This window comes from Saccoglossus kowalevskii, chromosome 12, assembly GCF_978046115.1.
Source record: "Saccoglossus kowalevskii chromosome 12, keSacKowa6.1, whole genome shotgun sequence".
NCBI classification, from domain to species: domain Eukaryota; kingdom Metazoa; phylum Hemichordata; class Enteropneusta; family Harrimaniidae; genus Saccoglossus; species Saccoglossus kowalevskii.
Window position 1 is genome coordinate 7,803,550 of NC_140652.1, and position 57,481 is coordinate 7,861,030.

Below are 57,481 nucleotides of genomic sequence, written 5' to 3' on the forward strand. Positions count from 1 at the left end.
TCAGTGATTGACAAGATTAAAATTCAGGAAGTCCATCTATGGATTTCTTTGGGAAGGTAGAGACAAACTTTGATTTCGTCCATTTTTGGGAAATAGTTAACACATAAAATATTTGAAAGCTATATGGGGTAGCATCATTTTCCAGTGTAATTATAAAACGGATCAAGGGATTGCCGGCGCAGTTTACGAGATTTGTCACGGAATATTTGGATTCATGGTTGCAGGAAATGGGAAAATACAATTTACAGTAAATCAAGCAATCATTGAGAATAATACAAATATTCTCATTGGCGGATAATCTGCACAGAGGAAGATAATGCGTGTCTCGGATCTTACTAATAACGTGGGTGTAATTCCTTGCATATAATTGCTAAAATGGCAACTCTTTTGTGCACACACTGAAATGAATAATAGCAGTTATTCCAAGTGACCTGAAAAACAAGGAAAATTATCCCAACAAAGTGTGCTTTCATATTACTGGGATACCAACTATTTTCGAAGGCATATCAAAGAAATGTATACAAAACAAAAATTAATAGACAGAATCTTTGCTGCACCGGTGAGTCAATAAAAAATTGGAACATACTTTAAAATATTGACGCAAAATCCTTATTTTTTCGAAAATAATTTCGTTTAAAGTCAAAATCAAATGGGGGGTCATTATGATCGAATGATGTACTGGCAACACATTCAATTGGAATTTTGAAATGAAAGAGCAAAAATGTAGGTTTTACATTACAACTAGTTGTGTTAGTTATTGCATTGAAAATACGCATTGGGAAAAAAACGTTGGTGAGGCCACAGAACAGTATTCGTTTAATAACATAATAATTATGCAAATGAATAACTGGTACGTACTGGTAATTAAAATCGCGTGCACATCCGAAGAACATATCTTGGTGTATGGTATCTTCAATAAATATAACAGTTAATTACGTTATTTTGCATTATCCATACACATAATATAAATCTATTTAATTTTCTTTCTTTTTTTACTCATCATGTACAGAAAGCTAGGCCACACGTTCTAGCTGTGGGTATCGGCTGTGGATCTGAACAGAGCACCTCTCACTTTGCCAAACACTTCCAAGACATAAGAGTGCTGAAACCTGGAGGATGTCTTGCTATATATGGGTATGGAGATCTAAAAATACACCATGAAACAAAAAGTGAAGCACTGCAAGCGATATACGATGAGGTAATCTGTTCTCTCAGTCTCTCTGTAAATCAAGACAAAACATATGCCATGTGCCGAGGTATATTGGTTATAGTTGAATTAGATTACCCACGTCTCCAAAACCAATTCGGTTACGGAAAAAATATCATGAAAACATGATCACAATGTTAACCCATCTTTCAGACATTCCCATTTCAACCGTGATGCAGTATGTCATATAATTAGATGGAATGGATGGATTCAATTAAAATGTCATAATTTATATATAATACTTCATGTTTGTTTCAGTTCAGACACGTGACGATTGCTAATTATTATTTAGAAGGACATAAGGGAGTAAATAGAAACCCATACGAATTTTACAAGCTGCCTTTTAGAGACATTGAAATGTAAGAAAACCCTGGGATTGGGGTGTTGAGCCCGAGAATGTAAATGAACATCGCTGAGAGTGGTAGTGGCATTATCATCAGTTTCTTTGTGACGATTCGTGCCAGTTGTTGTAACTATTTATGTTACGGTTGACCAACTTCTTTGTCTGTGTTTATGTCTAGTTGTAGGTTTTGAATCGACTCAATCATAAAAGTACATTCTGGAATCTATATTTATACTTTTTTGTTTGTTTTGAGTTAAAACGTATACGTATTTGCAGGCATGGCTACATAACAATGGAGAGACTGAATACAACAACCATGTCTAATTTCATTGGTCGTTTGTGTTCATCTTCGGCATACAATAGATACATACATGTTCACCCTGAGAAACAGGATCTACTGCAGCAGATAGAAGCCATGTGAGCATTTTCTTTCTTTTACATTTTCACTAAGAATATTACGCCTGGCTATGCATGGTAGAAGATTGACGTGTATAGGGCTTGCATAACAGGAGGGGGGGGTCGTAGGTTAGATCCCTTCAGTCAAATGCTAACTGAATAGGACACAGTAAGAATACACTGTCAAATGAATGCGGAAGTATTAAACACAATACTTCTATTTTTTTCTCTGTATAGGATAATGCAAGTCCTTAATGTGGAATCCACGCCGGAGAAAACACTTTTAAAATTCAACTATCAACATGCGTATCTAGTCACAGCCAGAAAATCCTAACACTAGAACATCGATAAAGCGAAAGAGTCGTCACCTGCGCACGCGCGGGAATTGAGTCCCAAGCGACGATAACAACACACGCTAAAACGCAAAGGCTCATAGGTATATTCTTGTTTGTAAACAATGACACGCTTTAATGAAATAAGAGACCGCACATTTATAAGTCGTATAATAAATCAGATTTGTGGTGATACTAAATTAGTTTAGTATTCACACTTACTTAGACTTTCCACTTAGTATTCACTCTCACTTAGACTATCGACTACTAAGTCATTCAGAAAAAAGTTACCTGATCACATGACCAGTGATTTGCATATCCAATTTGATTATGTATATTATGTATGTAGCAACACATGTTAATTAAAATTCAATTTGTGGTTAGAAAAGGAAAAAAAACTTGCGGCCAACTTCTTTTTGGCCATTTTATTTTAGCTCAGGCATCAGTGAATAACATTCCCCCTAGTTGCAATGAGAACTATGTCATTAGCAATGACTAGTTTTAAGTATTTTTAAAGTAATTTTAGCTCCGCTTGTGCTTTAAATTAAGTGGTTAATTAAAGTGAAATAAAAATTTAGCAACGTAAGCGGAACCTCCTTCCTCTAAGTAATTTTGCTGACAACGTTTTTTTAGAACCTATTATGCACCAAACAAAATGCAATTCGTTTGCCATCCGGGCATTTTGGTGTTTTCCAGTAATAGCTTTTAAAATATTTACACTAATTTGAAAATGTCGTAAAAGTGGTCATGCAGGAGTAAAATATCATTTAATATGCACTCAAAATTATTTAATTTATATTATATTTGATATCAAACGAGTTTATCGAAGAATTTTTAAATCTGTTTACCCTTCAATTACTGAATATGAGGTATGTCGTCACGATAATGCCACAACAAGAAACAACAAGAGTCCCCAAACACATCCTTTTCCATTTGAAAAACAAATCATGAATCACGAATTTTTCATATATTAGGCTGAATACATATGGCAACTATATTGTATTGGATATCAATGAAAAGAAATTATTTCACAGGATTTTCGTTCGTTGACAATTACTATTACTATATTACATGATATGTGACCTGTTTATGCTTCAAATCAAATTTCTTGGTTTTATATAGTACATTTCTAACTACTGCCTTGTGTATTATTATTATTATGTTTTTATTTCGGACATAGGCCATATTTAAATAAAGACAAAACGATAAGTACATCAAATTACAGGCCATAAATTAGGGGATTTAAAATCTATTATTATCGTAGACTCGGTAAACTATCTTGATCCAACTTCCATCTCACATCACTATGGAGTATGGCACAAACAAGTGTATTGCTTGATGTTCGTAGACGATCCATAAAAGCATAAATTAGCTTTCTATATAAACCGGTAAATGTATTTGTACGGTTTTCAACGAACATAATGTTTGCACTACAGTCACAGGCGTACCATAACAGTTTACGAAAAGCGTTATTATAACTGACCCGAAGTGCGTTAACACCTGATTTTCTATACATACACCATAACTGGCAGCAATACAGCCTAGAATGTTTTAAATAATAAATAAATTCGACTTCACTGCTACAGTACCTAAATTACGGTAAGCGTGATGTTTGCCTGGACATAGAACAAATGTATCTGGCAGTCTATATCCGCATTATTGTTCAGGCCATGAATTAATTTAAATCCTTTGCAGATAATTAAAGCGCGATAGTCGTCGCGCTGCGCATGTGCGAGATATATGGGTCTCATATAAACAAAGATGGCGACTTTGACTGTTGCGCAGATCAACGAGTACGAACTGACACGTTTCCAAGCTGTAATTAGGTAATTTTTATGTGATTGGAAGGTATCGAAGGAGTCACCGGCGGTAATCAGTGCAAGTCGCGCCCAGGTCAAACCTCATACTTGTGATTTCTATTTGAAGACCGCATTGAATTGTGGGAAAATCAATGTTTATCAACACAAATGTCGAACATGCGCAGCATGACGACTACCGCGCTTTAAACTGGTCAACAAATTGAACATTGTTATATACAACATGTGAATACAATGGTGGACAATTGGTCATACGATTGCGACGTAGAAATGCATTTATTTAGGCTTATTTGAGTTATCATCAGCGTATATATGTAAAATTTTGTGTAAACCTTTTAAAGAGGGCGCAATTACACTCATATCATCTGTGTAGCTCAAACTGTTTATATCCTTATCACCAACAACCTCATGGCATGCTATTGAGTTCTGCGCTGTGATCCATTCATATAAATGCTAAACAGTGCTGGAAAAAATACTCATCCCTGTCGAACTCCATCGGATACATTACAAATTTGTGAGATGGTAGTTCTCCCATCTAACACAGTATTACTGGTTACAATACCAATTCACAAGAAATTTCTTTCTGTACGCAGTATAGCAGGAAATGGATGTCTCTAGAGGGCGCTCCTCGCATACCGCGGTGGCTAGGGTGTAATTGGACAGTTTTGTCAATCTACGCATTGCCACATAGCATTTAGCAGCTTTGTGTTCTACACTCCATCCAGAAAGTATTTCCGAGTATTTTCGAAGTTAAAATAACAGCATTATTTGTTTATTGCGTTAAGCATACACGTAGATTTACAATTCCACTACATGCATAGCAAGTGGTGAAACCCGCCACCCTCCCTCAGGTGCATTCGAGCATGTGGCGGGTGCAGATTTCCAGAGGTTTTTAGTCCCTTCGTCATACGGGTTTTTATCTCTGTTTTTTTTTCAGCACGGTATCTGCGGCGTTTACAGGGATCGTATTATTAATATTCTATGCATGATCGTTACTAGTAGTTTTCAATTTCCTTTATTTATGTATACGTAGTTACTCTACAGATTTGATTATACATCCCGAGATCCGTGTGCTCGTGGAAACGGTATTATACTCTGATTACCAGTGTGTGCGTGGTTTTATGGTGTGGTAGAGTGTGAACTCATATTATTTGATAACATTTGTAATACCAGATAACCAGAGTCATATTTTCAAATTCATTTATAACATAATTGAGCTTAGTCTACAACATTTGAACTGTTTGAATCAGAGACGAGATGTCGTATATTCCGACGCACTTTTGTTCCCTTTATGCCATTTGTCTATGTACCAAACTACAACACAAAACGCTTTTTAGATGGTTAAACACAAATACATAAATAACCGTAATTAAACAAAGTGTCCTTCGCCAGGTACATTTTCTAGTTGACAAATCTTCTAAGGGCAACACTATGTTTTTTTTTATTTGACGAAGTTTCCAAGGCCTCACAGCAAATGATTCGGGTCAAATTGTTTTTCAAAAATGGGACGATTTTTTTTTTCCAGTTTCATCATTGTCACGGGGTAGGCTAGCATCCGACCACAAAGTGATAAGAGGCACGCCTTCACCTCGTGTTGTGGGTTCTTTGACACCCTACTGATTGAAATATCGAAAATAAGCCAGCTAATGCCTGGATTGTTCCCTGTACAACTTATTGTAGTACCAGACCCACTCGCACACAATTAAATGCACAGTAATATCGTAAAGGATGGTTTAATTGTACAACCGGTTATGATACACAGAATTCGCTGATATGAATCAACGTAACAAAGATATAGGTCGCTGTACAATAGGAAAAATTAACACGCATGTCAGGGCAGGATAAAGCAGTGGCGTCCCATGAATAACCAGTTTACTCAACCCGAAACCGGGATGATTCACAATAGGCAATGCACCTTTTACGTATGGAACGACGCCGCTACTTAACTGCGCCGACGTGCGTGCGAAACGTTGAAGCAGGAAACGGGCTGTCACAAAATACAATTAAACTAATACTGTTACAATTTCAAATAAGAATACAATAATTTAACCACTAAATTAGCCAAATAGTTACCCAAAATACATTCAAAACACAGCCAATGGTCCCTAGCCTAATGTGCGTGTAATGAGCGTGATAATTACCGGCTTCTGTCGGGTTATAGTAGAAACGTTGCTACATGTAGATTCAGTTCGATACTCAGGCCTGGTTTCTCGTAGGATACCTTGTAGGATTCGTGTCGAACACAAAAGTTCCGTGGAACAGCACGTAGAAAAGGAGCCCAGTCTTCCACTGTATCTACACAACGTCCGTCGACTAAGCGAGTAGCTTGCACACCACGTGGGGATGAACTAACTCTCCCCGTTCACTCGCAACACAAGGCTGGCTCCGGTTGCTGTCGCTGCCTCAGTTCTTAATGTTCTCTCCCGCGGCTGCGTCTACCTTGACCTTTTATAACGTCCCCCACCTGGAATCATTGTCATGGCAACTGAACATGGTTGGAATCTGCTTACACAATACACTGGTGCTATCATTCTTGGTAGTCACTTAACCGGTGTTTGTAATCAATAGCCGGCACACGTATGGCACGCGTCTCTTTATGAATGGAGTTTTGGGGTGTGTAAGTGTTTCAAAGTCTACTAGCTCGGCTGTGAAATAATCCTACCTCTGGCTGTATTTTAATATACCTTTTCTCCAAACCCTAAATTTAACCCGGCATGTATACCATCACGAACCTTGTGACATACCCCATACCAAGTCGTAATCATAGACCATGATTATGCCTACAGCCCACAAGTTTTATTCTAAAGCAATTGATATTTAATTTAACCCAACATACCTTTGTCTGAACTCCTACTAAGGTAATCCGCGCCTATATTGTGACTACCTTTAATTGCTATAATTCGATATGAAAATGATTGCATATACAACGCCCATCTCATAATCCTGCTATTAGTAAATTTTGCACTTTTCATATATATCAGTGGTTTGTGATCGGTTTCAATCCAGAAACTAGCAGTATGAAGGTACTGTTGAAATTTTCGCAGGCCCCATATTAACGCAAGACATTCCTTCTCTATTACCGCATAATTTTACCTCTGCTTTAGTTAGTTTTCGGCTTGCAAATGCCACAGGAAAGGCTACTTCATCGTAATATTGAAGCAGAACCGCCCCTAGCACCACTTCAACAGCATCAGTTCTCAGAACAAATGTACGATTAAAGTCTGGCAATTTAAGGATTGGGGGATTGCTAAGAGCATGTTTTAGTTGTTCAAAGGCGAGCTGATGAACCTTCTCCCAAATTACTTTTTTCGGCAGACCTTTTCGGGTTAGATCGTACAAAGGAGCAGCGATAGCTGTGAAATTGGGTACAAATTTGCGATAATATCCCGCATATCCTAGCAGGGCCCTTACTTGGGTAACTGTTTCTGGTCTTCGCGCATTTTGCATGGCATTGATTTTACTGGGCATGGTCCGCAACTCACCATGCCTACGACGTGGCCGACAAATTCAAGTTGAGAAAAACCAATATAACATGTTGATGGTTTAACTGTTAAACCAGCCTCTTGAAGACGCTGTAGAACCTCAACAAGGGTGCATACATGATCTTCCCATAGTTTATTGTATATCAATATATCGTCTACCAGATTGACGACCTTTCCATGCATACCCCCGAGAATAACCCTCATCATTCTCGAGAACGTACTGGGACTATTGACCAAGCCAAAGGGCATAACCCTATACTGGAACAACCCAAGTGGAGTGAGAAAAGCAGTTTTAGGTTTTGACCCAGGGGTCAAGGGTATTTGCCAAAAACCCTTGGTCAAGTCAAGTTTTGTCAAGTATCGACCCTCAGCAAGATTGGAGAATAACTCCTCAGGGTTAGGCATTGGTTCGGCATCGAAGACTGTTATTTGATTAAGACGACGGAAGTCTGTACAAAAACGAATCTTTCCGTCTTTTTTCTTAATCAAGACAATAGGAGCAGCATAGGGTGAATCTGACCGTTCTATGATGCCCATCTTTAACATATCTTCCACTTCCTTAATGACCAACTTCTGGGTTGCGAAGGGGTTTGCATATGCCTTGCACTTGATTGGTTGATCTGTCGTCAACTTTATATCATGGCACCCAACCTTCGACTGTCCAGGCAAGTCTGTTAAAGTTTTTGTAAACTTTCTCAAAATTAATTTGATTTCCATTACCTGACTCTCCAAGAGATCTGGGCCTAAGTGCACATCTTCAATTGTCTCCTCCCCTAAAAGGGGCACAAATTCTATTATGTCAGGAGACCGACATTCAGGACCATCCTCTCTCTGATCATCTGGTGGGGTTACAACCATGCCAGTAGATACGCATGTTAATAGCCCTGCAGTACCCACTTGTGAATGTGTGATAGAATCTTTCTCACAGTTGTCAAAACTCCTTCTTTCCTCATACTTTTTTAACATGTTGATATGATACAACTTCAGTTTACCATTTTTGTCTATGCGATAGTCCACCTGCCCTACCCGCTCTTTAATTTTATATGGACCTTGCCATTGCATACGCAGTTTGTCTGCAGAGGTGGGTAGCAAAAGCAAAACCTGGTCACCAACTTCGAACTTCCGAGGTTTAGTTTTTTTGTCGAAATGCGATCTATACCTCTCACTTGACTTTGTTAGTTCCTGCTGTGCTATCTGACAAGTAGTTTCTAATCGATTTCTCAGATTAAGCACATACTCATAGGTATTGAGGACTTCAGGACTGGTAGCCTCCCCTGTCCACAATTCTCTAAGTATGGTCATAGGGCCTCTTACGGTCCTGCCATACAATAGTTCGAAGGGGGAAAAGCCTAAACTAGCCTGAGGAGCCTCGCGGTACGCAAACAACAAAGGTGCTATATACCGATCCCAATCTTTCGGGCGTTCACTACACGTGCGCTTGAGCATGCCCTTTAAAGTGGAGTTAAAACGCTCTACAAGGCCATTGCATTGAGGGTGGTATGGAGTAGTGGTTAGCTGCTTGATTGACAACAGCCTACTGACCTCCCTCATCACATCACTCACAAACTGTGTACCCTGGTCTGTAAGTACTTGTTCTGGAAATCCTACTCTACAATATATAGTGAATAATGCCTCAGCTACAACTTCTGTTGAAATCCGTTTCAGATGTGAAGCCTCTGGGTAACGAGTTGCGTAATCGACCACAGTTAAGATATATTGATGACCCTTTGTAGTGGCTGGTTTGATGGGCCCTACAAGATCCATCGCCACCCTTTTAAATGGTACATCTATTAATGGCATTGTACCAAGAGGGACCTTCCCTATTTTCCCTTTTGGGATGGTACGTTGACAAATGTCGCATGATCTTTTAATTTATTCATGCATTGCTGGCCAATAAAACTGGGTAAAAATCTTAATCATAGTTTTCTGGGTACCCAAATGGCCTGCAAGGATTGAGTCATGCCCCAGCTTCATAACTTCCAGACGAAAAGCTGATGGCACCACCAGTTGTTTAAAAGTCCTCCCAAATTCTAATGACGGAGAGTGGAAATGACGATACAACAATCCTTTTTTAAAAAGGAAACAACAGATATTTGAAGTGCCTGTATTGATTTCCACTCCCTTCGTAGCCAATTCCCGGGCTCGCTTCAAAGTTGGATCACGTTTTTGTGTTGCTTTTAACTCTTCTGTCGTGACCAATGTATTATTTGGGCGTGTTAGGACCTTAAGAGGTGCCTTGAGTTTGTCCCCACCCCAAAACTGGGACCTTGTCAAAACGCCCTGCACCGCATCAATCGAGTTACTCTTTTCTGGGGTTTGGGTAGAATATTCAGTTCTTATCTCCCCACAAGTTAGGATTTCCCTGCGATTAACACCATGATCAGTAAGGGCATGTGACCTTATTTCCATCTCGCTCTGGCTCCGACCATTGTCGGGGCTCTGGCTCCGACCATTGTCGGGGCTCTGGCTCCGACCATTGTCGGGGCTCTGGCTCCGACCATTGTCGGGGCTCTGGCTCCGACCATTGTCGGGGCTCTGGCTCCGACCATTGTCGGGGCTCTGGCTCCGACCATTGTCGGGGCTCTGGCTCCGACCATTGTCGGGGCTCTGGCTCCGACCATTGTCGGGGCTCTGGCTCCGACCATTGTCGGGGCTCTGGCTCCGACCATTGTCGGGGCTCTGGCTCCGACCATTGTCGGGGCTCTGGCTCCGACCATTGTCGGGGCTCTGGCTCCGACCATTGTCGGGGCTCTGGCTCCGACCATTGTCGGGGCTCTGGCTCCGACCATTGTCGGGGCTCTGGCTCCGACCATTGTCGGGGCTCTGGCTCCGACCATTGTCGGGGCTCTGGCTCTGACCATTGCACGCCTTACCTTGGACACCCGGCCTTATGGGGGCATGAAACTGCCTCCCTGCCTTATTGTGTCTCTGTAACTCTGACACTGTTTCATTACATGGGGTTCCTCTATACAAATAACGATTGTTCACCATGTTCGACCTCCCTCCATCTTGACCTAGGTCGGGGTTAAAGGGTTCCCTAGCGCCCTCTATGTTACCGATAACCAGGTCCCATATTGGAGATTTGAAACAGAGTGCTCTCACAGGTCCAGTGTAGTAAGGCGTTTGGACTTCCAACTCTGCTATACCTGTTCTAATTCTAGAACCGTCAATTAGTATGCAAGTGCCCTCCTCATCACTCATTTGCGATGGGTGCACCAAACTGGTTCGTACTGTTACCCCACTACAACCAGTGTCACGGAGAACACTCACCTTATGACCATTCACTGTGCCCACTGCAATAGGCATGGATATAGTCTCAGCCACCTCACTGATACCAATCCCCATCATAGCAGGCACAGGCAGAACCTTATCTCCAATTTTAGTCATTTGCATCTGTTTGCTCTCGGTGATCAGCACTGAGGTACTTGCCCTATTAGCCACAGTAGATTTGTCAGATGAGGCATTAAGGACGCTACGAGTATTCATGCATGCCCCAACTGTCAATATGTTGCCTTTAGCATCACGTGTTGACCAGCATTTAGTCTTCATGTGCCCCAGCTTACCACACCGATGGCATACTGGTTTACATTTTGACTGTTGACCCCCTGTCGCTTCTAAGCCCTGTGCACGACTGGGTAACTGACTAGTATTTTTGGATGGTTTTTCTACACGCGGTGTTTTATGGTTCATACCAGTGTAGTGTCGACTTTCATCACGACGATCAACACAGGTAGCCATCTCACCCACAGTATTGCACGCATGCTCTCTGACATGCATCACAACTTCATAACTGCAAGTGGACAGGTATTGCTCCTGTGCAATTAAATCTATTAATGCCTCCGCTGTATTTTCAATGCCAGACAGTTCAACCCATCGTGCCAAATAATGTTTTAGCCTAACGACAAATTGGGTAGCCGTTTCAAACTTAGCAGGTCTAGATTGTCTAAATTTCTCCCTATACCCTTCCTCGGTAAGATTGTATGCTTTTAGCATAGCGCATTTCACACTCGCCCAATCCTTAGTCTGCTCAACATCCAATGCATTATATATAGCCAACGCCTTCCCCGACAACTGCCCACTAAATGCGACCCCCCCATACATCTTGGCTCCATTGGCAATTATTAGCAAATATTTCAAAACGCCTTATATACACATCCATGTCATCTCCTTGCACAAAATCAGGAGGGGCTTTAATTTTAATTGAAAAGGGAGAGGTTTTGGATTCAGATGTAGATTGTCCCGTTTTGAACATTTCCATTTTTAGCCTTGTCAGTTCCAGTTCTTTTTCGACCAAACGCGCTTGGCTTTCTCTTTCAGCCAAACGTTCCTTGTGGTCCCTTTCTCTTTGAGCCAAACGTTCAGTTCGTTCTTGGTCTTGCATTTGTTTAAATGTAGAACGGACATATTTATCTAAATCTGCCCCCTGATAACCCAATTCCTCGCCCTGTTTAATTTCGCCGACAGTACTAGGAGCAATGTCCCGAAATGAAGGCGATAGTATTCTACCCCGTCCCTTTGGCGTTGTGATAACGTTTGTTGCCATAATGTACACTTATTATTAAATCGCTATTCACAATGTGCCCGTGTGAGACTGGTCGGGGAATCAATCGCGTAAGCTGGCAGGTTTTAAGTTAAAATGATTTTCCTCGCACCGATAATTATCTGCTTAACAATATTTGTTTTGTTTTATCATAAAGCAGATCCCACTTCTGACACCATTTGTCACGGGGTAGGCTAGCATCCGACCACAAAGTGATAAGAGGCACGCCTTCACCTCGTGTTGTGGGTTCTTTGACACCCTACTGATTGAAATATCGAAAATAAGCCAGCTAATGCCTGGATTGTTCCCTGTACAACTTATTGTAGTACCAGACCCACTCGCACACAATTAAATGCACAGTAATATCGTAAAGGATGGTTTAATTGTACAACCGGTTATGATACACAGAATTCGCTGATATGAATCAACGTAACAAAGATATAGGTCGCTGTACAATAGGAAAAATTAACACGCATGTCAGGGCAGGATAAAGCAGTGGCGTCCCATGAATAACCAGTTTACTCAACCCGAAACCGGGATGATTCACAATAGGCAATGCACCTTTTACGTATGGAACGACGCCGCTACTTAACTGCGCCGACGTGCGTGCGAAACGTTGAAGCAGGAAACGGGCTGTCACAAAATACAATTAAACTAATACTGTTACAATTTCAAATAAGAATACAATAATTTAACCACTAAATTAGCCAAATAGTTACCCAAAATACATTCAAAACACAGCCAATGGTCTCTAGCCTAATGTGCGTGTAATGAGCGTGATAATTACCGGCTTCTGTCGGGTTATAGTAGAAACGTTGCTACATGTAGATTCAGTTCGATACTCAGGCCTGGTTTCTCGTAGGATACCTTGTAGGATTCGTGTCGAACACAAAAGTTCCGTGGAACAGCACGTAGAAAAGGAGCCCAGTCTTCCACTGTATCTACACAACGTCCGTCGACTAAGCGAGTAGCTTGCACACCACGTGGGGATGAACTAACTCTCCCCGTTCACTCGCAACACAAGGCTGGCTCCGGTTGCTGTCGCTGCCTCAGTTCTTAATGTTCTCTCCCGCGGCTGCGTCTACCTTGACCTTTTATAACGTCCCCCACCTGGAATCATTGTCATGGCAACTGAACATAGTTGGAATCTGCTTACACAATACACTGGTGCTATCATTCTTGGTAGTCACTTAACCGGTGTTTGTAATCAATAGCCGGCACACGTATGGCACGCGTCTCTTTATGAATGGAGTTTTGGGGTGTGTAAGTGTTTCAAAGTCTACTAGCTCGGCTGTGAAATAATCCTACCTCTGGCTGTATTTTAATATACCTTTTCTCCAAACCCTAAATTTAACCCGGCATGTATACCATCACGAACCTTGTGACAATCATTTCATCATAAGAGGGCGCTGTTTTATCTGCCTTTTTATCGACGTGTTCCTGGATTACGTCGGCATTGTCTTACAAATTGAATGAATAATAATGGTTTAATCAGTCGTTCAACAATACAAAATGAATAGTTGTCATAATATAGTATGTCTGTTTTATTGTACATTGCTACATTTTAAATAGCATTAAATGGAAATCTCCATTATTCGGATATCATAACACACTACACGCATTGAACCAACTTGTTGGGCAGCAGGAAATAATACAGCCGATTTCGTAATTGAAATAACATCGTCATATAATTGACTGGTATACGTCTACAATCTTGACACATTAGAAACCACTCGTTGAATGTCACTTTATGATCGAATCCAAACTCACAGACCTCATGTTTCAATGTACTAGTACTTTTCGTTCCTTTTATTTTATTTTCCGATTCCAGCCTAGCCACGCCTCGTAAATAATCATAGCGAGGCCCATAAATCGTAATGTGTCATTACATCCATCATATCGCAGTGATCGGTGATCGTCACAACATACAGTGTAAACATCGATGAACTTTGATTGCCCCATATGCCCGCATTTCTAATGGAAATGCTCAACCCGATAACATCTTGAAATTATTATAGTAATAAGACTGGTATCATTTTAATTGACGATGACGTCACTGACACACACACGACCGCTATAATTTTTGATACACGAGGTATTTATATTGACATAGAAAAGATAGGTTAATTAGACCCCCCATCACTTTGTTGTCAAATAGGCCAATGAAGATAGTACGTACGATTATTCTCGCAAAAGAAATATTCGAATTATATTATTGTGCGTTTTTTTTTTAATTTCTCGAATTTTTCATGTTAAGTGTTTTTATGGTTATTATTATAATTTATAATTTACCCAACAGAAGAATGTACATGCATTATGACGTACTATTGTCTGTTACTGTCAACAATATGTTAATTTTTGATATTTCGGTGCACGAAAGATTCTGTCAAATAAATGATGTAAAAGGGCAAATACCAGGAACTTATATTAGTATATTGCAACAATGATATCTGCAATAGCTTTTCGTTCTAGGCTAATGCCCATTTTGAATCGAAAATATGTCAAAATACATATGTTCCACTTTATTTTTCAAATTTTCAACTAGCCAGTCATATTAAATATTGGCTTTCCTGGCTTTCACCATAGACCTTAGAAAACAGGGCTATGCTTTCACCCAAGGAAGTATTGCATATCTAGAAAGTTTCGATATTTATTTATTTATTTTCCTATTTGGCTTGTGTTCAAACATGCATGGCTGGATATTTTAATTGTCGTGAACAATAAATTTAAGTTATTTGTTCCATATAGGTTGAATATGACAAAGGAAACAATGCACAAACGATACCACGTTTGTATCTAACTGTAGTCTTCGCAACTTTCATTTATTTCGCCCACCAAAATATTATTGTATTATATTACTTTTTAAAAGCACAAGTCACCAACAAAAATTAAATATGATGGAATGTTTCTGCCATGGAAACCAATTGTAAACTATTCAAAAAACGCATTTTTGATCAATTTTCGAGGTCGTTTTGTCGGTGACCATATATTATTATTTCAGAACTTACAGTTATTATAATAACCCAGCCAATCTTTCTGGATCACGAGGATTTCTGACTATTTTTTTTAATTGCACCAATTCCCGCATAAGTGTCTAAACTGCAACTTTGAAAAGAACGTTTTGGTTAAAACTGTTGTTTGGTAAAACATTTATTGAAGAAAAAACATCCAGGAGTCGGATGCAATCTTTAATTAAAGTGGGAGGGTCGTCACCAGTGCACGCGCGGAAATTATGTCCGAAGCGACGAAAACAACATACGCTAACACCGCGAAGGCTCATGGGTAGACACTTGTAAACAATTACACGCTATGGCCATTTGACGCATGCGCAGGTGACGACTACCCCGTTTTAAGGTACTAAAATTGATTGATGTGTATTATCAAATCCTATGGTTGCTTTATGCTGCCTATACCAAATATGTAAAAACATTGATTGGAATCCCATGGTAATTTGCTTACATACAGCAGACGAGTTTGTTTTAGCCTGATATTCAATACTTCGTAATGTCTCAACTGGTTCGTCAACACATGTATCAAACATTTGACCTTGTTTATGTTTAAAATCAGTCAAATTACCTGGAAATTCAGACTCAATCCCGTATTCTTGTATTTTTCGCCGAAGCACTGATCGGAAATGTTCGTATAGGAGCGAATCGGCTCGGTTCCATTGACGAATCTTGTTCTTCAATTCTGTTGATAGTTTATTGTCCTTCGATTTATTTTTACGAGCATTTTTTGCGACGTACAAAATGTCTTTCATGTCCCAACAGAGAAGATTCTTCAGTATAATTAAAGATTCGTCGAAATACTCCAAAATCAAGACCAAGTCGAATTCACTGTCTATTTTTTGAATCGTTTCATTGATGCGTGTCTCGTTGTCCATTTGAAGCGGTGGAAGACCAAGATAGTAAAACTGGTTGTTACGGACATCAACACCTCCATGCGGCAAAATACTACGAAAATAGTTCGGGTCAGTGAAAAATAGTTCCAAGAAATTAATTTTATTTTTTCCCATGTCCAAATCACCACCAAAATTGAAAAATTCAAACATCGATTCGACCTGTTCGACAGGGTCTCTTAAAATTGTAATGAACAGAGGGCGCCCTCGCATGAAACTCAAAATCGCCGTGCGATTGTATTTCATGTGGACCGAGGCTACGTCATATACATAATTTGCATAATCTCGTATTTTCACGCCCATCGGAGGAAGAAACATCGTTTTGGGACTGGTGGATGTGATGTATGTATCAGGCATGTGACCGTTTCTGGATAATTGTCTGTTGAGAACGAAGGACAGGTTACGTTGGTATCCGTAACGGTTAATGATGGACGATAGCGTGGTGCTGCCGGTCTTGTACGTTTTTATGTACACGATTGAGTCGTAGTCGATACATTCACGTCCAAGCCTCATATCAAATTTGCCATTCGTGATCATTCTGAAATGTAAAAAAATAACAATATATCGTAGTTACCATGTGAGCACATATATTTTCTTGTTATTTAACCAAAACTTCGCTCCTTTTTATCGGATTTATTTCATTATTGTTTATTGTCGAGATTGAATAGATGTAGGTACGTTTCTATATATGTATGCTATTTTCGTGACACAATAAAACGCACTTTGGCCTGTATTCAGCCATTTCTATCCGTTTATATGTGTGTATTCTTCCTGATTGGCTCACTCAAAACACAGTCCCTCCACACTTGAGGGACTGTGCTCAAAACAACCAATCAGATTATTTGGCGCCAAGGATTAAAATTTGTAGATGTGAATCCGGCTGATGGTAACTGATTCTCATAACAAACCACCGGAAGGACGCGGGTCACAATCGGTAACGATCGGGAGGCGTCGGTTAGTTGTGAACCGCCGGTGATTCTGTTTTCACAAGTGAAGTTCTAACAACATTATGAAGGATGAACGAGTGTTAATTAAGTCCTAGCTTATGTTGTGTTCAACTAGCTTTATGGTGTTCGTGTACAACTGAATAAATGCGTGTTCACCATTAGAGCATTGCATATTGGTATACCGTCTACTGTCTGATGTATCTACAGTCTATCTGATGAGATTTAAAGATCCTACTGTTTGTGGCAGTCCCCACACAACTTGAATCAGCGATAATTTAAAGGGCGGCAGTCGTCGTGCCGGGTCCTGTTCGATATGGGACTCATAGCGACGTATACAACGCGCGTAAAATCCATTGTTTATTTACATGAAATTGGAACACGCGCTGCGCGACGACCACAGCGCTTTAATTGAAATTAACTCAAGTCATGTGATTGTAGCCGATATTTGTATATCATACGACATCGCTTTCGTCACAAAACACAGAAAATATAACGATGAGATTTAATTTACAAATACTGCAGAAATAAACATTTATCTGCGGGTACTCAGTGATAGAAACTAACCATGAACTGTGTCACCGAACAAAAAAACATATTTTTTCGTTAAAATAAAGCCGTATATTGAAGAACAGTAGAAACACATCCAGACACGAAAGATGATCAAACGAATAAGAAAAGAAAACGGGCTTCAATGTTACCCCAAATTGCGATAGACCATAATATGCACCATTTCAGTTACATTCCATGCCCTGGATTGGTTGCACTATACAAGACATCCGGGTATTTACAACCCTGATTGACCCAGATCATATATGATTTATATATGGGGTCGAGTTATCTGTGTAGTTAGTATTTATTTTAGCCAGGGTTTAGACAGATCATGGAGCTTATAATATTATAATTAACTAGTTATACTAATCACCTACAATGTATTGTATATTATATTATACCAGTATATTGATGGCGTTAATCCATTGATTTGATTGGTCCAAACACAAAATTTGCATATGCAATCCATGGTATATTGGCTGATAATGCACGGCTAAAGCAAGTGGCCCTGGAACATGAATTGACTACAGGTTTAATACGGAAATACATAAAACCAGTATTATTTGATTTTTAGGGAAATATAGTGGTTGAATTTTAGAAGAATATTAAAAAAAATACTGAATTAAAAACATTTGAAAAGTTATATAACTATAATATTGCTTTTTGTTAATGGTGGGATCCAAGTTGTGAGCGTCGGTCGTTGGGTGATTGTCGTTCGCCACACAAACCTAAACCACCGTCCCTTAACACCGTGAGGTGCCTACACGAACGCCAGAACGCTATGTTCTCAGTGTTGTTACTTTGAGATGGATTGCGAACTTCCAACAAAGAAAACATGATCTTTAAGTACAAGATATAATTGAGGGATTTAATGACATAAAAATGAAAAAAACAAGTCATTGTCAATGACACGTCCCCGTTCCGTTCATATTTGAGTGACATATACATTCAAAGCAGATCATGACCGAAATGCACCTGCATATGTACAACACATTGTGCTAAATCTGAACAAAATCCATCCATGCATGACTGAGATCCGGTTCTGGAATTGTGAAAATACGTGATTTTGATGCATTTTCGGCCTTAAAATGGCCATCATTCCACTATTGTTAAGCAGATCATGAAACAAATGCACATATCTATTTGTGACATGATGTACCATGTGTGTGTAAAGTTTGAACTTGATCAATCCAGACATGTCTTGGATACGGATCCAGAACTGAATTCTTTAACAAAATGGCCGCCAGTCGGCCATTTCGAACATGATGCGAAAAAAAAAAGACGTGCATCAAGGTCCTATTATGTTTAATGTATGTACCAAATTTGAACAAAATCCATCCATGCATAACTGAGATACGGGTCCGGAATGGTGAAAATGTGCGATTTCAATGCATTTTCGGCCTTAAAGCGGCCCCCATTTGGCTATCGTTAATGAGATCATGAAACAAATGCACATACATATTTGTGACATGATGTACCTTGTGTGTGTGAAGTTTGAACTTGATCAATCCAGACATGTGTCGGATACGGATCCAGAACTGAATTCTTTAAAACAAAATGGCCGCCAGTCGGCCATTTCGAACTTGATCCGAAAAAAAAATGACGTGCATCAAGGTCCTATTATGTTTAATGTATGTACCAAATTTGAATGAAATCCGTCCATGCATAACTGAGATCCGGGTCCGGAATGGTGAAAATGTGCGATTTCAATGCATTTTCGGCCTTAAAGCGGCCGCCATTTGGCTATCGTTAATGAGATCATGAAACAAATGCACATACATATTTGTGACATGATGTACCTTGTGTGTGTGAAGTTTGAACTCGATCAATCCAAGCATGTCTCTGATACGAATCCAGAACTGAAATCTTTAAAACAAAATGGCCGCCAGTCGGCCATTCCGAACCCGATCCAAAAAAAAAAATGACGTGCATCAAGGTCCTATTATGTTTAATGTATGTACCAAATTTGAACAAAATCCGTCCATGCATAACTGAGATCCGGGTCCGGAATGGTGAAAATGTGCGATTTTGATGCATTTTCGGCCTTAAAATGGCCGCTATTCGGCTATCGTTAATCAGATCATCAAAAAAATGCATGTGCATATGTCCCATATAATGTGTGATGTATGAGTGAAGTTTGAACTTAATCGGTCCATGCATGTTCGAGATACAGGTGATCACGGACGGACGGACGCACGGACGGACGGACGGACGCACACAGGGCAAAACATAAGTCCCCGTTTTCGGACTGCGTCCGAACGGGGACAAAAAAACTATGAGTCACAGGCAAAAATGTATGCCACCGGTCCGGCAGCGGCAGCTGACAAAATTGCAGTGCACCCGGGTAATTGCCATCTGTTTCAAAAAACACGGGACAACGCAGGATTCGACGACGATATATGGTATTGTAATTCTTCACTATGGGTAAATAAATTACAGGAGATGATGAAGGTAATTTCGAAAGCTACAGATTTGTGCCGAGTGTACACCAACCACTGTATTACTAGAGCGACGGCGTGCAAAGTCTTTCGGCCGGAGTTGAGACAAGGCATATCATGTACGTGTCACAAAAACGATGCGAAAATCCGATCTTACACCATCAAACTTACCCCAGAACAACGACAAAACTTGTCAGTCATACTGTCACAAGACTTTGGTGAGACCAAAGGTATCCAGGTCAGATGTTGGAATTGAGGTCGCTGTGCCGGTCGCCGTACATGATACACCGCGTCCCGCCGCGTACCGCTGAACGTCAAATATCCACAGTTACAAGTAGTATGATGAGTCACAACACCGGTTTATTTCACAACTGTACTTTCAATGGGCAAATTACAGTCCAAATTGTACAAAAACCGGAATGAAAACGTGGAAAATCCGTTGTTAAAATGATCCAAACTGTACACGACCCTGTATTTCAAATCGCGTTGCGCGCCAGTAAAAGGTCAGAAAGGTCATCCTTTGTTATGCTAATTTGTGTGTTTACGCTGCTCTATTCAACGTGGATATGTTTTTTTTTATGTGGAATAAAAATTAGTTTGTATTCGATTTGAACTGTGTTGCGCATGTAATTTTTGTATGCATTCAGCATACAACTACATACTATTCTTATAAATATTCATGTTCAAGGGCCATAATCATGATCTTTTAGGAGATGAAAGTAAACTCTTTTTTTACAAGTTTTATCGAATTGTCAATATACTGGTATAATATTATAGCAATAACCCCCGCCGAAGTTGGGTATACCACTTGATATTGCACAATTCACTCCATGTATGCACTCGCCTGCGGCTCGTGCATATATGTCGTGAATTGTGCAATATCTCGTGGTATACCCGCCTTCGGCGGGGGTTATTGCTTAAATATCCAACGTCTATGATGTCAGGGAGACAGGTGGCTGGCCAAATGACTGATCTTATCTCGTGTTTTTTTCTAAAGTTCAATAATGATGGTTACACTTTCTTACCGACTTGTATCTATATTTTCATCAGCGTTGTCTGTTGAACTGATCAGTTTCATTCTCTCTGTAGCGAACTTCAAACTCACATAGACAAGTAGACCTCCAATTAAAATACTCAGCAAACATAACTGGAGGACAGAAAGAAACGAACACACTGTGACGCTAAAGCAATATGACGTCATTAATGACAATCGCCATTACGCACATTTTAGTGAAAATACAAAATACAACCAGAGTAATTCTAATCTACTGAAAATGGCCATATCTGCCTTATCGCTATTAGTTGTGTCCCAATGGACAATCTTTCCAATAAGAACCCACGTAGAAATTGTTTTTTTTTTTCTTTTTCATATTATTGACTAAAATGGTGATTCAAAACATATTCAATTACTTGTAAATGACAAATGTAAATATAAACCCCTAAATGTGAGTATTATGTGTGACTAATTTAAATGACACACCCATGTCTATTTGAATGACAGCCATTTATTCTCACATTCATCAAAGAATAATGTTTGAGCTTACTGCCTTCGCGGACTCGACTCGGAGATGAACGGATACGAAACTTGCGAGAGAAGGATGGGTCACTCTTCACAAAATGCATTTTCCATATGTATTTTGATTGGAGCCAATATTAAATTGTGCCTATTTATTTTCAAAAAGAAATAAATTATTGAGAAATATTTTTTCCCTAAAGGGTTGAAGCATTCAAACCTACCAAGGAAATTAGAGTACAAGATTATATAAAACAGAAATATTGGTGAAAGTAGATAATAAAATACTGTATACCTGTCGACCCGCTGATCGTATCTTCATCATATTGTGAGTGGTAGTTTCATTAACAATGTGATATAGATTCTCGTGGTATTTAAAACCATTGCATACCGAGCGCTAACTTAACATGCGTGCAATGCGGATGGCTTACGTGTATAGTTCGACAATTTACAAAGGACAAATATTTATAACTGCCCGGGGCCAGTGCACTCATGATAGTATTGAAATCAAATATATCGAGTTTATTCGTGAAATCCACCCTCGATCGTGTACTTACACAGCTGTGTGTTTTAGCGTATGTTCCCATTCACTGCGGCAGCAATGTATCACAGTAACAACAATGTAGCGATGCGGTGAATAAGATCGTTTGATTTGAACATGATTATAGATACAGAACGTAACAGACCAGATTTGCGGAACGTATTTCTTGATTCTGAATACTGTCGTAAAACCATTGGATTACGTTCTTGCTTTCTATTTCACTTCAGATGACTATTAATGCGTTATTGTTTTCCTTTCACAATATAGTGTCTAATTCGACTGAAAGGTCTGTTTTGTTGGGCTGATTAATTTTGTTTCGAATCTTTTTTGCGTCTCCTGTGGTCTAATGACACTAATCATACAGTTACGTTACCGTTGTACGGGTGGTGAGTATATAAACACGATGTCCACCAACTCCTCCGGTCTTACGGTACTTTACAAAGAACATAAAAGACGCGTTGCATTAAACGGCGTCAGCGCGTATGTATTGCATCGTGTCACCGAAAATGAATAAACAAAGCGTGCTTGTGATATACCTCACTTTACTCACAGTTTGTCGAACACTTGCCAAATATCGACTATTCTATTTAAACTGGGATATCGAGACTGCAATGTACGAGTACATGCCCTATATATCGTATTACGATACCAGGGTAATTATATTGGTTTCCTTTTTTGTGAGGAAGGAAACAGCCGTTTTAATATATAAACAGAGATTTCATGATTTTCCAAGCTTGTTTGGCCGTAATTTCAGGATTGAAGTTAGGAATTACTTGTCTACCATGGCACATACCACGAGAGCATCCAGTCTTTGAATGGCATGGTTCCATGAAAACGTGAAATGCAGAGTTGTTTCGATCATTTAAAAATATCGCAATTTGTAATCATTTGTAGGTATTGGCAGATTTCTTACTGTCTTTTCATCTCACGCCACATATTGCATCCTCGTACACTAATCTGAAAGAACATAATGCTCCATAAAAGAAAGAGCTCCACATAACATAACATAATTTACAGTTTTTTTTATATCACTTTTCATTCTCTAGATATTCAACTTTTCAACAGTATTATGTAGCCCGTCATCTTGATTCTACAGCAAAGGGTTGTGGGTAAACTGTGACATCATATCCACTGGCTATTGAATTTAATGATAAAACTACATTGCAGATTCTTGATTAAAAAGTAAAAATAAAGTACCTTCTGTATAAAATTTGAACATAAAGTCTGAAAATCCCAGTCTTAAATTATTCCTTATCCCGATACGTATAGAACACTACTAGAAATGTCTGACATAGAGAGACCGATCTGTATTCAATATAAATTGGTCAAACCCGAGTGCTAGAATTTCAGATCTTAACGAGACGACACGATTTATTTTAATAATAATACATCCCATAATAATAGGAGAATCCACGAACAAATAAACGATTAAAAAATGTCGGGTAGTACAACGAAAGGTCATAAGTTCATATGAGGTGACGGGGAAATACCAACCAAACAATGCTCAAATGATTGCAATAACGAACAAAACAATATTCACAAGTATTGGAAATAGATGTACACCGTCTGTACATGCCCATTTAACTGTCCGTGTCACGGTGGAAGACATCTTTTTAATGCAAATTATTTTTCTTTTTTCTCATGATGATATTGCTATAATTTGATCCTATTTTTATTCTGTAATTTTTCACGGATATTTTTTTCTTCAAAATCCACGATTCTCAGAGCTTTTGACGGTGAACCCTGTATTGAGTAACTGTCATCGCACATATCGAGTGTATGCTGGACATCAAAACGCCCAAGGAGTATCACGTGATGCGTACGATATAGTATGATGGTTTCATGTTTAGCGGCCGCCATTCATAACGACATGTAACAAAATGAAGCGTAATTCTGTTCATATTGATAAAACCCAGAACACTCAAAGAAGTGAAGTGTTATTCAATATGTAATATTGATTAATCGCGATCTCGCGATTGTCGTGAGTCAGTTGTATGAATGACTGAAATATATTTCAATTAAATTAAAATGTAGTAACTCCCATTAAAAACAATATTACCTAAATTTCCATAAAAAATGAAACATTTACCTAATATTTTTAATAACGTACTAGTATTTAAATATTTACGCATATTTAGTCGTATTTTTGTCGTTTATTTTGATATTTATTGTAATGAACAGGAGCTTCCTGTTCGGGGATCGGAATGTGCGTACGTGATGTTATTGATAACAGTATGGATGGGTGACGTGGAATACGGGAATACACATTAGTAAATACACAATAAGCGTGGAGGTCCTTCAATGTTTGGCATACCCGACTCATTTATAAACCTGATATATTTAACTTTTGATACCAGTAAGAACCATTTTCTAGGATCGTTCGTTCCCCTATTCTTCCATTTATTCGTTCGTTCATAACATACTTCCTTCCGAATCGAGTGAGGTGAATGAATAACGAACATATGATATTCGATCATTCTGAGCTTGAGCGAATTAGTATTTTATTTTAGTAGCGTCCTGAATTTTGTTTCTATAATGTAAGCTTTCGTGTCGGGCTCAACGGAAGATTCGTAATAATAGAATTATTTGCTGCTGTTGTTAATTACGCACGCATATGTAAATATCATGTTGACCAAGATCTATTTCTGATCATTGAACGACACTCGGTATCATACGTTCGTATGCTGGTTGGCAAATATGTAAACAAATGACGTCACATTCAGTGTGAAGTCTTATTTATTGGTAGGTTTGCCATGTCACGTGACTTCTTGCTGCCAATGGAAACCTCGAAATGTTACACATTCGGTGATATATACACAATCATGATAAACCACCATAATATTTTCCCCAGATTTAATTTAAAATTATTTTGATCAAGAATGAGGTGCAATTAATAATTTCAATTAAAATTTAGAAAGAATACATAATAATGTGAAAAGCAGCACACGATTTAGTTGGGAAAATGTACTTGTGTTCACAAAATGCATTCCTACTTAGTATTATATCGAGAACACCCCCCAATGATTATTGTAATCACCATGAAAAATGATAAAATTGGTTGGTATGGCAACAGATCTTGAAATAATTAAGAGATGAAGCTAGAGCGTGCACTTGACAGAAACATGGCCGTACGAACATGGATAATCATCATAGACACTGAAGTGGTCCGCTGGTTTCATTTTGAAAATATACCCAGAATGCAACATTCTCGGCATTTAGACCTCGAAAGATCATGGATCACGAATTAAACATTGTCGTGCCGATTCGGTGGAGCGCTCGTTCGCAAATTAAGCCCACACTTTATGCACTATATCGATTGTTACAGATGTTTACTTAATTAAAACTAATAGTTTAGCATATCCATGTCCATATTTGGGCAATATGTTACGTCATTATTATACACGTTTATTACTCTACTGTAGTATATTTGCCCTCAATCTGTATAACTATTTGACGTTAATTTTGGTAACGAAACCATCCTGCAACTTTTCGAGTGTTGCGGGGATTGTTACGTAAAAAAACGAACTCAAACAAAGCATTTGCCATCTTTAAAGCGGGAGGGTCGTCACCTGCGCACGCGCGGGAATTGAGTCTTAAGCGACAAAAACAACACACGCTAAAAGCGCAAAGGCTCATGTGTAGACGCTTGTTTGTAAACAATGACTATGGCCATCTGAGGCATGCGCAGGTGACGACTCCCCCGCTTTAAACATTTTTTACGATCATGGATCGATTCGGTGTGTCGTCTGCGTGTTTCACGTTCTCGGTCGTTCGGCAGTAATGGCACTGTGCCACACACCCACCCGGCATACCGGTCGGGTTTCAAGTCAAAATAAGCGATACCACCGTAAAATTAAACACATCATAACGAACTCCCCACGGCGCCATGTTGATATTGGCTCGGAGTTGATTCTACGCTCGGATCGACTCCCCATCTACTGGTGCTGTGAGTATAGTTCATTATTATAATACAATATGACAACATTTTATTAACCCATAGCAAACCCACTACACTGTACTGTAGTGTCGACACCATTCCAATTTGTAATATTTTTAGTACGACGATAATACACGTGTATGTATAGGAAGATTTTGTTTCCCAACTCCACTGATTAGCTCCCCGGAAAATTTGTAAAATATTTGCAGCTAAGCGACTGAAACACGTACTTAGTGCATTGTCGCAATAGAATCCCGAACATACATACTTACGTAGAGGGTTGGCAAGGGGTATTTTCGTAAGCTGTAATCTATTGTTTTTATTTTCGTAATAATGTAATTTAAATAAATAAAAAAAACGTAAATTCGTAGACATGGGCAAGCTGTAAAATTTAATCAGCTATTTTATTCGTCCGTAATTTGTACAAAGATCTTATTTTTTGTAAGCGAATACAGCATTTTCCAAAATAAATGTCGTAATTCGTACGCAATTTCCAAGTTTGATTCTTAAACACAAATTAGCAGAAATATTATAAAAATGTAAAATGTAATTAGGAATTTGCTTTATCTTTATCTATTTTTTACTGTGTGTATTCCTTTGGATGGAACCTGGCCTTTCTACAGAGTAAGTGTTATCTTCCAACGGAGTCAAAGTTCCCTACATACCCCGTTTCTTTCGTCACGGTAGCAGCATTCTTTGAATGTTGCCGGTACCCATCACAGTCGAAAAGATAAGATAAGTATATAGGGAAGTAAAATTACCACTGTTTCTTATTTAAAAAATCCTGTTTCGATGTCCAGCAATCCTGATGTTAGCAGTACGCTTATATAACCCAGTCCCGTCAGTGAGTGTGGGTCGTGGCGACTGGATCACATTGCTGTCCCGTGATGTGACCTTCGAACGCAAAATACTGTACAACTTATGTTATTTTAGCTAATTTAGCTAATATAATATGTAACTAATTTAAAGGAGAGTATATTTTCACAAGAAAATTGTCTTTAATTGAATTAGGGTTTTGTTAATTTGTGCTTTGAGCCACATTGGCTAAAACGGCATGTAGCCGCTACATTTTATTTCAAAGTGTTTTCCGGTAAGTGAAAAACACGTGACTGGTCTTAAGTAAAACATAAGTTATTTTAAAATTTATTATACCAGCTATTTTCTGTTGTTTAACACATTATTACCTCGTAAAGTACACCCAGTCTCAACTACCAGCAGAATTCTGCAAAATCGCAGCAATGTGCATGCGCAGATGACGAGAATTGCACCATATAACTGTGTCATTACTGCTGGTTTCGGGCTAGTAAGCAACATATATATAGTGGTACACTTTAAACTGTATTAGAAATGGGGTTCTGAATTGTTGTCGACAGACTGTAAACTGTCAACTCGTTCAATTGCCACTTACTTTTGAGGTCTGTATCAACGCTCCCCACTCACAAGAAATAGTATCAGTTTATCGGTTAAACCGAAAATCAACAACGAGATGACCGGTACGACGACATTGTATTTGAACATTACGTTGAACGGTACGGACAATGCCACTGGGGGTGAAGACGGGAAGATGTCAGGGCAATTTACAAGACTCCGATTGGCAAACCAAATCGTGTTGATCGTCATCGCCGTTTCGATGATGATTGGAATGGGTTGTGTCATCACTATTAAGGAAACCTGGAGCCATTTACGGCGGCCTTGGGGTATACTAATCGGTGTATTCTGCCAGTACGGTATTCTCCCATTCGCTTCTTTTACGTTATCGCACTTGCTCAGCCTCAATCCTGCATTTGCCATTGGTATGTTAGTTGTGTCTTGTAGCCCTGGTGGCATGGCATCAAATTTGTTAACTTACTGGATCGACGGAGATGTCTCACTGAGGTTGGTGTATCTTTATAGTTAATCGATATTGTTCTGTCTGATGCGTCATTAACACTACGATACGGCAACCGAGGTGACTCACATGATGGCATTTTATAAAACTATTTATAATTCATTTTTATTTTATAATTACTTTTTAATAACCAATTTCTGTTCTGAAATCTATCTTTAAAACTCACTTTCGTTCCTGATATCTGTTTTCAATGTATAAAACAATTGTGAATCCATTTTCGTTTTTATAATTCGTTTTCAAAATCCAGTTTCATTTTTAAAATCCGTTTTCATTTTCCTAATTCATTTTTTTTCCAAATTCATTTCCGTTTTTAAAATCCATTTTCGTTTACAAAATTCATTTTCACTTTTAAAATCCGTTTTCAATTTAAAAATCCATTTATTTATTTCGAAATCCATTTCAATTTTTAAAATCCATTTTTTTTTCGTTACCAAGAAATTTGACCTCAAAAGTGGGGTAACTTTCCACCAGTAGCGTATTTTCTTGCTAGGCCGATTTTGTTCATACCGTCACTCTAGTTGGGTTGTAAAATCGGAAAAAAAAATTCCGGCCTAACACCCTAAATCTGACCTCCTACCAGACTTGTAATAGCAGTGGTCAGTGTTTTTTGTTTTGTTTTGTGTGTGTGTTGCTCAACGACATTGTTACACTGCATCAACGTAATCCCAGCGCAACGTCACGGTTGCACTGAGATTGAACTGTAATTGCTGTGTTCGAGAGTCAATCAAAGAATCTACTAATCACAAAACTGTTGGAAATAATAATTAAAATTATCAGCAAAGTACGCACTAATAATAAAGTGAAGTGAATCCTGAAGACTGAATACTCATTGCGAACTTCGTATACGGGGTCCCGGTCTTAGTTATACAGCAACACGAGCTTCACGTTCATGTCCTACCGTGGCAACAGCCAAAACATTTTGTTTGTTTTTTGAGCGGAGCGGATCGCCAACCAGCCCAGGAGGCTTGTCATAATTACCGATTACACAAGAATATTACAGAAAAAATATAATTTGTTATAACTCTCTATATTTTTGCCTTTTATATGTCTTGAATTATGACTGAATGAAACTAAATGAAATTATTAACTATGTAGTGTGTTCAATAACTTATGATTTTAAAATAAAAATACTGTATTTTTCTACATAAAAACAAAAGAATTTCAACTACATTAGTAGTATCTATGGTTGCATCCGTGATGACAAGGGTGATTTTAAAGGGCGGTGGTCGTCGCGCCGCGCATGTGCGACATTTGTGTTGATAAACATTGAATTTCCCACAATCCAACGAGCTCTTCTAATGGAAAATCACGCAATGGGGGGGGGGGGGGTACCTGAGCGCGACTGGCACTAATTACCACCGGTGACTCCTTCGATAACTTCCAATCACCTAAAAAACACCTACTCAATAGTTTGGTAACGTCTCAGTTTGCATTCGTTGATCTGCGCAACAGTCAAAGTCGTCCTCTTAGTTGATATGAGACCCATACATACTAACTAAAATAGAGGTTATGATGAAAGCAAACATCTTTTTAACGCATACACTCATTTGCTGAGGAGACCACCTATCTACAGGCAAAATCGACGTTCTTGGCACGAAGATGTATTACAATTAACGTATACATATTTCAGATATAGCACACGTTTCACTATGGAATCGTAATTATAACTACGGACAGACGCATCCTTACAACATTTCCTTTAAAAATGGTCAGTGGACTTATCCAGGAACCGATATTCAAAATAACATGACGATTTTTTTTTTCAAACTCCAAAGCGAATAATTATTTTGTTCAAAGAAATTCAACGAAACACGCAGGTTTCTTCTGAGCGTCTACGAGTCACGTACTGACGTCACGTGCTTTGCCAAAATGCCATGCGCAAATATTTTCGAATATCATCAGCAACTTTCCGATACCTCAAAACAGCGCTGAATGGCTTGAGAGAAACCGCTATGCATTCTCTAAAATCCAACGAAAGGGCACATTGAAGCGGGAAGTCGTTAACTGCGCATGCGTCAGATAGCTATAGCGTGTAATTGTTTACAACATTGTACAACAGGCTTCAGGTCATAAGCCTTTGCGTTTTTAGCATGTCTTGTTATCGTCACTTGGGACTAAATTACCACGCGTGCGCAGGTGACGACCCTCCCGCTTTAACCAGAGCAAATACGAAAACAAACAAAGTAATGAGAGTGAGGGTTTAACATAATATGTTATTTAATATTTTTTCTGAAATGCATTTGACCAGCAACGCTTGTTCCGCCCACCCGGTAGGATAATGCTACACATAATGCGGGCGGAACATTACAACCTCCAGCGCATGGGGTATGCTTAGTGATGACGGATTGCGCAAACTGATGCACACTACTATTATTTTGAACAAAACAGAAGAACCAGACGCAAATTACATCAATGACCCAAACGAACTAGTTTTATCTGTAAAAATCTCTATTACACTATTTTATTAAATTAATAAATTTAACTTGGCGCAATGTACACGGGGAAGCAAATTCGTTGCGCATGCGTGCACTCTGTCAATGAAACGGTATTTGGTTGTGTAGTAAAAGCGCTCCGTCTGACTTAGAGGGCGCGATTTATAGGGAAACGCAGTAGCCTCATTTTGATTTGAATTGAGTTAGGTGTGGTTATGTAAGCAGTACACCTTGACCTCATCGTTACATCAGAAACCCGTGTCATGGTTGCCTCGCCGCCCGACACGTGGCTGTTGTGAGGTCAAATGATCTGGCACTTGAGTCGTACATTACAGTCAATCTTGTTTTAATAATCATAATAACTTTATTACACAACCAAAACCATCAGAGGGTTTAGTATGGTAAATAACAAATAACAAAAGACTAAACTGATAAAACTAACTAAATAAAAGTAAAAAATTAATAGGACAAAATATAGGTATTAAAAGTATAAAATACTAAAACTGACATCATGGAAAGACATTGGTTCTGTCGCGGGTTAGATGTGTATTTATATACATACTTATACACTTATATATAAGTGATTCCACTGAATAATGTATTTTTCAAAAAATTAGAGAGGGCAAGGTCATGCTTCATTATTTTAAGAAAAACATCTGCAATTTTCTTGCCTGTGACTTTATTAGTAATGTTACATTCTAGAAATAAAGAATATCTTTCAATTTCAAAACATGCTTATTCCAGAATGAAACTGAATGCATCTCATCCTATATCACATCATTATTACATTTCTTACACTTTCTATCCTCAAGTTTTTATTTTTTCGGTGACCTAATTCTGTTTCTAGTCTGATCACTTAGCCGAAATCCTGATAACATTTTCCGTAGATTAAAAATAATGATGTCTAAATAATCTTCAAATACAAAATCTCTTTTTTTTTAAATACTAATGTTGTTCAGTAGACACTGTACGAAAAACGTCTTGCGCTGCTTTGCCGTAAACAAGTGTAATGCTAAATCAATCAATACAGCCCTGTCATGACGTATTTATTTTGTATTAGAAAGGAATCTTTATTGTAGGATTGGTTAAAAATGATTTGAATTTTATTGCTTCGTAATGTTTTCGATAGCATTCACTCGTTTTGAGTGTTTTCGCACAGACTCGGAGCCCCTTGTACTTTGATAGTACGCCCTCTAGCGAACTTTATACAAAACAATGTCGTCACGAAATTAGGCTAAACAATATTGTTTTTGGTCGTGAAGTTTGAAAAATTATTATTTTTTTATTTTTCCTCACCAAGGCTAGGCAAAATAAGTTCTGTGTTCAGCAAATGAATGTAATTCAGGTCAAGCAATGACCGTGACCCTGACGGCCATATTTTGATGTCACCGATATAAGAAATGTGACTTTAAATTGAAAGACATTCAGTTGTCACAAAACAAGACTCATCATAAATTTTTGAATAAGAATTGAAAAAAAAAAAGTATTTTAGTTGGTGGGGGGGGGTAGATTTGCGGTCATTTTTCAAAGTAATATACTGACAACAAGTTCACGACGACTACTCGAATTAAAGTATTTTTAACCCACAGCAATCGAAACAAAACAAAATCAAGCACTGCACGAGATTTTGTAACTATTTTTTCCGGACGAGTGATAAAATCCACTTTACGTTTGGTTGCAGTGATCCTCCTACTTATATAGGTCACGGTGTATAATGCGGTCAAAGGTCACGTGTAGCAGTAGCGAGGATTACGTGTGATACACTTATCATATAGGACGAAGGTCTGTTTACACGGCTCGGTTTAGCCACTTAGATAAATTGAATCGTATGCACCGAAAAATCAGCTGCCTAGACAGATTTCTTTTTTAAATCGGCCGACTTAATCAGATCGAATACAGTCTGATAAAACACAGAACTGTTGTCTGCTGTTGTCTGAGCAGATTTTCTTTCTTGCGCGATTTTCGTCAATTTATTCTGATTTTGTTAACAATCATTTCCACGTCCTATACTAAATCATGCGTAGTTTGGTACGGCAAATCTGGTCAGAGCAATCTTTTGTTATCGGAATAATAATCAGGAAAAACGAAATTATTGAATTAATAAAGATGACATAAATAAATAAACTCCCTGCGTGCACATATAAGCAGAGGCCCAGTCAAATTTCGCGCCCTCAGTTTGTACAAATATAAAAAAAATAGAGTCTGCCAAGTATGGATAATAGAGCGAGAATCGCGTGACGTCATTGTTTTTAGAGGCCTCTTTTTGGACACGTCGATCCGTATATGCAAATGGTCTGATGTCATAGGGATACCCCCGATTTGCATATCACCGTCATTCAGTAGGTATTCCGATCGTGGGAGAGTGAGGTACACTGCTTCGTTAATTCCAGGAGCATACAAAGATAGACACAGCAAAATCGACGATGAATGACACAACGAAGACTTTGAGCAATGACTTCTCCGGGATGACTGAGGCGACAATATTTTCGTTGAACATCACGATGAACGGTACGGACGATGAAAGCGGTGGAGCCGAGGTGATGTCAGATCGAGTTGCGGGACTCCGACTGGCAAATCAGATATTGTTGACCATTATCTCGCTTTCGATGATGGTTGGAATGGGCTGTGCCATTACTTTCAAGGAACTTTGGTGCCATACGCGGCGACCGTGGGGTGTATTGATCGGCATTTTCTGCCAGTACGGCATTCTACCACTCGTTTCCTTCGCACTAGCTCACTTACTTAGCCTCAATCCCGCATATGCTATCGGCATGTTAGTTGTGGCCTGTAGCCCCGGTGGTCTGGCATCGAATTTGTTAACTTACTGGATCGAGGGAGATGTCTCACTTAGGTTGGTAACGTTTTAATTTTAAGTCCTATACCGCGACTGAAATTATCCCAAATGACCTAAAATAGACTGAATTTTTTATTCTTGGCGACCTGAAATGTAACGCGATTACAATTTTTAAGGTTACTATGGTTTTTCTCGTGTCCAAAAATCCATTACCGACGTGTTCTTACCCGTACAAACAAAAGGTGACCTTAATTTGCATTACAATATAGTGGTATTTTCCATAGCTTAGTCTGCTCCGTTAGCTCTCAATCAAACCTTGGTAATTTTAAAATTACGATATTTTCTCCAATTTTATACATAGAAAAAAAACGTTTCTAGAAAATGAACACTAGTTTATATGTGATAACTGTCGCCAATTTTCATTAAAATCGCCCTAGCAGGTGTTAAAATATGATGATTTATTTGAGGTACGGGAATGTGTTTATTGCTTATGCTGAACGTACATCAGCGTGTTCTCATGATGGAAACTTCCACACGCGACCTCGAGCTTTTTATGAATGAGCTGATGGAAAAGGCGCGCCTCGTTCCAATCCTATTTTCTGGATCATTGCCAATATTGCAGCATTTTCACGTTCACTGGGTGTCACTAATTTGTTTTCACACCTGTGCACTGCATTTATTCACACATTTATAACGTCAACAAGAGTAATTTATACGACTATGTGTTGTGTTGCCAATGACACGTCTTTTTTCTTGTTTAGCGAAAATTATTGTTTTTTTTTTTGGCATTATTCAACAATGCTTAATACAGTGAGTATTCATAACATGGTACATACTAATAAAAATAGTGGTATTGTATTTGAAATCATTATAAGCTGTTTTTATATATGAACTATTTGCTTGCGAACGAGGTGAAGGAAGTTTCCCAACTCAACCATCACGTGAAGAGCTTTATTTCAATAACTCCGTATTCATCACCATAACAACGTTCATTTTCATAATTCATGCGTCTGTGTGGCTCTACATTATGACCCCAAATGCTGACATTATACTAGTGAATTTTTACCACGTAGCTCTCTAAAGTCTCTAACTTTAGCTTTCACATTTTCTTCGAAGTCACTCTTAGTAACTTCCTTACTTACTATTAGTAGCTTTGGACAGTATCGAACATTGACCTACGATTACATGCATCAACGAACTTAGACTAAAAACAGGCACTTCAGACTTTCCTTGTGTGTAGACGGATGTTATTCATCGACGCAATTTTCTCTTTTTTTCAATTTCTATTTTATTTGTAGTGTGCCATTGTATTTAACACAAAATATTTCCTAGATTTCCGCGAATATGGGACGTTTTATACGAAATTCAATTCCCGTTACATCGGTAAAACCTGATTGTTACAACCTCAGACAACTCAACCGGTACTAACACGTGCGCGGGAACTTAGTATAAAAAGACTACAGTATGAGAACAAAGACCTTTTGAAAAAAAAACCGCCTACTATTATACAATTTCTCTTTTAATGTGCGCCGTGGTACAGTTTGTCCAATGGTCGAACGTATTCTAAAGGTCAGATCTGGCGTGACTGTGTCAGTAATAACTACTGTTGGCTGGCAATAAAACCACTATGTCCGCGTCGCCACGTTGGGGTGTGTTTACTGTTTGGCAACCGAACTATGTTCAGTTTGTTAGCCACTGATGACGCCGTGGGTGACCCAATCATTTCACTTGGAAAGCTTTCAAACGCAGATATGCTTCGTAGGAAAGTATTAAATAAAGAGAAGAAAATAAATAAATACATGTAGTTCAACTAGAGTTTATTTTTGTCACAATGTGTCTAACTTTTCATTGTGTAGCATTATCCTAATTGTGGCTTAAACATGAGTGCACGTAGACAGAATCACACAGTATAACGTGTTTTGTCATAGTTTCAGTTCTGTAATACAGAATAAGCCTCTTTTCAAATAAAAATACATTTCATTTCCCCCACAGCGACTCGGTTAACCTCCAAAACGACGACCATTTTCTATTTTTACTTATCCTATATATGTCTTAAGTTTCCAGGAACTTGTCGCGATTTCATCGGCACCTACTCGTACAGAGTACAATGTTTAGTCGCTGGGGACACGTACAGCCAGTCTCGTCGCAATTATAACTCGCATATCGCACATGCCCATGTGCACTGGAATTCGATATCCACATAGCAGACATGTTTAACGTTAGTAGCAATACCACGTTCAATGTAACCGTCGTGTATCGAAGGTCGATGTACAATTGAATCAGACGTATCTAGTAGGGCAATATTTGGTAACCGTTGTCCTTTGCTGGACGTTTCGAGCATTGCCCCTGCGGTTGTTTATGAGAAAGTATTCTAGGATTATATGTACGGGCATTTATTTTTATTCTATATTTCAATAAAACATAATTTCCATATGTTTTTATTTATTTTATCAACGCATAACCCTGTAAGAAAACGAGACAACACGTCCGCACATCGGAGTGACGTTACAGAACTCTATGAACTATAATAAATCACTCGAGATACATCGAGATAAATATTTCTATTATATACTGCGTGACCTCTTATCTGAAATGTGAAAATGACGCTTGGCAATATGTTATCACCATGTGGCCGATTTGTTTTCAAATAATAGTATCAGAACAAGGCATCAAATCCTGAATCGAATTCAATACTCAGTCTTCACGTCATCCGGGTTAGTTATCGGTCACAGCTTTCAGAGAAAACACGATTGCATCATCTTTTTGGCGCTCACGACGTACATAGTGTGGCGTACGTGAGCTATGCAGGATAGTTGTTTATTTCCTTGTTAGCAATGACGTGGATTAAGCCCCGCTGTTTTGAAATGTGATCAATGCGGGGGCGTGGCTGTTCGCCAACGTGGCGTTTCACCGTGACCTCAGTATTTGCGATTTGTAAAAACAAGTGTAACATATGTTATTAATATTAACCTAATTTGTCTGTTTAATGATACTTATTATATTGCGACCTAGAATTTGTGTATTAGTGTATAATTAAATTACAGGGATGCCCCTTTAATCTCAAGGTCCATCAGCCCAAAGATAAAATAGTCTGAAGGTTCATAAGTCCGAAAGGTCATTAGACTAAATGTGCATTAGTCCGAAAAATTATCTTTCACAGATTAAAGAGACGTATCGTGTTTATTTTACGTAATCATTTTCCAATGAATCGACTTAACGCACTGATTCGGTGATTCTGCCGCTCCCCCAACTTGGAAAATCATCTCTCGTGATAATACCTTTCCGATTCCCCAATATTTCGTCGCGTAATTATTACATTTTTTATTTGAAAATCCATATTGTTGAATAATACACGTTAAACCTATTTACACCTAACAGTCACGACATGTTTCCTGTAAATGCATTAATTTTGGCTTGTTTTTAAGTTCGATATTTTCATTGATAAGTGATATTTGCTAAATTAAATCCCCGTGAACATGGACAATAACAATAGAACTCATTGTTTTCCTGCCAAATTCGTGAAACTAAAACCTAGTGAAATTGCTCAAAACACTCAAAAAATGAAATTAAATGTCAGTGACTATAAATGGTTTTACAGTATTTCTTGTGCGTATGCAACCTTACATATAAGTGAATCTGTTGTTAATTTGCGTTTTTTTTCACACAGTATATGCATGACAACTGTTTCGACGTTCGTGGCGTTCGGCATGATGCCGCTGTGTCTGTTCATATACAGTCGTAGTTGGGCCAACCAAGATGGCGTACCATCCATCCCATACATGGACATCATCATCGCATTGGTTTCTATTATCCTCCCAGTCGTTGTTGGAGTCTTTATTCGTCATAAATGGGAGAAGAAAGCCGGACTTGTTAGCAGGGTAAGGATAACGTAATTAACTCGTGCTTGAACTTTGACGGGAATCACACTGATTGGAAAATTAATTGTTGTTGGTACACAAATTTCATTCCTCCACTTTCTTGGTCTATGAACAAAACTACAACAACAAAAAAACGCACACCAAACGATCGTTTTGATAGTATGACACTGTTTTCATGCTACATGAAAGTAAAAATATTGTCATTTTCTTTATTTTTACATATTTAATAATAAAGGATTGAGAAAATGAAATAAAAACATGGGGTCATCGTACTCAGTTCGGAGATAATACAATTCCATTTTATGCCTGTTATTTTATTGACCGAGACTAAAACGATTAATTATAGAAAGATTTCATCATCACATATTGTCACTGCTGTATGCATTAACATATGCGTACATATAAACATATTCACAAGTAGCATTCTACCTTAATTAAATATGGTGGTGATAGGAAAATCGCTAATTGATATGATTCAGTATTAATATTATTTTTTTTTATCACAGATTGGTGGTATTCTTGGTCTTGTTGGCATTGTCATCAGTTTGATTATCCAAGGGATGATGAGCACCGCGCCATATCGGTCACCATGGCAACTGTGGTCTGCCGCCTTCTTCATGCCAATCATCGGGTACAGTTTCAGCTACCTGTTCGCCAAGATTTGCAAACTACCAGTCCGCCAGCGTCGCACCATTGGCATCGAAACGGGTATGCAGAACGTCGCCGTCGCTCTAACCGTCATGGCTTTATCCTTCCGCGATGCTGGTCCCATGGTGAAAGTATTCCCTTCTATCTACACCCTTGTTCAGTCATTATTCGTATTGGTAACCGTTCCTATAGCCGTACTGCACAAGCGTGTATTATCCAAATATAAAATAAAGATATCACTCGTTCCACGTGAACCTAAACCAAGTAAAGAAAAGATAAATGACAAGGAAGCCGTTGACGAAGAAGAACCGGATAACTTAAAGATGGAAAGTGGAAGCATATCGATATCGAGAGGAGACATGAAAGGCAACTATAAGATTGCCAGCTCACTAGACGAATTCGTCATTGAAGACTTAAAAGCATCAAAAGACTTGAGTGAATCGCATGTGTAGTTGTTTGAACGAGACTTTGTTTAAAAAACTGCTTGAATTCTGCAGGACATGCAGAGTGTTAGATGAAAGGTGTTAGCGCTGCCTATCGTCAGCGTCATGCTCCAATTTGTGCTTATATCGCCCTCAGTGTTCATAATAACAACGCAAAATTAGACGCAATTCACATTTGGATACGTTTAGATTTTATGCATATCTTTTTTTGGAAATCATGCCATGCCAAATGAATTGAAATCAATACAAACTTACTAAACACTGTACGTCAGTATACAATGCACGCATGTATCGCGTAGTGTAAACCCATTCGTTGTTCACATCGCAGTAAGACGTCAAACTATCATTGGCAATGCAAAGACAATTAACATTTTATTTTATTTATTTTAAATGTTTTAGACGTAATCTGTCCTATTATTTATTGTCATTAACGACGAATAGATATTGCTCGTTTACATCGGAGTTTATAACAGTTAGGTTACTCGTGAACCGGTTGTCATGGTTTTCACCTGATATAAACTGTAGTTTATTTTTGGTTATTTTGTAAACGTTACGCAGTTCAGACTATGAGTTTCATTGTTGAACTTGAAATATCGAACTATCTTGTTGTCACCAATGTTCGATTTCCAAATTAGGTGATTTTGACTTCGTATGACAACACGCTAGGAAATGTGGAATGTACGTGTTTTATTTTTTCCCCATTTTTTACCGAAAGTCATTTTCTTCACCTAAGCTGCCAGGGTAGTGTTTTCCCATTTGCCACATGCACTACGCCGTCACCGCCATGCTAAACTTATTTTGTTGTTGGAATTTCCTTTTGAATTTACTTGATTTTGTACATAAACGCATATTTTACAGAAGTAAACTTGTGAAAGTTTTGTAACATGAGTGCATTTTTTCAAGGTACTTCAGCGCCCACATTTCACGAGTTGACATTGTCGTTGATTAAATCACCAACATGACAGTGACCTTAATACAGAAACCTCGTGTGGTCAACTTTTATTTTTGTATTTGTGTATATTCGATTACATATATATATATATACATACATACATACAGAATTGACCATTGGTTAATCACAAGCAAAAACAAAGCTGTTTTGTAATGTTTGTTTGTTTGTAAAATTCAAAACACAAAACTTATCACGTTAACGAAACAGTCAAGTCGAAACATATATACAAGGCAGAAATTGATGCATTGAGAACAAAACCGTATCGACAAACTAGCTGCTCTCTGATTGGCCTGACTGCCAGGTGTTAAGGTTGGGTAGCCAATTCAGGTACTTGTGAGTAGCTTCTCATTGGCCCAACCGAACTTGCCTAATCAATGGACGATATTTTGTATATACATAAAACGGGCAATATAAACACGAAGTTAACTATGATTGACATTTAGAAAATGTTGCATTGATACGTGATGTCATCGTGAATGTTGACACAACTAACGTGATTAACTTTTATGAAATATACAGTCGGCTCGTTATAGAGGTCAAATATTTGGTTACCATCAGTGTCTCCAATGAAACTCGCGTGTTCGCCGTGTTTCGCGCATTGCATGATGGGTAAAAGCGGCATTTGCCTCGGATACCTCAAGATATGACAATGCAATTCGCCCAATGACTTAACAGAATAAAAATAACGACAGACATAAGTGTTATGTTTTTGCTTAGTTGCAATCGAGGCACTGCTGTTGGGGTGGGGAGGATCACGAATTGTTTTATAGTAACTTCTAAGACATACCGTAACTAAATAAGTGCGATCAAAACCGTTGGGGGAAAATAACTTGCTGATAAGAACAATCCGTACGTTATAATCATCTTTAATAGTCCATTTTCCGTACACTGCGAGAATCACGCGTTATGCGTGAAATCGAACGTAAAAACAGGACAAACAAAGGTCGTAGTGGCGTCAAACATCGCGTGGGATTCGATAAACGCGAAAATATTTTGGGGGCATTTCCATGCTTAATAATGTGCTGTATACATTTGATGATAGACAATTTCGATTAAGTGAGGGTATTCGAAAGCAATATTCCTCTGTCGAAGATCGGCCTGTCGATGTGAGCTACGAAATAAAGAAATTCGAGTTGAAAATCAAATCGTTCGATTTTTGCGGCAGACGTTCGACGCGCGTCTTTCATGCATCTCGCGAGATCTCGCAGTTGAACGGAAAATCACCTATTGCTTTGTACAGAATAACAGCTATTGACACTTTATAGATATTTCAAATAATTCGACCAACCTTTGGACCATGGAAAGGTATTTAGTTTAACGAAATTACATACAAATGTGTAAATACAGTAGAGCGTAATTTCGAGTTTTACAAAAATATAATCATGCAAAATCGCTGCTTTTTTATTGTTATTACTTGCTATTGGCTTCCTTTTTCAGACAGGGGGACAGAAAGAACAAAAACAACTTTTGCCAATAAATTAAACTGAAATAACAAAATATTTACCTGATAACAACAGTAGTACTGTGTTTACATATCAGTAATCTATCTTCCATTGTATCTAATGACGGTGCTCTGCATTGGGGGGGGGGATGCTGATTTACATGAAAATATATACTATACTGCATTTTTTTGGTGACGTTATAGCAATCTCCTCAATCCGGGTTAAGTATGATAAGCTTAAAAGCGCGTGGTCGTCGCGCAGCGCGTGTTCGAATACCATGTAAATAAACAATGTATTTTACACGCGTTGTGTACGTCGCTATGAGTCCCATATCGAACAGCACACAGTGCGTCGACAACCGCCCTTTAAGATTGTTATATATACTTTATTTGGACCAGGAAAATATGATTACAAATACGTCTGATTATATGTGAATAAAGATATTCATTTCATTGAATGTAAATTTGGTATATAATGCAGGGCTATCATTGGACATTGCTATGTTACCTACTAGTGTTTCATTGTTCATATATTTCCTGTTACGTCACTTTTTTTCATTTCATGTGTGTGTACATATGTACTGTTGCCTTTGTACTAATTGGTAGTATTTCGTGTAATAAATATTAATAAATACTTAAATAAATACTTTTTTGTGTCTGTGTTCGCAATGATGTCACGGTGATATTGAGGTTAATCAATATAAATTCACTAAAGTCTACCTTTTAAAGATTTTGCCATTGAATTGTTTATTGTTGTACAAGGTCAATGATGACTAATTTAGAAAACGGACCAATTTTGTTTTATATAAACGTGGTATTACTGAAAGTGGATTTCGGGGTTATACATTATGAATAGGTAAAACATGACCAATTAGGATTGCATTTTTTTAAATTCGTGTTTATAACAATAAGTTCCTCGTCGTATTTTTATTCTATCGAATTAACTAAGGGCGGTAGGCAGCAATGCTTGTGGCAGTAACAACTGCGTCGAAAATATATAACACGGTTAGAGATGAGTGTTAAGGTAGAAGCCTACTCATAAGTAGGCTTTTGAGAAAATTGGTCAATTTGTTTTATTTATGTAAAATCATGGAGCTATTGGCTCATGGCACCATGAAAAAGCATTCTTTTGTGTGTTACAGTGACGTATTTTGAGAAACTTGTTCTATTATTTTTAGATCAATTCCATAGGACAAATTGCATTTTTTTGACACTTTTTTTTTAAAGTCAGTATTCTTATATTGGCTTAAAGTACAGTTTATAGGAAAATGAATACATTCTGGGTTTTTGAAATCATGAGTTAGCTTCGACCTTAAAAACAGTATTCCGTGACCAAACTACGCTATTATCGACCTTGCATCAAGTAAATGGATTACCACAGCACGTGGCAACATAATAAGTTGACACGCACACAGAGGTTTTCATACACTGCCCACTCTTTAGAACACTTTGGAGGCGTTAAGTGGAATTGTCGGAAACATTGTAATCATCGAAATACCGGAAATCTCATGGAAACCTTCAAAATACGAACAATTAAATTACAAATTGTGAAATCTATAAAATAGTTATTTGCAATCATTTATAAAACTGGTGTTGGATCTTTGTTGTCACGGGAGAAGAGAAACGACCAAAAATAGTAAATCTATGATTTTAGATTGCCGTAGTAACGCAGATGATTTCTGTAGACAACTGAGAGATATCTAACAAATGGGTCTTAATCAGAATGTTAGTTTCGTGCATATCCTGTCACCCTTTTTTTATCTAATTGTACGTAATTTCACAAATACATAAGTGTTTTGATTATTAAAGATGGCACCACATATACTTATGAATAACTACATCTTTGAAACGTTTACAAAACACATAACATCTGCCCCTTTCATTCATGTGAACCAACACATATAATTGACTAAGCAATTAATCATTCACACAATAAAATCTTTGAAAGTTTCTGAGATATAAAACGCAATTTCCCAAAATTGGCGTTATGCACACCTCTTATTTGACGACTAGCGGGGACTGTACCCCATCAATGTCTGTCGTGTCGCTAAATCCAACTGTATTGAACTTTCCTAAAGTTGTATTGTCGGGATTTTTTTAAATTGGAGCCTTTGACACTTTAGTAATATGTGTGCGGTAATAAATACCACAACGATGGTATTCTCAAGATATCTCACAGCTTTACATAGTGAAGACCAATCACGGTGCGTTTTGAAAACCTCTACAGAGAATAGAGATAACGAATAGAGATAATGAAACTTGTGATCTGATTGGTCAAAACGACCCAATCATGTTCAAAAGTCCATGCATGAAAAATAACAATTCAGAATGTAATTGATGCAATTAAAGATGATTTTCATAATTATGGTTATAAAGAGCAAATAAAGTACTGTTTAACTTGTTGTTAACTTGTTAAATTGTTCAATGATAACTCACTGGTACTGTACGTAAAAATCACACTAATTTCAATATCCGGTTTCATTAAAGTGCGCCATCAAACGATTATGTGAAATCGATCTGTCGATGGCCTACAGACGCGTTTTACGCGAGTGCGTAGCGACTGTGGTAGGCAAGACCCCCCCCCCGCAAGAAACTAGTAGCGCCAAACTAGTCGTCAGTTGAATTTGTTTGCAACGGACAGAGTTTCAGGACCTGCACATTTGTATATAATGTTTACAAGTCTTGTTGAAGATTATTCTGCAAAGTAATCTCTGAAATGATTTCATCTATTCGTTTACGACGAAGTTACTCCCCCCGCCCGCTCGAGCTTGAAAGTTCAAGCTCAAAGCGGATTTGCATATGACTCATTTGCATATTCAAAATTCAACTACACAATTCATAACGGTTACTATAACGCAGCCAAGTCACGTTTTACTCTCTAAATCTGAATAAAATGTGCGGTTTAATTGAAATGAAATATGCATGATTTACTTCCGAACAGACGAGTGTGAAGACAGCGTGCGGTTTGAATCACGTACGATTCGCGTACGATTGGTACTATAATTCACGCAAATGTTAATATATACCAATTAGAACGAATGTAACAATAGTTTTGTTCGGAAAAAATGGGATCAATTCTGAATCAGTATTTTCTTAGAAAATCAAGGTTAGAAATACTTTCATAGTGCACATGACACGTACTTGACCCGTCTGTACGAAGGTCAAAGGGCAATGATTATAAATAAAAACATCGTCAACGTCCATGTTTCAGAGATTTTATTTGTTTTTTAGTGTTGATAAATTGAGACTATATTTTTTTATACGATTCATTTTCCTTTAAACATATTTATGCCTTTCTCGTCTGTTTCTATGGCTATTTTATACTTGTCCATATGACTTTCGGCGGTTTGAGCGAAAACTGTGGGACTATTTTTAAACAAGGTTTTCTCCAAAAAAATACGTTGATCCCAATTTGTCCTACACAAAATTATTGTTATTTTGGTTCTAATTACTATATATCATCATTTTTGTGAATTATAGGTATTTCAATGTGAATACCAATCGTACGAGAATCACACATTAATCTAATCGTAGGCTGTCTTCGCACTAGCCCGTCCTTTCAAAGATGTTAAGGCATTAGATCATACAATAAACCTATAAACTGACAAGTATCGTTTTGTTTTATGGTTGTTATAAATTAAGCGCGGAGAGTAGAATACGTTCAAACCAAACATAGTATTGATATGTTCACCGAAATACAAGAAATACAAGAAGTTAGGATATTTCTTAGAGTGTAATCAGAGTTTATTGTTTCTTTCCTAACTAGCGATATATACGTAGACAGAACGTTGATTTCCCTCAATTTTATTTGATCACGTCCTATAGTTCATCGCCTAACATTACGTTTCACGACATAGTCGCTGATAAAATGGCGTATTTACATTATTACAGAAGTCAGACATTAAAGCGAAAATAGTTGTGATTTTGAACATTTTTGTTGTCTGGATATAACCGCAGAAAAATGACAAAAACTTACCGAAATAATGTTTTTAGACACAATTGCCGATTTCCGTGTAAAAAAGAAAGTTTATTTCATTTCCACCGTAAGCGGGCGGCGTGGTGGAGGTCATTACACTTCCGGTTATCAGCGCGCATGGCGGGACGAGAATGAAGAAGCGTTCCTAGCAACCTAAGAAAGGCCAGTATCATTCCACACTAAATGACCAAACCCAAATACGTTGTCAAGCGGTAATTCACAACAAATTATTCTAATTCGGTTATTTTGTCAAATCAGGTTGATATTATTTCTCACAGGTTATCGTTGAACCGTTATCTCACCAATATAATCCGACATCACAGTGCTCTTGGTTTCGTATTTCTCACAACTATTTACTCGTCTTTACAGATATATTATTGTACATACCCAGTGAACAATATAAAGTTATTTTAATGCAAAGGATGTTACTTTGCTGCATTTCAACGAATCAAATAATCAAAACACGGTGGCCCTGTCATCCTCGTAAAGTCTAACAGAGCGGTAACATTTGTAATTTTAACTCTCTCAAGAAAATTAATGCTTCTGCAGATGAGATGATATTTTGCGATACGTTTTTCAAAACATTGCGTTAGTGAGCCGTGCACCGTACACATTTATTTTAAATAGTTTTGTGCAAAATGTGTCAAATGGACGAGATTTTAAAAGACGGCGTATCTCGCATACATCGATGTAGCCGCCATAACGCGAACTCCGAGTACTCGTAGTCTGACGTATTTGCAGCGCCCCCACTCGCGGGCAAACTAGATCCTACACAAGAATAAAGTCGACTTGGAAACTGGAGGTCGAGTAGTAGCCATTTCTCACACATGAGGGACACACACGTCAGCGACGTATTTGATATTTTGTCCAGGGCCTGCGGATTGCTTGGAAAAACCTCAGACTAGTAATACGACAGACTCGCAACGCCTATTGTTTAAGGTGTTAATCGGCTTAATTGTATATGCTACGCGTGCCACGCTCTGCAGCATTGGCATAGACACCGTCGAAGTTTACCGAGCACTGGATATTCTGCACACTTCGCGTTCCATCGGAAATTGCGTATTTCTTCGTAAAACGGATCCGGATATATTTAAAAAAACGGGAGATGCGTTCTGGATATTTTGATTTTTGCAGCTGTGTAAGAATTTTAAGAATCGACCAAGAATCAGGGGAGTTACAAGTAACTGAATGTCTTAGTGTTTACCTCAAATAGTTTTTGAATATTTAATGAGCAACTTTGAAACGATATTTCTCGCTGTTGCGGATTTTGCGGAAGGTTTCCAATATTTTTTTGGAGAGAGCTTATCGCTGCGTTTTGAACGATCATACTTCTTTGTGTGTTACCCGTTTTGTTTTTGTGTTCCGGGATGACGAAACATGAGATAGCTAGTGTCATGTACATATCTCTCTCAGCGAATCAGCGTGATCCAATAACGGTAAAAACTGGAGGTGCGTTATTTTTGTCGCGTTCGACTTCATAGTACGCGATCTACGCGTTGTTCAGTGACTGTTTCAATTTTCTATTGTGTGTCAGTATTGTTGCTATTTCGAGTTTCACTGATTTTGTTTGACTTCCGTCATAGTTTTGTATAAAAATAGCTCAGTATATTTCTTTTTATTCCTAATTTCAGGAAATGAAAAACACGAGATCGATCAGGGGTTGCAAAGTTCTACAGAGAAATTGTCATTATCTTCGTCAAAATGTTCTCCTAAAATAGCTTCCCACTCGTAATTATCGTCTTCAGATTCGCCAAATTTTTCCGTAAATGACATTTTCGAAGTTCACTGACAACTCCTGTCGTCTATGTCACTTCCTGTCTTTATTTCTCGCGATGCATCGCGATAGTTTATTGTAATATAAATAGATCTCGCGTTATTTTGTGAAATATTTTGAAAATGTTGTTGCTCAGCAACGTTTACTCGGTACGATAAGAACTGATAACCTAAACAAACGTGGCACGCATTACTTCAAAAGAAAACGCCGCGTTGCGAGTCTGTTGTATTACTAGTCTGAGGAAAAACTGAATTTCAATATATGGCGCCCTCTTGAGGCCGGGACGCAACCCTGCGGACATCATTTTTTTCTCTTGCAAGTGATTTAATGTACAGCGTCGGTATATATCCTATAGTTTGGAATTTACAATATTTTTTGTTTATTTTTTGTAGCGGAAAATGAGCGTAGGGAGGTGACTGACCACACAAATGAAAGCTGCGGGGATACTAGTGCGTATGTTTTCTGCGTTTACTCACTAGAAAATATCTGTCTTTGGTGTTACTAGAGTTAAATTGAATTTAGACACAAGACTTTAACGAGGCTCAGTTTCACATGTGCTAAGACTTGTTACCATGTGCCAAGTGCGTTTCTTCGCAAAATGTGGCACATATACTAAGATATGCAGTACATAACGCAATCATGTGGGAATGCAACTATTTATAGAGCGCCATCACCGGCAGTGTTATGCATAGAATAAAGCTCGACTCGAGGACTATTCAGGGATGCTGGTATACTGCAAAAATCATAGCAGTTCGACAGTTGGATAGTGACACAATTTGTCTAGACATAACATACACTAACTCAAAGAAAGTCAATGACAATTAGCTAGTGATTATTATAAACATGGTTGAAAATGATTTCTCTAAATGCAAGTGTCCTACTCGGACCTGTCTGTTATAATATTGGGCATGTGGCCTCGGCATTTTACCTCGGGTCGGACTTTATAGCGCGAAATAGATTCAGTTCGAAATTTCAACATGAGCAGTGTGCAACATTTTATTTTGTGGTTTACTAAAACAATAAAGAAATCTACGGCCATTAAGATATTGGTCAAAAATGATCTGTCGTCAAACTGACGACGCGTGCGACGACGAGTATGTATTTTACCCAAATCATGTATAAACCTTGAAATTAGCTATTTTTAGCTCCATGTATAGACATACTATTATATTTTGCAGAAATTCCAATACTTTTGAAATCATTTTGTTAGTCCTGTTACTTATTTTGTACCAAATTCGTAATGGAAAGGGGACGATGCCCTCATTTTCAAATGGATTATTCTATAAAAGTCTACTAAAATTTGTTTACGCAATGCGTGTAAGCGGGCGTTGATATTTTGGAATTTATGATTGTTGTTCTCATACAATTTGCATACTGAAATTAAGGTAATTGGGCAGCCCGAAAGCCAATGACCGACAACGAGTTCCAGACATCTTAATTAGCAGCGTGTCTGTCAGATCGATCGTTTTGGGACCTCCTAGTTCCACCCTGCCTTCGTGGTATCTTCTTAGCACAGTAAAACTTGGTCTGTGTTGAATCATTGATGTCACGTGATTTGTATTAAATGTCTTGGGAAATTTATGAGAACAAAGAGATTTGACTTAAGGTAGATGCCTATTCATAATTTTTGACAAAATTGATCATAAATCACATAACAATGTTCATTAGTTTATTATGTACAATGATTATCATGAAGCTAATGTCTCATGGTACAATGAAATAGCATTATTTTGTGTGTTACAGTTGTGCTTCTTGAGAAAGGTGTCCTAATATTTCTTGAAAATTGCATTTTTTGACACTTTTTAAAACCCGTGGTGGTCGTGTGTATATTTCTGTAACTTAACATTTGGTCTTTTGTCTCTACGTAGACTTGTAATCGGCCACGGTTTTTGTCACGTGCTGATTAATGATTGGTTGTTTTCACAGGCAGGTTAGCTATCGCCAGTGTTCGTTCATATGCATATTAATAATAACATCAGTTTAGGTTTGTGTACATTTAATTTAGTATTTTGCGTACTTGTTAATAGCAGGCATTCTGGACTTGGTCTAGCTTGGTCAGGGGGCAAGGTTGGGAATTTTGGAGTTGAATGAGAGTTTTTTATCAACCCGTACGATTACCTAATTATGCGAACATTCTCATACTTTTGAAAGCATTGAGTGAGTCCTGCCGCCTATTTTGCACAAAATTCGTAATGGAAGTGGACGATACCCTCATTTTCGAAGGGCTATAAAAGTCATCTAACGTGTGCACGGGCATTGACGTTTTGGAATCTGTGGTCATTGCTCTTACACAATTTGCATACTGAATTTAAGGCAAGTGGGCGGCCCATAAACGAATGAACAAAATCGAGTTTCAGACATCTCAATGAGCAGTGTGACTGTCAGATCGACTGTTGGGGGACGGGACCTCCGAGTTCCACCCTGCCTTCGCGGTGAACTGTATAAAAGTCCTCGGGACTATCTGATAGAACAAAAAGATTTGACTTGCGATACCGAGTCTGACTAGAAAACATGATACATAGTGTATATACAATTCTGCAATGGAACGTTCTGATTGGTCAAGAAGTACTGGGCGGGTTTCAATAATTGTGTTCCAGACTCTAAATGAACTCGTTATCTATTGTTTGCGTGGTGTTGTAACGTATTTTTTCTAAGTTTTCGAAAATTTTCTGCACAGTGAGTTTATTTTTATTCTTCGGGTAGCCTGAAACATTTCTTACGGAAGGGAAGGAGGGAGGGGCACTTGACTGGTCAAAGGAATGATTGGAATTTCAAGAGAAAGTTAAGAGGTAGAACGTCAGCGAAACGCAATACAGAACGTTACTTTTTAAAATAAATGGCAAAACGACGGTTGACAGTGCTTTATTTTGTTCTATTGATGACGATTCTTTTTCCAGACCAAATATATCTTCAACAATGGCGATGAAGAACAGCACTGCGCAAACAAAAGTCGGTATTTTATTTGAAAAAGCGAAAAAGGGCGCGTTAAAAACGAAAATCACTGTTTTATTTTATAAGAGGGTGATAATCAGCTACACAAAGAAATGAAATTTTGTTTATTTCTGATACGCACGTATGTTGTACATATTTACATAAAGATCCCTATGGACCTATACATACCAAATGAACGGTGGCTACGTAATCTAATAATCTATTTTTTGAACCAACGTATATGACATGAATAGCAAGCATGTACGATGTGGTTGGGTCAATGATGTCAATTACGGAAACTACCAGCACTATTTATTGATGTTATAACGATAACAAAGGTGAATCCGGGTCAATAGCCTCTACGGAGTATGCGGGCATGCGGGACAATCAATGTTCGCCAATGTCAGTGTTTACCGGAAGACTACAGGATGCGATACCGCCTATTAATATCGATAGATACACAGTCGCAGCATAATATATTGACTCCGATAATATTGACAAGGCGTGGCCAGGTGAACATATAGGAAAATAGCAAGTGAGAGAAAAGTACTAGTAATTTATTGATACTGCGATCGAGACATTTTATGCAGAAATGTGTTCTTTAATAATTACTATATCAGCACATGTCATATCTGCATCATGTGTGCACAGAAAATGACTGATAATACCCCAAGCGCTACACAAGGAACACTACAACCACTCCTTATTTATTTGATTATCTAGTGTGCTATAATCGCTTCAAATAGGAGAAACTTCAACACATTTGAAGTTATGAATAGGTAATATATTCATCCAAAAGTATATGACGTAATCGACTTAATCGCTCAATATTAAGGTATACAATTTTATTCATTTAACCAATCATTTGTTTTAAATTGAATTGTTTTTATAACAATAACCAATCATTATGTAAAATGTCGAATGGAAGGTATTTTAATGTAGGTATTAATATTTATTTTTGAATTCATGATAACATTTTGTGAGATGTTGTCATACAAATCACTATTTTTTCATATTCATATTAACTTATTGACACTTCAGCACAAACTATTCTGTAATAGGTCTTGTAATTTTATAGTTCTCAAGTTAGATGTTTCTATGTGTACCCCACAACATCATGGTAAAATAAATAAATAAAAATATATTATTATTATTAGTGCTCATTGTAAAATGCACAGATCTACCATCTCTCCGTACAAGATATTTTAAATTTAATTTTTGAAGGTAACAACAATTCACAATTACTCGCCTAAAAATAAATTATATACAAATGGTGCTAGTTCGATATGTGCTTATAAGACTTAATTAGATTGGCGTTATTATTGATACCATGTGAATCAGTCTATTTTCAGTGTTTCAGTTTCAGTGTTCCACATCAGTAAAGTACCGGTACTTATTTCGTTTGATATTTATTTTAAAAAGGTTAACTATCTTTCTGATACATCATATTATAACTACTTGTCCCAAATGTCCCATTTATCACTGTTCTCCCATTACAATGCTTAATATGTCAGTACAATACTGCTCCACATGTGTTTTTCACAATATGACCACTAGAGTTCCAACCGCTCAACCATCATCATTCGTAATATTACTACTTGTGACGTCTTGTGATTTCCGTTTTGCATCACGTTATTGTGTTGACATTATAAGTGTTTAGGTCACCATCCATTTCCGCTATTATGACCCACTCCATGTTCTGAGTGGCCTATTAATGACGTATTTCATTATTCGGGCTTAATAAAAAGCTGTGTTAGATCACTAACGGAGTACCTTCCATGGTTTGATGAAGGACAGTACTTTTAGCATTTGTCTTTTACAAATAAGGCAATAGAGGCTCTCAAAATTAGCTATATACTGACTACACAAAAAGAAAGTTACTTCCATCGTACCCCTTCTAAAATCAGCTTGGTCTTATTCTGTCTTATACATAGAGCAATACAAAATATAAAACGGCCTTGCAACAAATAAATATAGACAAATACCGTCATAGTTATACACCTTGTGACTGCTCATCTACTTCATGTACCTGTGCCCCTATTGGTCATATCATAACACGTGATCTGAATATTGTGCAACATGCTCGTCACCGGAAGACAATGGCACATGGGACAGCAATCAATCGGTGGTATATTTTTTAAAATTATCATTGACTCTGTTGAACGAACTAAAAGGGAGAAGATTTGACCTGACACACTGTAAGAATGTGTCGATGCTGTCAGAGGTGCGGCATACATCGGTATTCAAAAACTTGAATTGTGCTTCCAGTGATCTGGAAGCACTCAAGTGTCTTACTAATCTTCATGACAAATATGTGATTGTCACAGCTGATAAAACTGCCAATAATATTGTGTTTGTTTGTAGGAAATATTAGTATATTATGAATGTTTAATAAAGGAACATGGGTTTTCTGATACACCTGGCAATTCTGCCTACAAAACACTTTATTCAGCAACGATGAAATTCTTGATAATCACAAGCTGTTCCTGATAACATTAGGGATTTCCACTCCGGAAAAAGTCTATGACTTGCCCAGCTTATATTGGATATACACAAATATCGTTATTCTTCCAGGTGTGGTATTAATCAAATTTTGTTATTGCAGAATTCCAAACAACTTTGGGGAAACTTAAAAGAAAAATCTCTTTTTAATATTTCAGCCATTATTTCTGGTATGAAACGGCTTATTCCCGGGGACCAACAGCGTACGGTATTCGGCGTCGCACAGCTATACGATTATCGTAGTGTCAGTTGTCGGTTTCATGCCATCATTCACATTGTCTTGTTTTCCAGCGTTTTTTTTACCCAATCTCGCCAGTCTTAAGACATTCTAGAAATAGTTTTAGTAAATATAAAATTTAATTATCACGTGGAAGTACTTTTTACTATCATTACTAAGAGTTTACCAATCTTATTTTAACGATATTTGTTTTTCTTTTTTCGAACGTACAAAACTGAAGCAACAGTTATTGTGTTGATTGACACGATCTGCATTTCCGTCATACAGGGGTTCAATTCGTTAATTTTCTACCCAGGCGGACAGGTTAACATTGTTAGGCGCTGTTAGATAATTTGACATGCCTCATTGCTGCTTTTTACTTTTAAAATAACCGTTTGTTTTCACCATGGCTTTTCAGTTGAAACCCACATGGACACACTCCCGTAACCACACCATTTTGTTCTGGGCTATGATATCAATGTTTACGTCGCGTAATTTGAATAATGTTATAAAATATTGACCGATTGTAATTTTATATTTGTTGATGCTCAACTCCAGCTACATAACTATCTCCAAATCAAAATTGTGGCCATTAAGTTATCAACAATCAAAATGTACGTGCTGACGCCATTTTGATTTTACATTGTATTTGAAACTAACGGTATTTTATGCCCTTTTTGATACCACACACAAACGTTCAATTCGACCATTCTTCACCTAGGCATTCTCCTCTTTTGAGATCTAGAAGGCCGGTTCCTTTATTATTTTGTTGTATTGGGTGGGGGGGGGGGTATAAAATAGTCATTTATTTTATAGAGCCTAGTTCTTGGTTTTATCATGGAGGTGCCTACATTGTTTTATAGATCCTCGTTCTTGACTACGAAATCAAAGTTGACGTGGCGTAATTTTAACAATGTTAGAATATATATGAATATGTTCACCATTAGTGTTACATGTCCAACTACAGCTATATAACTATCTTCAAATAGGAGGTTTGGCCATACTTTTTAAGATCACACAAATTTGCGCGGTGTCGTCATTTCTCCGTAAACAGCGTTAATTTGGGTAAATTTATAAATGCTACACTAGAGAGTTTAAGATTTGCGTACGTAACGGGAACGTAACGTGTTGTTCTGATTTCGTTTGCGTTACGTTCACGGGTGTCAGAAAACGATTAAGTACAAGCGCCCACAACGGGAACGTAACTGAAACCAGAATCATGTAAATCCGTCTCTCATTGGGCAACTATAACTATCCAATAAAATTTTGTATGTCATTTAACGTCCGGAATCTGAATTAGTAGTTAGTTCCCAGACATTTGACAGAGCTCTCTCTATTTCCATCCACTCTGCTGCGGTCCCAGGCCTGTTTGCCGACCTCTTTCAGCAGATCAATGTCATGCGTTTTTGGTGGGTATAAATATCAGCTAAAACGCATCCAATATTTCTTATTTCATCATAAATATACAAAATCACTCTAATATAAAACGTTTTATCAATGTCAATGAAAATTAATCAAAATTGACAGCGAGAAAAGCTCTCGGAAATCAACTACGAGTCAGTCACCTTGATCACGTTCAAAACGACTGCCGTACGATCAGGCAACCGATGACGTCATTGGTTCGCGCGGAGGTCATGCACGAAGCAGTGACGTATTCGTTCCCGTTCCGTTCTCGTATGCGCATCTTAGTGTCTCTATTGTTTTGAGTTCCAACGTGGGACGTTCTGGCGATTTATGTATTGGTTGACAATTTTAATTTATATTTTATTACAATTTATAATTTCCGAAGTACTAACTTTGTTCACATGTTTAATTACACATTGTATCATTTTATTAGTATTGAAGCCCTACATTTTCCACAACGTAACACCTATGAATATTCAACAACATTACACGGATGATCACTGCGGGATAGAGATAAAATAGAGCCCAGACTGGTGATAGAAGAACTGTGACTTTACCTTCAGGTATATTGATGACGTACGTCTCATCAACAATATTTCTATATTATATCCATCTGAATTTGAAATCAAAGAAACTACAAAATCATGATATCTCGACGCCCTTTTTGAATCTATTCTGTATGACACAAAATATTACTTTGATTTCACCAGTTCTCTTTGTACATACATTTCCTGCATACATTTGCAAACGTCGGTATGGTAGAGCTTGCACTGTATATGTTGACTTTGAGAAACCTCATAGACTCTATATATGTCTTTTTGGCTGCTTAATCATGCATATTTTTATTTTCCACTTTTTTATCCTCTGCACAACATAATAAATCTCATGGATTCCAGATATTCTACATAAAACATTTTCAATAAATTTCGTTCCAAATTTATTGTAGTTGGTTACAAATATATATATACCAAGATTGACGTAAAGCAATTCTACAATGAAGATTCGACAAGAACAATATACTGGAATTTCTGATTGACGATAAAGTATTAACATCCTAAGGTTTTTATTTCCTTGTTCTTACGATGCCGAATTTCTACAAAAGTACAAAGCAGCCAAATCACTCAATGTCACATTAGAATATACTTTCCATCAACAAATATGTTCCAATGATATATCTACGTCAACTGAAAATAAGGACAATATATTTTTTTTGTGGCAGCTGCATGAGATGAAAGATTAACTAATTAACTAAATAATATTAATTAACTAAATAATATTAATTAACTAAATAATATTAATACCACCATCATCTTTTTTTCTCAAATATACAACATCATCACACTTTCCCATACATTAAATTGGGAGTGTACATTTACAGACTCACTATACACGGGCTTGTAGTATATAAGACGAGATTATAACAAGAAATTATCGGTACCAATGTTAATGTGTGCCACAGGGCGAGGCCTTTCACTTGAAATTAAAAGAATACTGAAAGTTACAATAATTTTATTTAACACATTCCTAATAATAATTACAAAGACACAAATGTACATACTGTATTACAGTATGCAACAGGGCACTGGTCTCATGACTTGTCACTGCAAATTGGCGCGCTACCACTACATGACTGCTTTAAATAGAACAGCCCGATATGCCATGAATTGTACACCGTGTCACAGTCACCAGTCGAATCTTGAACAATACAGAGAATATGGAGATGAATCTAAACACATATAAAAACCATGTTTAAGACTTAGTTTAAAAAATAAGTCTATCCAATTATGATCGCCTCGCCCTTGGGGACAATTCTGTCAACCAGCAGAGACAACCGCCAAATATTTCCTAGAGAACGATTAATTTTTACATTCGCAAGTTTTATGCAGTCAAACATCTTGAACAAACCTATATTGAGTCATTTAATTTTGATTAAACAAAAACTGTAAACAACATTATAATGCTCTGGGTTACTTTTCATTTGAGCATGTACGTATACAACGCAAAAAAAATTACATTCATTAAATATGCGTTTTTATTACGGGTCCGAAAATTCATAAAATCATGTATTGCAAAACAAAAATAATATATTTACTTAAGATTTAAATTCTCAGACAAAAACAAATATTTCTCTTTCAATAAAATGAAATCCACACAACGTGCCATTATTATATGTTCATTATTTTGTGTCTGGAAATTAATAACCATGGTAAAAATTTTATTTAACAAAATATTACAGTTAAAGCTCAAGAAATAATTTCAACTCAACCAATTCAAAAAACTTACATTTGTTATTATAACAAAAACTATCATACTATTAAAAAGTTTGTAAAAAATATAATTATGAATCACGTTTGTTTAAGGAAGTATCTGTAAATTTCCAGTTTAAACATCATAAACATTCGATGCGGAGATTGTTTATTCAACTTTGCTAAATATACATAGGAAATATACAAAGGTGATGGTGGTGATTACATTTTGAATAAACATTTGGCAACAAGCCAAAATTACTCATCATTAATTGTTCCGTATATACTTACCACGGGGTCAAACTTAGGACAGTGACCTTATGTGTATGTACACGTAAGACACCGTGCACGATATTTCAACTGAGTGATTTATATTTATCAAGAACCAATATATCAGTAAAAACGGCGTAATCTGAATATATATATATACATCATAAATCCAAAGAGAGTTCATATAAACAGGTATTATACTCCTGAGAGAGACCGAAAACAAAGCCTTGCCAACGTAGGGGTAACACCCTGTAGTGTTCAATAGGCATGGCGACACCAAGATTGTTCAAACTTGTGATAATCAATCTAAAATTAAAAAAAAGAGATAAAAAGTAAAAATGAAAGTATATTGTTAATACCAAAGTGAGGGAAGTAACAGTGTTCTTATTGCAATACATGCAGTATCCGTATAATTGTTAATACTAAAGTGAGGGATGTAACAGTGTTCTTATTGTAATACATGCAGTATCCGTATAATTGTTAATACCAAAGTGAGGGATGTAACAGTGTTCTTATTGTAATACATGCAGTATCCGTATAATTGTTAATACCAAAGTGAGGGATGTAACAGTGTTCTTATTGTAATACATGCAGTATCCGTATAATTGTTAATACCAAAGTGAGGGATGTAACAGTGTTCTTATTGTAATACATGCAGTATCCGTATAATTGTTAATACCAAAGTGAGGGATGTAACAGTGTTCTTATTGTAATACATGCAGTATCCGTATTATTGTTAATACCAAAGTGAGGGATGTAACAGTGTTCTTATTGTAATACATGCAGTATCCGTATAATTGTTAATACCAAAGTGAGGGATGTAACAGTGTTCTTATTGTAATACATGCAGTATCCGTATAATTGTTAATACCAAAGTGAGGGATGTAACAGTGTTCTTATTGTAATACATGCAGTATCCGTATAATTGTTAATACCAAAGTGAGGGATGTAACAGTGTTCTTATTGTAATACATGCAGTATCCGTATAATTGTTAATACCAAAGTGAGGGATGTAACAGTGTTCTTATTGTAATACATGCAGTATCCGTATATTGTTAATACCAAAGTGAGGGATGTAACAGTGTTCTTATTGTAATACATGCAGTATCCGTATAATTGTTAATACCAAAGTGAGGGATGTAACAGTGTTCTTATTGTAATACATGCAGTATCCGTATAATTGTTAATACCAAAGTCAGGGAAGTAACAGTGTTCTTATTGTAATACATGCAGTATCCGTATAATTGTTAATACCAAAGTGAGGGATGTAACAGTGTTCTTATTGTAATACATGCAGTATCCGTATAATTGTTAATACCAAAGTGAGGGATGTAACAGTGTTCTTATTGTAATACATGCAGTATCCGTATAATTGTTAATACCAAAGTGAGGGATGTAACAGTGTTCTTATTGTAATACATGCAGTATCCGTATAATTGTTAATACCAAAGTGAGGGATGTAACAGTGTTCTTATTGTAATACATGCAGTATCCGTATAATTGTTAATACCAAAGTAAGGGATGTAACAGTGTTCTTATTGTAATTCATGCAGTATCCGTATAATTGTTAATACCAAAGTGAGGGATGTAACAGTGTTCTTATTGTAATACATGCAGTATCCGTATAATTGTTAATACCAAAGTGAGGGATGTAACAGTGTTCTTATTGTAATACATGCAGTATCCGTATAATTGTTAATACCAAAGTGAGGGATGTAACAGTGTTCTTATTGTAATACATGCAG

At 37.5% G+C, this 57,481-nt stretch overlaps 3 protein-coding genes across 4 annotated transcripts; 1 reads left to right on the forward strand and 2 right to left on the reverse strand.

The window, feature by feature from the left end:
- Positions 1-7,502: 7,502 nt before the first annotated feature.
- On the reverse strand, positions 7,503-9,377 carry LOC100374749 (uncharacterized). The gene has a single exon (XM_006824751.2). The coding sequence runs from the start codon at positions 9,375-9,377 to the stop codon at positions 7,503-7,505; it is 1,875 nt and encodes a 624-aa protein (XP_006824814.2).
- Positions 9,378-15,466: 6,089 nt separating this feature from the next.
- Positions 15,467-16,552, reverse strand: LOC146735464 (galactosylceramide sulfotransferase-like). Its single transcript, XM_085505868.1, has one exon. It carries the CDS (start codon positions 16,550-16,552, stop codon positions 15,467-15,469), a length of 1,086 nt encoding a protein of 361 aa, XP_085361994.1.
- A 10,823-nt stretch (positions 16,553-27,375) lies between these two features.
- Positions 27,376-38,906, forward strand: LOC100368879 (ileal sodium/bile acid cotransporter-like). Of its 2 annotated transcripts, none has more exons than XM_085506386.1 (3): positions 27,376-27,815; positions 36,722-36,932; positions 37,439-38,906. In XM_085506386.1, the coding sequence occupies exons 1-3, from the start codon at positions 27,427-27,429 to the stop codon at positions 38,030-38,032; spliced, it is 1,194 nt and encodes a 397-aa protein (XP_085362512.1). In that variant the 5' UTR covers positions 27,376-27,426; the 3' UTR covers positions 38,033-38,906. The 2 variants fall into 2 exon arrangements, with proteins under 2 accessions (XP_085362512.1, XP_002733711.1); XM_002733665.4 differs by lacking the exon at positions 27,376-27,815 and adding an exon at positions 32,585-33,111.
- Positions 38,907-57,481: the final 18,575 nt, after the last annotated feature.

What these genes read in the sequence shown, in the direction of transcription:
- LOC100374749 (XM_006824751.2), bottom strand. Translation starts at nt 9,377, where the DNA reads ATGCCATTAATAGATGTACCATTTAAAAGGGTGGCGATGGATCTTGTA.
- LOC146735464 (XM_085505868.1), bottom strand. Translation starts at nt 16,552, where the DNA reads ATGATCACGAATGGCAAATTTGATATGAGGCTTGGACGTGAATGTATC.
- LOC100368879 (XM_002733665.4), top strand. Translation starts at nt 32,684, where the DNA reads ATGAATGACACAACGAAGACTTTGAGCAATGACTTCTCCGGGATGACT. An exon ending in GAGGGAGATGTCTCACTTAG is followed by an intron (nt 33,112 to 36,721) that starts GTTGGTAACGTT and finishes TTTTTCACACAG; the next exon opens with TATATGCATGACAACTGTTT. An exon ending in AAGCCGGACTTGTTAGCAGG is followed by an intron (nt 36,933 to 37,438) that starts GTAAGGATAACG and finishes TTTTTATCACAG; the next exon opens with ATTGGTGGTATTCTTGGTCT.